Source organism: Homalodisca vitripennis, chromosome 4, assembly GCF_021130785.1.
Source record: "Homalodisca vitripennis isolate AUS2020 chromosome 4, UT_GWSS_2.1, whole genome shotgun sequence".
Classification (NCBI taxonomy): Eukaryota; Metazoa; Arthropoda; class Insecta; order Hemiptera; family Cicadellidae; genus Homalodisca; species Homalodisca vitripennis.
Window position 1 is genome coordinate 49,203,069 of NC_060210.1, and position 72,089 is coordinate 49,275,157.

Genomic DNA, 72,089 nt, shown 5'->3' on the forward strand with positions numbered 1-72,089 from the left:
TACAAAAGATGCTTAAAGTGGTCTCCATGCTGTTCTAAGCAAAGATTGCATCTTTTTAACACAGATTTACAAATTTTGTCGCAAATGTCCTTGGACTGTAAGTTTTCAAATTCTGATTGGATTCGTTCCTTCAAATGCTCAACATTAAATTTAATTTGCGAATACCTTGTCGAGATGGAGGCTGGATATTTGGAAAACGTTCCACAAACAAATCACAAACATCACTATAATTATGATCATGTTTCCACCATGTTTGCAAAACAAACACACGCTGTTCTGTTGTTAATTTCCTATTCATACTTTCTCAGATATCGACAATAAACAAACATAACCTCAAACTGCCAGTGTTTGACTTAGTCAAGTTCACAACTACTACGCTAGGAAAAACAAAGTCTAAGGATTGCTAGTGACAACTGACTTATGGCCCACCCCGTATAATAAATATTCTTCACACCTTTTATGGAGGTGACCGTAATATTCTTTTAGTTACATTTATAAAACTAATTAATTAATTAAAATGTTTCAGTAACAGTTCTTTGGGTCTTCACAACTGCACTTATTGGAACAGTCTAGCAACTTAGATATGATACGTGTTGAGGTTATATCTTGGTAAGAACTAATAAACAGTATTTCCATGCGTACAACATACCCCATATTTAGTCGCACTGTAGCAAACAGCATTATAAAATTGTACACTTTGTTTGAAAAAGAAGCCATAATGGAGCTTTCCTTTGATCCCGAACGTACTCAAATTGGTAGTTAATCTACGAGCCATATCTTCACACCTAATTTCCTGTCAACTTCACAGGCATTAAGTGACTTACTAAACACCTGAGAGATTTTGATAGTAATTTATTTTGCTATGACAAGTAATAACAGAAAATTAGTGCCATCTCTCATTTAAATACACAAATCGAGTAGCAGTAATGTTAAGTATCTACTGACTGATAATCAGCTAATTGTTACAACTAACAGCTGAAATTATTTACTCATTGTAGTCAATTTATAAAGTTTATGAAAGTTGTTTGGATTTATTAGGTGTTTCGACAAATCCATCGAAAAATTTATTTCCGTTTACTTTTTATTTTCACAAAATACCAATTACAACATGGAATTAGTACTTTCACATACTGTCATTATCGTATATTTTTCTTACTGTTTAGAAGAATATAATATTATTTTATCTCCTGTTATTTAAACAAAATCAACAATAATAAGCTAGTAATAGCTGAACTATTAATTTTAATAACAAATATATATTTAAAATTATTTTATAAAAGTATTTGTACTGAAAGTTTAAGTTCCTTGGTTTTTATTCTTAGTTAAAATAAATATAACAATAAAACTATGTAACTGAACTAATGTGTGCTTAATATCTAATATTTTTTTCCCAATACATAAACAACTAAACCAAATTAACTATCAATTTGGCAATACAATATATCATGTAACCAGAAAAATGTCACAAGGGTAATGCATCCAAGAAAATTTTATAATATTTGTTGTAAAACACCTTAACACTCCATTATTTTTCACAGCAAAATAAAGTTTATATAAAATTGCTCATTTTAAAGTAACTCATAATTTGTAAATATCCCATGAAATCTCTCGGTTTTAAGTTAAACAGTTTGAAATACTTTTGCAATTTTTACTGGATTTATCATTTATTTTTAATGTAAAACACAAACGTAAAGAAATAGGTTAAATTAAGCAAGATAGGTCTATTTTACATTTAAATATTGACCTGAGAAATCAAATTTTATAGACTAATTCGTGGACACCCTGTGTATACTCTTTAGAGAGATTAATATAGTATATACCTATTACATTATGATAGCTGACATACATGCCATATTAAAAGGGTATCCAAAGAGTTTAGTAAAAAGAACCCAACGTTTTTGTAGTAAAATATATCATTTGAACATGTTTAGTTTTAGAGTTTCTGACATGGAGGAATACAGATTCCTTTTACATTTAGACTGTCTGGTTGTCTATATTTTAAAGTTAGCTGATGTCTGACAAGAACATTCGATAAATGTAATGTATTTCAATTACATTTAGGATGTGGACCTAAACCATATAGTTCTTTTTTAATGAAGTAATTATTGGCATAATTTTGTTTATATTAATACACATGTATATGCAATAGTCTATCAGACCTTTGGTGATCAATGTCAAACCAATGATTATTTATTCTCACTTTTAAATAACTGTTGTTTTATAATATAATCTGAAGAATACGTTAATCTGAATAGCCTTCTAAAGTTCAAAAGTGTCTACTTCCTGTGCTTGAATTTCGCTTTGGGTATAAGGATTAGATTGAAACTACAGTCTGTGCCTTACTGCTTCAAAAACGAAATCTTTATTTGGTGCTAAATCTATGAGTGACAAATGCTTTAAAAAGGCGGAAACTCTATGCGTGGAGACTACCACGTTTAAACACAATTTTTTTCTCAATTATAGAAAGTTTGGCCAAATTATTTTCTATTTTTAGTCAGTATTACCGCTCCAAACACACTTTAAAATTATAACATGTTTTAATGGCCAGGAAAATCCTGTACTTTTGAAACACAGATCTTTATGTACCTTGCTTGAATGTGTTTGAATTATATTTTAAGGGGATGTTGCCCGTTTGACCTCTAGCATATTCTCAACATATAGCGAAGTCCAATATTGCACCTAAAACATTACTTAAAACGTCTGTGCAGTACTTTCGTGAATACTTCAACTCAACTTTACCTCTCTGCGTAACTTTACCTTCAGATTGAATAAATGTTTATTCCAGCAACTGTACATGAAATGTACTTTAACATTACAACAGAAATACACTAATAATACGATTATTATGAAAACAATAACTGCACTAGTTATTTGGGTAATATATAAATTATGTAATTATGAAGGAATAACCCTGCACGGGCATTCAGCCTGTGCGCAGGCTTCAGTTGATCCTCCGCCACGATAACTTCAAATGAAGAAACTTGGCAACTTAAATATCGTTAAAATAGATTGCAAGAAATTTTTAAATACAAATTATAATTTAAAATAAAAGAAAGGAAAACACGGTTTAATACGAATAACATTACTGGCTTTGTTACGATTAGTCATTAATTAATAAAACACGATTTAGTGTCAGTTTATCTCTAATAATGCAACTTCAGTTGATCCTCCGCCACGATAACTTAAAATGAAGAAACTTGGCAACTTAAATATCATTAAAATAGAGTGCAAGAAATTTTTAAATACAAATTATAATTTAAAACAAAAGAAAGGAAAACACGGTTTAATACGAATAACTGGCTTTGTTACGATTAGTCATTAATTAATAAAACACGATTTAGTGTTAGTTTATCTCTAATAATGCAACAGAATCACATCACAGTGCTTGGCCCAGGGGAGATCTAGTCAGCATGGTTCTATGTAATAATATTATAGCAGTAATAATTGTTACTGAATTCATTACATAATCGTTTCTTTATTCTTGTGGGTTAATTAGGAAAAGGTAATTACTTAGTGACTATATAAAATTATAATAAGCTGATTAGAGAAGCTTATATATATATATATATATATATATATATATAAATATATATATATATATATATATATATATATATAATATATATATAATATATATATATATATATATATATATATATATATATATATATATTTATACTTTTTGCGATTCAATGTTTATTGAAATTAAATAAGGCTATTGCCATTTATACAATTTAATGTAAATAAAAGTCGTTTGACAGGTATTTGGTCTTCCGATCATATGTTAGTTTGTTTATTTAAACGCATATGTGACAGATACGGCCAAATACAAAATAATTGAATCGGAAAAAGTAAGCGCTCTGTGGTGTAATGGTAGCACATTCACCCGGCAAGTGAGAGATCCGGGTTCGACTCCCGGCGGAGCAAGTACTTTTTGCGATTCAATGTTTATTGAAATTAAATAAGGCTATTGCCATTTATACAATTTAATGTAAATAAAAGTCGTTTGACAGGTATTTATTTGGTCTTCCGATCATATGTTAGTTTGCTTATTTAAACGCATATGTGATAGATACGGCCAAATCTATATATATAAAAGAAAGTCGAGTTAGTTACACTATTTATAAGTCAAGACCGGCTGAACCGATTTGGCTGAAAATTGGTAGGGAGGTAGCTAAGAACTGGGAGAAGCACATAGGATACTTTTTATCCCGTTCCCGATTCAGGATTCCGCCCCACTGGTCTCTAAAAGTTACAGAAATACCCGTAAGAAATGCATTGCAGCAAACATATGTTATTAAGTGAAAGAGCCTGTTCAAATTTAATCAGCTGTTATTGTCAACATATATAATGCGACAAAAGAAATATGTTTATATCATTTAATTAACGTTTTAAATTTCTCTACATTTATAGTTTGAAAGCATAGAGTAAGTTTAAGAGAAACAGAAAATGTTGTTTCATCTGTTTCTGCAATCACTGTTAAGCATAGACATTACTATCCAGATAATACAATTCAAATTTTACGTAAAAATTCACCTTTACTGCAATACTTATCTAACATAAACCATGCTGGTAGTAAATAAAAAGTTAATATCAAAATTTTGCTCCAGATCGTGCCAGTGATGAATTAGAATCATCTAATGCATTTTATATATTATTTAATTAATCATTGTTATAAAACCAACCTTAATGAACAAAGTCATGAATGTTTTCACATACGTTACTTTAAACTGGTGGGCTTCCTTGACATTGTGATATGGTATTTTAACGTTGGCTTATGGGAAATCAGGGAAATTAATACTACTAACATGCCCGTAACAAAAAACTTTTATTTTGGAATGTTGCGTAACCTTAATAAGGATTTCTCTCTTATACCGAAAGTACATAGGAAATGGGTAGGACTTCTCCCTAGGTCGTAATAGGCTTTTCAGTCCTACTTATGTGTATATTTTTTCATCAGGACAAAAAGGCAAACCCAACTATGTCCCTGGAAATATTTGAGATGGAAATTATATTACAGAAACCCATAGTAGATAATTTTGACCAAAGTAGATTTCCAAGAACTGCATAATCTAATTATTTAGTATTTTGATCGAGGTAATATGGCAAGCTAAATTGTGACATAGTAAGTGAATTAAACTGTCTGCAGTAGGTACTTTTTTTATCGAAGTAGGGTTCTTGGCCCTATACGTAAGTATACTTTTTTTATTCGACAGGACAAGGCAAACTCTAATATGGTTCTGGAAATATCAAACCTGAAATATGTGATAAAGGCTAGAAATAGACGCTTTTTGACCGAAGTAAGTTTTCGAGACCTGAGTATTGTATTTTCTTGATTGGGGTAACAATGCAGGCTCAGCTGTGGCATTGGAAATATAATTATTTTAACCAGAAATGCTCTTCCACGTGCGAAACATGATATATTAAATAAATTAAATTCTGATACTATTTACCATGAACTTAAATAATATCTACTTAATGTATGCCTGTTTACGTTTTAAAATTTTCATAGAACTCCATCATATTACATCATAAGTTCTTTTACTAAGTAGTAAAAGGACTTCGGTTCTAAAGATTGCGTGCGAAGCCGCGGGTAACAGCTAGTCTATATATATAAAAGAAAGCCGTGTTAGTTACACTATTTATAAGTCAAGAACGGCTGATCCGATTTGGCTGAAAATTGGTAGGGAGGTAGCTAAGAACTGGGAGAAACGCATAGGATACTTTTTATCCCGTTCCCGATTCAGGATTCCGCCCCACTGGTCTCTAAAAGTTACGGAAATATCCGTAAGAAATGCATTACAGCAAACATATGTTATTAAGTGAAAGGGCCTGTTCAAATTGAATCAGCTGTTCTTTGTAAACATATATAATGCAACACAAGAAATATATGTTTATATCATTTAATTGCCATTTTAAATTTCTTTACATTTATAGTTTTAAAGCATAGAGTAAGCGAGAAACAGCAAATTTTGTTTCAACTGTTTCTGCAATCACTGTTAAGCATAGACTTTACTATCCAGATAATACAAATCAAATTTTAATTTTTTACAATTCAAAGCAGTTATCTCTGCATCTCCAAGTCAGATACGTACATTATTTGCTATCATCATTTCGACATGCTTTCCATTGAACCCATCTAACCTGTGGCACAAATACAAGGATAATATGGCAGAAGATATTTTACATCAAATTCGTGTCATTTCAATAAATTACGATCTTGAAATGAATGAGGAGATACGTAATCGGGCCTTGCTCTTGATCGAAGACATGTGTTATCTCATGTGTGGTAGTTTATTAGTCAGGTTAGGAATGCCAGCGCCAAATCGTAAAATGAATGACGCATTTAATCGAGAATTGGAATGGGAACGTGAATATGATCACCAGGAATTAGATTTAGTAGTTCAAACAAATGTGCCCCTGACGAACCCCCAACAAAAGGAAGTTTATGATACATTAATGAAGGCAATTGATGATGGAAACGGTGGTTTATATTTACATGGTGGAACTGGTAAGACATTCCTCATGTCAGTAGTTTTAGCCACTGTTCGTGCAAGATCCAACATTGCAGTTTCAGTTGCTTCTTCTGGAATAGCAGCCACATTGCTAGAAGGATGTCGTACGGCACATTCTGCATTAAAATTGCCATTAAATCTTCAATATATTGAAGAACCAACGTGCAACATTACAAAGCGCTCCGCTATGGCGAAAGTTTTATCAGAATCGAAGATCATCATCTGGGACGAATGCACAATAGCGCATAAACGTACATTGGAAGCAGTTAACCTAACATTGCAAGATCTACGTAATGACTCAAAATGTTTTGGAGAAGCAACTATTTTACTGTCTGGCGATTTCCGCCAAACATTGCCAGTAATTCCCAGATCGACTGCTGCCGACAAAATAAACGCTTGCCTCAAATCATCGAATCTATGGCGCTATGATAGGATACTTCAGCTGACAACAAACATGAGAGTTGCATTGCTGAACGATACATCTGCTGAAGATTTCTCTGAGTAATTGTTGACTATCGGTAATGGTCGAGTACCTGTCGACGAATCGAGCGGATTGATTTCATTTCCTCGGAATATCTGTAACTTTGTCTCATCGAAAGACGAACTCATCAACAAAGTATTCCCAAACATCATTACTAACCTCAAAAATAATGAATGATTGAGTGAGCGAGCAATTTTGGCAGCTAAGAATAAAGATGTAGATGACTTAAACTACATAATTCAGAATGAGATCATTGGTACACTGCATTCTTTCAAATCTGTTGACTGTGTAACAAATGAAGATGATGCCACCAACTATCCAATTGAATGTTTAAACTCCTTGGATGTACCTTTCACAATTTGCAACTAAATATTGGTTCTGTAGTAATCATGCTTCGAAACTTATACCAACCAAAACTGTGCAACGGAACAAGTTTGGTGGTAAGTAAATTGATGAACAATTTGATTTACACCACAAATACTCAAAGGTGAGGAAATTCTCATTCCGTGGATCACGATGATCCCACCCGACATGCCATTTGAGTTTAAACGGTTTCAATTTCCGATCCGTCATGACTGTAAATAAGTCACAAGGCCAATCGTTGAAAGTTTGTGGTCTTAATCTCAAACATCCATGTTTTTCCCATGGCCAATTAAATGTGGCATGTCCACGGGTCGGAAGACCATCCGCGTTATTTGTTTTCGCGCCTAATAAAAAAACAAAAAGTATAGTTTATCACAAGGTGCTACAATACATGGCAAATAAAGAATCATTGAATAATTATATTTTTTTATTTACAATTATCCTAATTTAAAAAGTAAAAAATGTGATCATGTGATATTGCCTTTAAGGCGGGACAAAGTTCGCCGGGTCAGCTAGTACAAAATAATTGAATCGGAAAAAGTAAGCGCTCTGTGGTGTAATGGTAGCACATTCACCCGGCAAGTGAGAGATCCGGGTTCGACTCCCGGCGGAGCAAGTACTTTTTGCGATTCAATGTTTATTGAAATTAAATAAGGCTATTGCCATTTATACAATTTAATGTAAATAAAAGTCGTTTGACAGGTATTTGGTCTTCCGATCATATGTTAGTTTGCTTATTTAAACGCATATGTGACAGATACGGCCAAATACAAGATAATTGAATCGGAAAAAATAAGCGCTCTGTGGTGTAATGGTAGCACATTCACCCGGCAAGTGAGAGATCCGGGTTCGACTCCCGGCGGAGCAAGTACTTTTTGCGATTTAATGTTTATTGAAATTAAATAAGGCTATTGCCATTTATACAATTTAATGTAAATAAAAGTCGTTTGACAGGTATTTGGTCTTCCGATCATATGTTAGTTTGCTTATTTAAACGCATATGTGACAGATACGGCCAAATACAAGATAATTGAATCGGAAAAAGTAAGCGCTCTGTGGTGTAATGGTAGCACATTCACCCGGCAAGTGAGAGATCCGGGTTCGACTCCCGGCGGAGCAAGTACTTTTTGCGATTTAATGTTTATTGAAATTAAATAAGGCTATTGCCATTTATACAATTTAATGTAAATTAAAGTCGTTTGATAGGTATTTGGTCTTCCGATCATATGTTAGTTTGCTTATTTAAACGCATATGTGACAGATACGGCCAAATACAAAATAATTGAATCGGAAAAAGTAAGGGATCTGTAGTGTATGGTAGCACATTTACCCGGCAAGTGAGAGATCCGGGTTCGACTCCCGGCGGAGCAAGTACTTTTTGCGATTCAATGTTTATTGAAATTATATATATATATTGCTTAGGTTTCTTTGAAACTCAAAATTCCGGTTAAGAGTGCGATTTTCTTTAAAATCAAAGAAGAATTTAGTATCGATTTTATATAGGCAAAAACACAAGTAAAAAGGGTTATAATAAAAACTCTATGGATACAGCTATATCAATTATAGCGTCCGACATAAGTGATAATGGATGTGTGAGTAATGCAGTTAAATCTCCAATATTGCTTACTTCCTCTTGCTCTTTCCTAAACCATGATTTCACAATCATGCAATTCTCGACTGACTAGAACTTAATATGAAAGAATTTGCTGGAGATTCGAGGTACGAAATTACTATAAAATACTCCTCTGAAATGTACATAAATTTAAAATATTTAAATAATATATTTATAAATTGTATATGATGTATCGGCCTTATTGGGTGAGCGTCAACTCTAAGTGTTACAAAACTTGCATTTATGATATTTTGTTTGCTTGTCCACGCGATATCTCGAGTATGAACTGACCCTTAGACGAAATTTATTTGTTCTGATTTTGTTCTGTTTGTTTGGCCGCAAAAATCTCAATAATGGAATGAGGTATAGATTTGAGTGAAGCCTGTTACACGACACATGGTGTGTAGTACTCCTACCTTTTTCTTAATATTTATAACGAAATTTATTTGTTCTAAGTTTGTTCTGTCTGTTTGGCCGCAAAAATCTCAATAATGGAATGAGGTATAGATTTGAGTGAAGCCTGTTACACGACACATGGTGTGTAGTACTCCTACCTTTTTCTTAATATTTATAACGAAATTTATTTGTTCTAAGTTTGTTCTGTCTGTTTGGCCGCAAAAATCTCAATAATGGAATGAGGTATAGATTTGAGTGAAGCCTGTTACACGACACATGGTGTGTAGTACTCCTACCTTTTTCTTAATATTTATAACGAAATTTATTTGTTCTAAGTTTGTTCTGTCTGTTTGGCCGCAAAAATCTCAATAATGGAATGAGGTATAGATTTGAGTGAAGCCTGTTACACGACACATGGTGTGTAGTACTCCTACCTTGTTCTTAATATTTATAACGAAATTTATTTGTTCTAAGTTTGTTTTGTCTGTTTGGCCGCAAAAATCTCAATAATGGAATGAGGTATAGATTTGAGTGAAGCCTGTTACACGACACATGGTGTGTAGTACTCATACCTTGTTCTTAATATTTATAACGAAATTTATTTGTTCTAAGTTTGTTTTGTCTGTTTGGCCGCAAAAAATCTCAATAATGGAATGAGGTATAGATTTGAGTGAAGCCTGTTACACGACACATGGTGTGTAGTACTCATACCTTGTTCTTAATTTTTATAACGAAATTTATTTGTTCTAAGTTTGTTTTGTCTGTTTGGCCGCAAAAAATCTCAATAATGGAATGAGGTATAGATTTGAGTGAAGCCTGTTACACGACACATGGTGTGTAGTACTCATACCTTGTTCTTAATTTTTATAACGAAATTTATTTGTTCTAAGTTTGTTTTGTCTGTTTGGCCGCAAAAAATCTCAATAATGGAATTAGGTATAGATTTGAGTGAAGCCTGTTACACGACACATGGTGTGCAGTACTCCTACCTTGTTCTTAATTTTTATAACGAAATTTATTTGTTCTAAGTTTGTTTTGTCTGTTTGGCCGCAAAAAATCTCAATAATGGAATGAGGTATAGATTTGAGTGAAGCATGTTACACGACACATGGTGTGTAGTACTCCTACCTTGTTCTTAATATTTATAACGAAATTTATTTGTTCTAAGTTTCTTTTGTCTGTTTGGCCGCAAAAATCTCAATAATGGAATGAGGTATAGATTTGAGTGAAGCCTGTTACACGTCACATGGTGTCTAGTACTCTTACATTGCTCTTAATATTTATATGCATATGAAATTCATAAAAATTATGAAACATATTTTTTATGCTATGCGCAAAAATAAGATTTGATGTACTGTGACATGTTTGATTGTATTTAATACTACTTCATTATTCGAGCATTTCGTAACTTAAACATTTATAAATTAGGTGTTATTTTACAAAATGTGAATAAAATACTAAGTAGTAACTTGTTTTCAATCTCGGAATTCACAGAAAATGTTTACTGACGTTTTGGGAAACAAATTTTAATTTTCTTATTTGTTTTTTCCAACTTACAATCTTAAGGTTTTACTTAAACTAATTTATTTAATTTCAGCAGCGAGTTATTAATTTTAATCAATTTACCATCAGAAATTTAACGTCACATAATTTGTGACAAAATTAATATTTTATATTAAAATTTTTTATTTATCTTCATAATACACATATATATTATTTAATTCATTGATAAATGGCACTATTCTTTAATTCAATGACTTTCATTGATTGACACGTTGCCAAGCATTTATTGGTCATGGAGAGAAAACCCTGCCACAGACAATATCCAAAATATTTATCTTCAATACTTTCAGATTCCGCGGCAATTATATCCAAACATTAAAATCAACTTTTAATTTTCATCAAAGGTTTAATTTTTTTATTCTTTTATATTTAACCCTAGTCTACCCTCCATAGCCAACAACGTATGACCAGTTGTATAAGAACACATAATATTTAACGTTCATACAAACGTAATATATAATATTGGTTGCTATATTTTAACTTCATAAGAAAATTATAAAACTGATTAAGAATAAACTAAACATATTTATAACTGAATAAAAGAAACACTGATTTAAAATGTATTATACCGACCACTGCAAGGTATTTCGAGTGCCCGCAATACAAGGGAGTTTAGTAAAAGTATTCGACTACTTGAAGGCGCTGGCGAAAGAGATCGATAATGGCCACGACTGACTCATCATTATACGGGTTAAATAAAAATCAGGATACCCTCCCTCTATTTTTTTCTAAAGTTCATATAAGAAAATATTTTTTTGGTAGTGGTTCAATGTGGAAATAAAGCTTTATCTGATGATTTTGAGTGTCCCCAAAAATGCGGGATTTGGCGGGTAACTAAACAAATTTCAAATCTAAACCGCTCTCAAGTGACCGCTGATTTTGAATAACATAAAACAACTTAAATAATGATGTAAACCAGAGATTTCTATCTCTTGTCCATCCAAACAATACGTCTAAAATTGTATTGAATTCTTACAATTTATTTAATACTTACAATTAAAAACACCAGAAGATTTAATAATTAGGATTATTGAGGCCTGCAACCAAATAGGTACCACTTTAGATTTTTCAAAACGTGAGTGAGAGCTCACTCTACGCTTGTCTCACTGTCGAATAGTAGGTCATTTAGTTTTATTGGCAACATGGTGAGTTATTAAAAATACACTGTCTACTATTTCGGATGGGAAGGACATAGCTATATCTGGTTTTCACAATTCTTTAAGTTCTTTTATACTCTTAAAAATGTGGGATTTAAATTTAAATTAACAGTTGCCCCCAAAATCCCACATTTTTGTGGAAAAACAATAAAAATCATCAAATGAAACTTTCCGCATCTCACCTAGATGAATTGTTATTTATGAAATAGATTTTGTTCTGGAGCTACGTCTCCTTGACTCCAAATCCGTTTATGAGCTATCGTCAGTTATTTCTATTACAGGGCATACATATTAGTTATAAATAAAATCCATTCCACTAAAAACCTATTTTTGGATGGTATATATATATATATATATATATATATATATATATATATATATATATATATATATATATACGGTTATAATATATTGTGATAGAAAAAATAAACATTTCATTAGTATTATTTAATTTATTTGGCATTTAAATTGGCATTTGAAAACATTAAGATGCTTTAAGTGACATCAATAAGTTCTCCTGCTCACATTGTCCAAACATTGCTTACACAATCAAACTGAATATTCCGACCACGCTGTGAAGTCATCTTCAGTGAACTGATGTTAGACTAAAAATATATCTCCAGAGTGAGGCCGAACTATTTCAAGAATCAAAATGTGTAAGCAATTTATCTAAGCGGTGTGACCTAGACAACTTAGATGTGGGTTATGATACAGGGCGCATAAGCGTAGTAACAAAAGTTTTATAACTGAACGGCATCTGACGAATTTTCTTATATGTTTATGAATAGCTGCAACAAAATTGGTTAAAAACCATGTATAAACCACATATTCGGAAATACTGAGATATTACCCAATCAGTGGAGGAGCTATTTCAGATCGTCCCTTTAAATATATTCTTTATTTGGTCTGTGGTATGCGATGGCAGAGATAATTATTTTTTATTTTCTAAAATATAGAAGAGTTATCTTCTTCAAATGTCTTGTTGCACCGGTGTTTTATAAAAACCCGGTCTAACGCAAATGTGACTACTATGTCTTTGGAAATACTATTTATTATTAAATACGTCTTAAAAGTCATCAACCGCAACTTTCAATGATTTGATGACTTTTTATTATTACTAACTATATTTTATTTACGGTACTACTTAACTGAATTCTATTTACGGTATTCGCTTATTTATTTCTTAACGATTTCTTACTATAATAGATTAAAACCTTTCTACATTTTCCAAATTATTATTCTTAAATAGTACTTCAAGAATAAAGAAATATTTTTAAATTTGCTGGCTCCACATGATAGATATTTAAAATGACTGTACATAATAAAATGACTGTACATGATAAAATGACTGTACATAATAAAATGGCCGTTCGTTCTCACTATTAACCTCGCATTATTTTTAACTCTCGTAATTAAATTGTCCATTGTTGTTTGTTCAAAATTCTCTTTGGTAGTTCTTTTAGAATTGATTTTAAAACTATGTATGCTCCTCAACATATATTATGTTAATATCCTGAGATATATTTATTATAAACACTAAACACCTCTAATGCATACATTGCTGATTGCAAACTAACTACGATGGCATTTACTTAAATAATCGTTCGGGTCTTTAAGGGTATCGTTTTTTTCCATGCCGTTAATAATTTTCTTTTTGTTGTCAAGTAAGTTAAATTTTATTTACCACAATCTAAGGTAAATTGGGTTTCTTATATATTTTATAAGTGACATTTAAGTGTCTTTAATGTACAAAAGAGGTATTACGCAGGCGCATTCTCCTTTTTTTCAACATGCGCCTGTGATTTGGATCTAAGCTGTCGGAAGCTCTGAAAAGTTTGTCTATCAGATGTATATCAACGTTCTTTTGAGTCAATGGTTTGTGATATTTCTTGAGTATTCTCATGAATTTGAGCTTGACCAGCGAGTGAAGTGGGGTGATTCCCGGTTCTACCTCTGCCACTCTCAGCTCATTCAGCAGGATAGAAAACAGGTTCATTGGTTGAATGGTCCTCAGGAACATCGGCACATGATTCTGGAACAATCAGTTACATTCTGATTTCATGTGTACAAAACTAAGCGTTTTCAATGTGTTTATTTAAGATTGGAAGTTAATTTTGGGAGATAAATTAGTAAAGTATTTTTCATTCGTTTAAAAAGATTATTTTTATGTTTAGTGAATTCAGTTAATTAAACCATACATTTTTTAATTTATTCAGATTTATTACCGCTCATTCATTTTTAGTAGTTAAAAAGACAGTGGCGCAGCCATAGGATATAATAAGTAAAATAAGTATTACCCAAAATAAAAATAATTTAACAAATAACCCACGTTATAGCTATTAATCATTTATCAACCAGCTACTTCTATGTGATAAAACTTTGGCCATTGTATTTTGCTGGAGTTGTTCCATTGTGCACACTTTAAATTCTCTGAAAATCAAATCTAAACCACTGAAACTTTGAACACGAAATCTTTTGAAATTTAATTGCTTTTGCACCTTTCGCATACAAAAATGTACTTACACAGATATGATATGAATATTGAAATATCAGGGACTAAATATGTGTTAAATATGTCTTCACTAGGACCTCTCGATAATTTCATAGAACTCACAGACATGAAGTGGCTTGTTGGGTTTCTCTCTATGACAGGTAAGAAGGTGTTCATAGCGTCGGCAAGGTTACGCTGCCTAAAGAGGTAGAACGAGCCGAGATGTACGAGTGCATCTTCGTGGTAGACAGGATCGTCTTCTGCCCGTTTCACCAGGTACAGTAGGCTGCCCTCCACATCGAAGTCTTGGCGCATTTTCACGCGCAGCCTTAATGCGTTCATAGCACACCTGTGGTCTCCATGGTCGCTGCCCTTCTCGAAGAACGTTAGTGCTTTTCTGTTGCTCTGTTTAATAGGAAAACATTATTTACATTAATATTTAAAGTTCAGCATACTTTAATATTTAGGAACATTATTTATTTATTTCCTTTCAACGGTCAAAAACAATTCACATTTATTAACTTATGATAGATGATTAAATCATACTTAAACAAAAGGGCCAAACCAAACATGCAACTGGACTCTAAATCAGATCTAGGGATAATTAACGTATAATTAATGTAATAAGAAAGTATAAATTATATTAAAAATTAGTGATAGTATATAATAAATTAGTGATAGTATTAACTTAAATACACTACTGTAAAAGATGTGATACCATATGGAGAAACAAACAGACAAATAATAACAGTGCAAATAAACTATAAAATTATTAACAACAATGAAAGATAAACTTTAAATGAATAACAAGAGTAAAAAAATATTAACATTAATGACTGATAGTGGTCAATAAAAAACTGAAAAAATAAAAAATATTTAACTTAAATATATTACTTATTACTTATTTATTATTATTGAACAAACAGGGGTAAATAAAGATATATATATATATATATATATATTCTGGTAATTTTCAAATATAGGCGACATAAAACTAAAAATGTGATTGATTTAAGTTCTCTCAGTTGAAAGTTCAAACTACAGAAAGAGCGTAATAGGCCATTAAATGTATATTTCTTGATTTTCCAAAGACATACTTAGGTATATATACCCTTTATTCATAGGTAAGACCTTCAAATTTGAATGTAAAAGTTTAAACTTATATTTTGACCCAAATTGACATTCATATATGAGTATTGTATTGGTCATATTCATTTTTCACTCCATCAATATATGTTTGGAATGCGTTCAAATCTTTTTATTAACAAGTTAGCTGATAATTTTTAATTAAATAGCTTCCTGAAGATGAGGATATTTATGAAATATGAAAATACTTGGGGCTAACATCAAGTGTATGTATACTAGCTTCTGTTTTAATTTTATATACAGTAAACAAATTACAAAATATTTTCATACTTTTTAACATTCACTATTCACATTTTTTCGTTGACTCACATTAATTTTTACCCTTAGGAATTTTACAGAAATTACTTTTTTCTGTTTAGTTAGTTTTTACAAACATCTCTGAAAATGTGTTTGTTTAAATTAATTTTTTAAATATGAGTTTATATACTATACACCTTTACCCTTTCAATTTTGAGGTAGAAACTTGCTGCAGCACTGTAAAATTTTTTGCTCTTATTTGCTTCTTTGGAGATTTTGTCTATGATCGTTTTCATTTCATCTTCATTTAGATACTGCCTGGGTAGTTTCAGCATTCCATTCAAGCAGCGTATTTGCGTCTCGGAGCAATTTTTATGGCTCTCGAGAATTTTACTACAACATAATAATAGATAATATTATATAGATTACAAAAATATATAGTGACATCATGTCTTAGGCTAATTATAATGCTTCCAATATCGAATTTGGTGGTTAAGTATTACTATTTAATAATTAATATAATTTGTTGTATGAAAGTATCTTCAAAACACTCATAAGTTCATCGATATGAAACATTGTGTTATAACATCAAAAAGACGTTTCAAGAATAGTATCTATTCTCTTCTCCATTTCGTTTTCCTGAAACCTAAAGCGTGCACAAATTTCAAATATACACATACAAGAATACTTCAAATACCGGAAATGGGGCTTGGTAAGCCTCATTCCCAATATTTCAGCCCATGTGGTTTAGACATACCATTTTGATGGGCAATTTTGAGGTTCTTTCAACGCCATTATGTTGAAATGTACGAGTATATGTTTTCCACGTTGTGTATTAGGATTTCACATAATGAAAAGGAGAACGGATACTAGTTTTCGACACGTTGTGTATCTAAATCTGTTAATACCGTCAAATTTTCGTCCTCCTGCTAATATCACCATCGTCAATAACGAATCTAAACATAGAGCTTAACTACCTGGTTTGGGTATGTCTATTTAAGAGTTGAATTTGTATAGTTTAATTGCTGAAGCTCTAAATATTTTGGTTATGTAGGACAAGGAATCTTTGTAGGGAGGGAGTAGTCGTTGGACTTTGGGTCTGAGTTAGAGATAGCGCAGGTTCAAATCCTGTCTGTGACCGTTGCATTTTTTATCAGTACAATAAACCTCGTACTGTATCGACTCTCCCGTTCATTCTGTTTGATAAGATCCTCGCACAGGCCCCGACAGGACAGAATAAGGCTTAAAAGGGATCGGCCTCTCCTTTTTTTGTAAAAAAAAATCACTTTACCAGCGGTTTATCAAAACACAAGAGGGCTAATTTTAATGATATTAACAATATTTGTCCATTTTATTAATATATTCCTTTTACTGAAATTAGTATGATGACGTTGTCTCGAAATGTCTTGATAAGGTTATTCTCACTCCAACTTACTAAATAGCACCTGAGCCTGCAGCAGCAAAATAGAACGGTTCGTTCCTATTAATTGTAATGTGTATTATGTGTACACATGATAGTATAGTATCCAACCTCCAACCATATCAATCAACCACTGTGTCTAATAAGTCGATCGTGAACGCTTGATATGTACCGATACTGATACTTAATACTGCATGCACTCAATTTAATTGTGCAGCCACCGTTCCAAACCGTTTCTATTTTGAATGAAACATTCTACTCAAAAACTGCTTCTTTACTACATCTACATATACAGTGTTACAAAAAATTAATATATAACCAAAAAAATTTATACTATTGAAAATAGTATCTTTTTACCAAATCTACGCTTGAATTTCTTAAATGACCTTGAATGTTTTGCACACATCTTTATGATATCTAAAAACATACTTTTCACACAACATGATGTGATTAATCTTTAGATTTATTTATTGTAGAATCCTGAAACGTGACAAATATATATTAAACAACTGTTGGAGTAACATTAATCGTTTGAAAAATCTTAAATAATTAGTACTAAAATGAAAGCAACTGATACAACAACCGGTTATTTAAACCGATATGTTTAACAATTGAACTTATAGGTTATTTTATATCGGTTTATGGCATACTACTTTACCGGTAAAGCTCAACAGTTGTCCGAGTAAGGTTTCCAATCTCCTGGTAGAGCGGACTGCTTTTGAACGTAGTGTCATGTGCGTAATGCTGAACTGTTGCTCGTATCGCTTGCTCATAAATTCTGGCCAGATACAGTGCGTAGTTCGTCCGGTCACTCAAATCCACTGCCTTTTTGAAGTAGTTTATCTCTTCCTTGGGCAATCCTGAGAACCTAGTCGACTTCTTCCGAAGAGATTCTGCAATATGTTATCCAGCCGTCAAAACAGTACTCATGATATGATGATTATTTATTTATATTTGGTTTATTCTTTAACATTCTAATGTATAATATCATAATTCAATAATTTATGTTATTTATTCTTAAAATTGTTATGAAACATTTGTTCAAAAGGTTGGATACACTTCTGAACACTATTGGAAAATTGAACTCCTATCTTGCACTTTATGAGACACTTAATCTTGAAACTTGATGCAATAACTTGTCAGGGTAACATTTCTTGCAGCTAATTAAGAGTTTCAAACAATTACGAACATGTTATTACCAATTAACAGTTATAATCCGTGAAGATATCAAAAATGTATCCGTTCTTGAAAAAAATATAATTCTGACACTTTTGTGTTACATGAGTTTGAGGTGAGTCAATTTCGAATATGCACGGTAAATATCATAACGTACTAAGAGCTTTATATTAAAACTAAAATAAGATTACTTCAACGTAAAGCTATGACTGAATAGTCTCAGCTCACCCATCGCTCTGCCAGCGAGCAAGTGCCACTCAGGTTCTCTAGGGTTCACGTGAATAGCATCCTTGGCCCATCTCAGAGCTTCGGTTGGTTCCCCGTACTCTAGGAAGGCTAGGCTCTTGATTCCATATAACCCGCCAAACTCGATGTTGGTAAACGTTGATACGGGGTCAAAGTTATCTCCAACTATCTTATGAGAAAACATCGATTAATGAATAAAAACTGGACTACTGTACTAACATCTAACACAGCAATAAAAACTAAAAATCTTATGACAAATATTACCCAATAATATTGCATATTTCGATATATGAAGACTGTTTGAGGGTAAAAATAGTCTAGAGGGTTATCAGGAATGTTTTTTTATTTAGACAAAATATTGTTTGGACTTAATTTTAAATAACAGAACGATAAAAGAATGTTTATGATCATTCCAGAAAAAAGGTAGGCATTTAAAGAGGGGGAGTTTTAAAATCGGTCCAAAGGAACAAAAACTTAAAATGAATGGTATACATTTAAAAGTGTTTACATTAATGTTACTGGAGTGATTAATATGTGATATAATCTCCTATTTTAAATACATATGATTCCTCCTCGTGTGGTAACAAGTATGTTCCTACATTTTCTATAATGAGTGAAAATATCTCAGAGCTGCTGTAAAAATAATCACACCTGAAAACGGTTGCACAACGTACTTGTTTGGAGTCCTCAAGTTTGCCCAGACGCGCCAACAAGAAGGCTCGCGAAGCCAAGGTTACATGCCATTGCGCCCTCCGCACTTCCTTATAGAATATGTTGTGGCTGACTATGTCCAATCTGTTCAGCTCGTGTTCCAATCGATCCAGCTCCAGCAGAGCAGCGGTGCCGTTGTTCTCCGTCACGAACAATTCACAACCAAGCAGTAGTTTTACTACAAAACTACGATAAAATAGTTAATAGCGGCATAAGATTACTTGGCCACTCGAGGATGAAAGGCCAATTTTAATCGGAAATAATGTCTATTATACTATAGGTCCACTATCACAAACTGTATCCTGTCGTGTAGAGAAATGAAATCAAATTAATCAATTAATTATTTTATAATCACAATTTTTTTACGTTCGGAGGACCATTCGTTGTGTTCAGCCTCCGACAATTTTAAAGGAGACAATTTAAGGATAGGGAATTTCATGGAACAGTTCCAAAGAAGTCAGTCACCAGGAGAAGTTGTGTTTCTCGAGCATCACCACAAGAGGGGTCCCTGGACCATGTTCACGAGATCAGCGGGAGACGAGACCAGATAGAATTCCAGAGTGGACTCCAGGGCCTCACTGAAGGATAGTCGACGTTCGCGGGAGTACAAACACTTAGCATGGAAATCGCGGCACATAAAGGTTAAACAGGGAATAACAAAATAAGTGAAATATTAAAGAAGAATGGTGAGCTAGAGAGCGTGATATGGGATAATTATGATGAGAGAACTGAATATGTGCAGAATAAACATAGGCACAGATGTAATGTAGGTTGCGTTGGAAGTGACAGCGACCATACCGGTACAAGTGATGCAGCCCCACTAGCCAGCCGAGCGGCGAAGGCATATTGTGGTTCGGCCATGATAAATTTATAATTAGTATTTGAGGACCAAAAGCCGATCTCTCTCATTCACTCATTGATTAGACTTAACAAGCTTAATTAAATAAATATATTGCTAAATTTAATTTAAACTGAACATATCCAATAATGTGCGAACTATTTTTATAAGTTTATTGAGATGGATGTATTAAAAAAAATGAATACAACATAACAGCAACAGTTTCCTCATGGGGGATTTCGTCAAGATCACTTAATCATGAGAAATTAATCTTAACAGTACCATCGAGGTGTTTGTAATGTGTAAGATTATATACAAAATACACAGGTAGTTATAGTTAGTCTCTTATTCGCTCGAGGTCCTACTTTTACAAATATTATCCCTTATTAATAATAGTTGAAATAATTTTAAACTACTACACTTTGCACGATATAACTATCATAGTATCAAGTTTTATAAGCGTTAGATTTTGGTTCTTTTTAGTTAACGAGTCTTGACCCAGCAAATATTCCAGGGGTAATTAGCAATAGTATACAGTGTAAACCTTACTGAGTGAAAGTAAACTCCTTGTGACGACTAGCGAGTCTATTCTCCTGGCTCAAAAGGTGGTCGTAGACTGCCAGTGGTGCCTCCAGGTTGGCGGGTCTCCACAGCAGAGGGGTCTCTACACCTCGTAGCCATTCGTAGCTCTCCGGTTCTGTTACATTTTCCATCCTGCTCAGTTGTCTGGAAACAATACCTGGATATAAAACCGATCGATATTGTACAGGAGTGTTAAATTCGTAATCTCCATTTCTGATAGATTTGCTATGTGTCACACTTGTCTGTAAGCACAATGCCAGGAGATTCATGCACTCGTTTCTGTACAAGAGTGATACGTACATTTACACCGTTAGACACTGTGCATAAATAAAATACTTAGATAGAGTGTGATTCTAACTAAGAAGGTAATGTGATTTCGCTGTAAAAACGGATATTAAACACGTTTCTGTACAAGAGTGATACGTACAATTTACACCGTTAGACACTGTGCATAAATAAAATACTTAGATAGAGTGTGATTCTAACTAAGAAGGTAATGTGATTTCGCTGTAAAAACGGATATTAAACACGTTTCTGAGGTTACGAACGATCTTTTCCGAGACTAGTTATGATTACCATAAGAATCTAAGCTAGGATCTTGGCTAACAAGAGTGATACATACATTTACACCGTTAGACACTGTGCATAAATAAAATACTTAGATAGAGTGTGATTCTAACTAAGAAGGTAATGTGATTTCGCTGTAAAAACGGATATTAAACACGTTTCTGTACAAGAGTGATACGTACATTTACACCGTTAGACACTGTGCATAAATAAAATACTTAGATAGAGTGTGATTCTAACTAAGAAGGTAATGTGATTTCGCTGTAAAAAACGGATATTAAACACGTTTCTGTACAAGAGTGATACGTACATTTACACCGTTAGACACTGTGCATAAATAAAATACTTAGATAGAGTGTGATTCTAACTAAGAAGGTAATGTGATTTCGCTGTAAAAACGGATATTAAACACGTTTCTGTACAAGAGTGATACGTACATTTACACCGTTAGACACTGTGCATAAATAAAATACTTAGATAGAGTGTGATTCTAACTAAGAAGGTAATGTGATTTCGCTGTAAAAACGGATATTAAACACGTTTCTGTACAAGAGTGATACATACATTTACACCGTTAGACACTGTGCATAAATAAAATACTTAGATAGAGTGTGATTCTAACTAAGAAGGTAATGTGATTTCGCTGTAAAAACGGATATTAAACACGTTTCTGTACAAGAGTGATACGTACATTTACACCGTTAGACACTGTGCATAAATAAAATACTTAGATAGAGTGTGATTCTAACTAAGAAGGTAATGTGATTTCGCTGTAAAAACGGATATTAAACACGTTTCTGTACAAGAGTGATACATACATTTACACCGTTAGACACTGTGCATAAATAAAATACTTAGATAGAGTGTGATTCTAACTAAGAAGGTAATGTGATTTCGCTGTAAAAACGGATATTAAACACGTTTCTGTACAAGAGTGATACGTACATTTACACCGTTAGACACTGTGCATAAATAAAATACTTAGATAGAGTGTGATTCTAACTAAGAAGGTAATGTGATTTCGCTGTAAAAACGGATATTAAACACGTTTCTGTACAAGAGTGATACGTACATTTACACCGTTAGACACTGTGCATAAATAAAATACTTAGATAGAGTGTGATTCTAACTAAGAAGGTAATGTGATTTCGCTGTAAAAACGGATATTAAACACGTTTCTGTACAAGAGTGATACATACATTTACACCGTTAGACACTGTGCATAAATAAAATACTTAGATAGAGTGTGATTCTAACTAAGAAGGTAATGTGATTTCCCTGTAAAAACGGATATTAAACACGTTTCTGAGGTTACGAACGATCTTTTCCGAGACTAGTTATGATTACCTAAAGAATCTAAGCTAGGATCTTAGCTAACAAGATTATTTTTATTTAAAATACTTGAAAATTTCCTAAATAAAGAACGAAACAAAAAAACATAGTTTGCAAGGAGTTCAGAAAATAAAATTTGACGTAAATATAGCTCAGGATTTACATCATTATATAGGGATTGATTAGCAGACATGAATGATCTGGAAAAACTTGCATTCAGCTATTATAACTGAATGTTCTCATTTTTAGGTAGGCTTTTGGACTTCATTTTATATACATTTTACTCGACCTATGCTCTAACTTAGGATTTCATTATGACTCCTTACAGACCACCCTTCTTATATGACAAACAAATGGTAGATATTTAAGTAGAATTATAGGTGTATTAATGATGTTCCAGGTTGTTTTGCCTTACTTGTAATCGTTCGGGAATTATCAATCCTGCGCGAAAACTTTTTGACACCCTATTTATCAGAAAACAAAGTTGAACTCTTCAAACTGTAGATGGAAAAAGAAAAGTTTCCAGTAAAAAGATAAATTGATTGTTAAAGCAGTTGGATTGTTAGGAAACGGACACATGTCAGCGGCAGGTGACTATGATGAAGCAGACTTTCGATGGAAAGTTCTGACTCGGAGTAGCTGGTTTTAGGGTAACAATACTCGTATACTAGAAGGTGTATTATTCAACAACATGTTACAGAACTTTAGCTAAACTTTTCCATACAAGTAGTAATCTTTGTCTTTGTCCTATATACACAACATACAACATACACAACAATATGCAACTAGTGCGATTCTCTCAAATCTAAATAATAATTCTCTGATATTCCACAAGTTATAATCCTCAAAGTAATGCGTCGTTTTTTAACCTGCACGCACACGAACTTGTTCAATTTTACTAGCCGTAAATATTTGAAGGTCAATAAAATATGTGTACACACACAGATTTATGTAATAGTAAAAATAACTGTTAAATTTGTGAGTTTTAATTTAAATTATTTATTTCATATTAGTGTACGGTTATGTATATGTTGTATAATTTTACTATTGCCTATAATTAAAATTATTATTTCAGAGTACAAAATAAGAGTGAACATAATATTTATTCTCACAGACAGTAATTAATCAATTTATCAAAGCAACAATTGAGCCGGTGAGAGGAAAAGTGGTCTAAGTCAATTTTTTTTTTTAATTTGAGATTATTTGTGTAACATATTGTTTGTAAGTCATTCTATCACATGCAAAAGTGATCCAAGTCAAATCCTGTTTTTTTTCTGATTTAGATGGCAGTGAATAATCATTGGCCAACGGAATAGGTGAAATACTGAAAGCAAAAGTGGTAACAAGTCTGACTTATACCACTTTTCCATGAAGGTGCTTGGCTTACTTCACTTTTCCATGTGGTGTGTCTTGTTATGTGGTTTTGCTTCCTCTGCAGACTTAACACAGTGATAGTTTTTGAAGTTTTGCTCAAATAGTTTATTTAACGAAACCAGTATGGAAAGTGAATCTGAAGATTCAACTCCTTCAATTCTATTGGATTCAGGATCAGAATACATTCCATCTGATGCTGAAAGTACAGGTAACTATGCTTTCTAATCATCTCTAACCTCACTTTTTATAACCTCAATAGGCAAATAGGCCTACTTATTGTATTTTGAATATTACTTGGCCTGTAATATTATTGTACTTTAAAGAGATTATTTATAGTGGATTCAGAATTCCAATTGTGTCTAGCAAAGTTAGAAAATTAACCTTAGCTTGGGCCTATCACTAAGTTAGTGGGCTGTTGTTTTACACAAGCAGAGATAGGCCATGCCTATGCCTATCTCTGCATATGAGATAGGCCCATGATTTTGGGCAGATGCCTATAGGCCATACAATATTAGGATATTAATTACCATCCAATTATACTGCCAAATCCTAATTTGAGTTTATTTTTTTAGATCATGAAAACGCAGGCGCAGCGATACCACAGAACATCTCTCTTCTGTCAGTGAAAATTCAGGTGCGGATATTTCATAATTATTTTTTATATCTCTTCTTATACATTAATCAACATAAAAACTGTTATATTGCAGATTGTGCTGTAGTATTGGTAATAATAAAAAGATAAGGTTTAAAATACTCAAATAGCCAATACAATGTTTTACATTTTGAGTTGTCCGTAGATGTCAGCCTACCTGGCGAAAGGCCTCACAAATTTTAAACATTGTATTGGTTATTTGAGTAGCCTATTTAAAATCTTATCTTTAGAAAATCTGTTATCCCAAAGTGTGTAGCTATTCCAAAGCTATGAGATAAAGTACGTGACAAACCACCTATAATAGCTCGAAACTAACATATTTTGTTTCTTTTAGTTGAAATACTATTGTGTTGGCCTACAAAGAATTTGTTTTTGTTACAGAACACAATATCGCAGTTGTTGCTGATAGGCCAAAACAAGAAAACGTAAAAGGAATATTAACAAAAAAACAGAGCGGAAAATGAAACGTGCTTATGGGAAGGAGTATTTCACAGCAAAAGGCAAAAAGGTGGCGCAAAAAAATATTCGTAAATGAACCATGTCAGCCTTCTTGCAGAAATAAATGCAATGAATTGGTAGCCGAAGAAGAAAGGAAGATTTTATTCCAGAAGTTTTACGATATGGCCAGTTTTCAAGCACAAAATGCTTATATTTGTGGACTTTGCCAGCATTCAACACACGATTACTCATCGAATAAGAGATGGCTCTAGAGGAATAAAAAATCGAACAGTAAGGTACCACTTACAATTACCTACCAAAAACGTTTAAAGTGTGCAAGCAGTATTTTTTTAGGTACATTTCAAATCTCAAACGGAAGAGCTTCTAGAGCCCTCAAAAAGGTTACAGATGGAAAAGAGCCGGGTAGCGATTTAAGGGGGAAGCAGGTTTTCTGTTAACAAAACCGATGAAGGTAGACTGAAAATACTCAGAGATCATATTTCTTCATTTCCCTCTCGTATGAATCACATTATACAAGAAGTCACAATCCGAACCGCAAGTATTTACCAGAATCTCTTAACATTAGAGAGATGTACAATCTGTACAAGAATCATTGCTATACTTTGAACACACAACCTCTATCAGAGTCAATGTACAGAAAAAGTGTTCAATTTTGAATTCAATTTGCACTTTCATCAGCCTCACAAGGATACGTGTGTGAAATGTGACACGTTCAAAATGAAACTAGCCATAGCTGAAGATGAAGAAGAAAAGATAAATATTGAACGTATGAAGGAAATACATTTGAGAAAAGCAGACCTTGCAAGGGAGAAAACTAGACGCAGCGAAAGAAGAATCCCAAGAACAATTCCAACGTTTATTCATTTACGTTTGATCTTCAGAAGGCGTTAGCTTTTCCAAATTTGACATGTTCAATTGCATACTACAAAAGAAACATGTATGTGTACAATCTGGGCTGTCATCAGCTAGCAGATAGTTCAGCTTTCATGTATGTTTGGAATGAAGTTGAAGGTTCCCGAGGATCTCAAGAGGTTGCTTCTTGTATTTCAGAGCACTTAAGTCACAATGTTTCCAATGATGTTAGTCATGTAATAATGTTCAGCGATAGCTGTGGCGGGCAAAACCGCAACATCAAGCTTGCTCTCACCATGATGCAGTTTTATTCAACAAGAGAATTGTAAAATTCAGACAGTAGATCATAAATTTATGGTCAGCGGACACTCATTTTCTGCCTAATGACGCAGATTTTGGCATTATAGAAAAGTATTCTAAAGGAAAAACAATGTACTCTCCTCGTGATTGGTACGATACCATAACAAAGTCAAAGAAGAAGAAGCCCTTTGTGGTTAAAATCATGAACCGAGAAGACTTTAATTCCACTCAGGCGCTCGAAAGATCAATTACTAGAAGAAAAAACAAATGTAGATAAACACAAAGTATCTTGGTTTAGTATCCAATGGTTGAGGTATGTTAGGGACCAACCCTTCAAGATCTTTACAAGGAGACACTGAATGATGACATTCCCTTTGATTGTCTTGACATCAACCCCAGCAAAAAAAAGGAAGGCGAAAATGGTATCCCTCGCAAGTATCACAACTGAAGCTCTGTACTCGTCACCTCGTCCGGTTACAGCAGCGAAGAAGAAGGACATGATGGATCTCCTAGCCTTCATTCCTCCCATCCACCATAGTTTCTACACAGACCTGACAGTTGGAAATCAGCCTGAAGGAATTGACGACACCCCCATCATCGATCGTTGCAGTGAATCAGAATCCGATGATGAAAAGGACTAAAGGATAGGCTAACTTATCATTGTTCAATGTTTTTGTAGCTAACTAATGGCAAAATAAATGAGTTTCTTTCAGTTTCTTACATTGTCAAACAATTATTTACCCGAAATATGTTTTGGAAAAGTGGTACAAGTCACTTTTGAAAAAAACTGCAAATTGTTACTAATCGATTGCATTCATTAAGTACATATTTTGATATATGAAATGATAAATCAGGATATGAGTAACCAATTTTGTCATAGATTAAAAAGCTATTATGATGAATAGATTTATAGTACTCCTTTTAGTAAAACCCTTCAGAATCTCAAAACTATAAAAAAGTGACTTGTACCACTTTTCCTCTCACTGGCTCAATTAATCTAACAGCTTATTTGAAGAATTTAACTGAATTATCATTATTCTTATTGTATTTATAGTATTACAGAAAATAAAATACTCACATTTTCAAAAGAATGACCCATTCAGCTCACTAAGTCCCTATCACCAGAATCGATGTTATCTGATGATATTAACACGGCCATTACACAGTAAATTAACACTATTTGTCTATCACTCTTTGTTCCTATAGCATTGTTCTATATGCTTACAACAAACCAAATAATATAAATATGGAATAAATTTAATAGAAAAATATTATTTGATATAGCAATATGATTCGGTTCAACTAACTTTTCGTAATAATATAATTCAGACAAATCGATACTAAAATGCTTTTTGTTTGATCTTTACGCATTTTAGAATTCTAGCTACTGTCTAATCTATTAACATACAATTGAATATTATATTATTAAATATGCTTTTCCAAAAAAACAGCCTATTTCCATTTAAAGAATGTACAACAAAGAAAATGTCTCGGTTGGTAATGTTTTAAAATTTGTTATGTACAGCCATAATATTACTTATATATGCAGTATAATAAAAGTAACAAATGTGGGTGGGAAAGCGAGTAAATACACATGAGATACGTGGGTGTAGATAACGTCTGCAAACATACCTGGTGTAATGAAACAAGGGATTGCCCATACTCAGATATGGACAGACGCCGACATTTGGACTGCGATACGCATGACGTCATTCAGCAACGATGCACCGAATTCCCTCTCAAGGAAATGCCCTGCATTCCTTCTCTAAGCATTCAAATATCTTATTTCTTTAGGTGAAGTTTGTTTTTTATCATTAAAACTTTTATAAAGTTATAAGTCTTATAATAATAAAGTCAATTATACATCAAAATATCAATCCAAGATATGCATACATTACAAATATTTAATATGCATATTTATAAAGCAGATATATTTTTATAGTAATGAAAATTTCATCTTGTACTCGCTTCGACTTCTTTTATTATGCTAAAAAAACGCTACAAGCTCTGGTTTACTCTTATATTAAATAAACGTTCATTGATTGATGCTTTATTATTAATTTTTCAATATTACTACAGTAATTTGTAATCAACATGCAACTTTTCAATATATTATCATACAATCTGTTTATTAACACCATTAAAATCATCGAAAACTTCTCAGGTAATGTTATGCCATTTCTTTAACCTATTTTCACTGCTTTTCACCAAAAAGACTTCAGTTTGCCAGTACTTGTCATTTGTAAAACGATTGGGTATTCTATAAGCTTCAATATATCAAAAGTCTTTAGATAGTAATAACAATTACATGTAACCATTTAATGTTGCAGTGGCTGGAAAATAGGAATTTAAAAAAATAATTTTAACACATTTTGACTTTTCACATCTCGGTCCTTATTCACTGACTAGCTAGCTACATTTTCATTTTAAAGAAACAACACTACTGCACCACCATAGTAATAAGCAGTTCAATTAGTTTTATTCATAATATTTATTATTAAAACCAAAACAATAAGTCGTACAAAATAATAATGAACACTGAAGGCCTGGAACGGCACGACGAACTATTCATATCTGGTAACTGAATGACGTCAAATCTCCGCCACCAACTCCGCACATACGCACACACCCTTGTTTCTTCTTCCCATAGCAAACATGAATGTAAGGGTGGTAATGTGACAAAATAGTATCAAAATAATGGTAGGAGCTATGAAAAAGATTGTTGTCAGCTAAATTAATCATGCATAAAAATTAAACAAGATGGTTATTTTCAAGAAATCTAATCTATATGAGAATGAATACTGTGTTAAAAATATTGAGATTTCCAACGAGGGGTCAAAATAACATTTATAAACAAACAATTTAATGAGCTATAATTGTTACATATGATTTGAGTACACAAGTTTTATATTTATTCCTGTTCCAGTGCCAATATAATTTACTATAACAAGTATCTCTCAAACAAATGGGCCATCAGGAATTTATATTGATTTTCCAAAAATAGAACCCGTGATATTAAGATTAAAAAACATCCTTAACCCTATATTAAGGTATACGTAGGACTATATTGTGTTATTATGGTGTTGTTGAACCGTTATATAAATTTATTAGAATGTACTTAATTAATATATGTAAAAAAACTGATAATATCGATCATAAACATTAAAAGAACTAAATAAATTGTATTTAATTGTAAATTCAATAATTTATTATACTCATTAACTTAATTTTGTCACTCGAGTTTAAGGTGCGGGTGATTAATGTTATTTTACTTTAGATTTCCATATGAAACTTCTACTAATTCACACAAGAAGCTAAGAATATATTGAGTTTTATGTTCTACACTTTCTTATTGTTACATATAGTTAATTGAGTTTCTATATTAATTAATGCGACATCATAAATAATGTGATAATTTGACTCGCCTTAGATAGTAGGTACGCTACTTTGTAGGTAAGTAGGTTTAGCAGTGTCAGTGGCTTCCCAACCACTACCAATAATTTAGAAACGAACCGCTTTCTAGGGTACACGATCGCTCAGTGGGAACCTGCTAAGGGGTACCACTCTCAATGATTTTCTATGCCTATATTACTTCCGTAATTTCTCTACCAATAAATGCGCCTTTCAAAACATTAAGCCAAGGATTAAACATTATACTAAGAAAAAAAGCAATCAATTAATGTCAAAAATGTATTAATATTTTTATTTGGTATTTCATTATTTCGACCCACTAAGTAGGTTGAACTAACCCATAAACTTTACCAGTAAATGCGTCCCACTCGGTAAGGAAAGGTACAATCTAGCCAAGCGGGAGCGTCAAAGGGGTCATAAGGTGCTGTACTTATTGGCTTCAGTGTTATTGTTGGGTTCGGTGAGATTGGTTCCATCCAATTTTAGAGCTTTCTTTAGCAATTTTAACAAGAGTGAAACACGTAATTGTTTACTAATACATTACATCTCTTTACAGACTATGCCGTATTAAATTAAATGATCATTTAAAATTCGTAAAGTTAGATCTATTTATGTCCATTTTCATGTTATAAGTGCGTTATAAATGAAGTTTTTGATTAAGGTCGGACATTTTTTACTCGTTATGGCAATATTAACATTTAACGAATAGCATAGTTGGAAGCTAGGTATGCAATCCTAAGCCTTCCTAAATCCAGTTCAGAATTACAGTGTTTCGGTTAGTGTAGAATCAACTACATCCCAATACCAACAATTACCTTCGTCAAGAGTAAAAAAATATCCGAATTTTCGTATAATATTTGACTCTTTCTCTTTTATTTGGTTGTTTTGCCATTTTCCTTCTTTTTGCCAATACTCCTAATTCTAGAAACCCACTGTTTCTGACTGATTTAAGATGTAGGAAACGCAAATTCAGAGTACCTCAAAAATGCATTTAAAATGTTTATTTTTTATTTCATCGTTTTTGGTGTAATCTCGGAATTTATAAGAAACAAAATATGTTAGATTTACTACATATCCTATTTTAACTATTTTAACTTCCCAATAATACCCAATTCCTGATAAATGACAAATTTTAAATCATTATAAATTCAATCATTTTTTGAAAATCCACAAAATCAATAATAATAAACTATTTAGGTTTTGTAAGAGTGGTTTTCCTTTCTTAAGAATTTCGAAACACCGTTTCTTTTTGGGTCAACATTCTCATTTCAAGAGCAGTTTACTGGTAAATATCATTAGTAAATACAACACATAAATTTTCACTTAGGAGGAGGCATCTTTTTTGCCATGGTCGAGATTTACGATAAAACAAATTACACCAAATTAAGTAATGTTTATTTTAAAGATATTAAAATTGAATCAAAATATCCCTTCCGATACAATATAATGAATGTTATGTGTATCTATTTTTTTAATATAAAACTGTATTAATACAGTTCATGTATTATTAATAATACTGATGGAATCGAATCCGAAGTTGATGCTATTACACCACTTGCGGACATAGGAATATATGATTTTCAAAAATCTTTAGTTCTTACAATTTTAAATCCTTTAAAAGTTTAAATATATTATGTTTATTATAGCATATATTATGTTTCTAAAAGTTTTCTTACAATGTACATTGTATATATTCTATGACGTCATTATCTAAATAAAAGCATGTATAGGAGAACCTCGCAATATTAGATAGTGCAAATTAACAGTTTATATATTATATACCAGATAAATAATATTTCTCAAATAAATGCAAACGGCCCTCTATGTGACCTTTTAATTGTAATTGGGTGTACAGCTTTCAGGAAATACTGCATACAATTTAATCCTCTATGGTATCATTACAATAAACTAAAATATAGAAGGGATCTTTCATGGCCTCCATACTGAAACCCCAAAAATCTCTGTAGACTACTGTTCGAAATAACCTGAAATTTTAAAATCTTTTCTCCTTTTTCAAAATTTGTTATAACTGATATATAACTATCTATAAGCTTTATAAATCGCGTATAAGGCTCAAAGGTAAAGTAATTTCTAACCATAACTTGTTCGTGTAATGATTCCCTATAAAAAAAGAAATTGTTTCTGGTTATTATATGAATGTGATTTAAATACGTTACATAAGAGTAACTAACAAAACGTACAGGATTCTTGTAAGTGTAAATAACAGAGTAATGTGGTGAGTCTCCAGATCAACAAATGAATTGTAACTGTGACTTTAAGTGACAACAGGAAAGTAGAATGTGCACTCAGCTGGTCTCGTAATTGACCAGTGACGAATGAAATGCAAGGACCGCTGCCAGCCGACCGTCAATGCCAGGGGCAGGCATGGCTGCCAGGTGACGCGATGACAGATGAAATCTAACCCGTTACTTTAATCAGTCACCCGCCAGTCGCGCTGTCAATGCAGTTTCGAGTTCGATACTCTCGTAGTCTCCATGCTTTGAAATGACCGGAGAAACAAAAGTGTGTTCCGGAGTTTTGGAGCACCGGAAATTGAGTGTAACCTCAGCAGAAGATTGGACTCGAGAATGGAAAAAGTTCAAAAGCAGTTTGTAAGTTTATCAGGATAAAATAAAACAGTATATTAACGATAGCCCTGCAAGCTACAATGATAGAAAAGTACCCACTAAAACAGTTTTGGAGGGCACGAATGAATTTCTAGTGCGATTAAACATTTTTAAACAATAAATTAGATCTCTCTGATTTGTGGTTTCGGGGAGCCTCCAAATTGATAAGTAAAGTTAATAGACAGTAAAGGTTAGGATACAATTTAGAGTGCATAAGACAGTATTAACCTATTTTTAAGCCAAAACCAAATAACATATGACTTTAAAAAACCTGAAACCGCTATTTACTATAAAACTCCAACTTGCTCAAACTGGCAGGAAAAGCCTGAACTACTTGTTTTATGTTTATAGAATTGATAAATAAATTTAGTATAAGGCTTAACGCATGATAATTATATTAAAAATACGTTTACTAATAAATCACTGACATATATATTTTTTATAATTATATAATAATTCTTTTTCTGTTATAAAGAAATCATATTATAAAGTAAGCCGTGTTTTCATCAAGCTATTTTTAGTGTGGTGTACTGAAATAAAACATCTAGATTAGTTAATGACTCAGGTTGATTGCATAATGTTCATAATTCAAAAAAGTTGTATGAAGGTAAGTTGAAACAAAATTAAATATTAGGAATGAAAAACTTTTAATGTTTTAACTATTTATTCATATGCATAACAGTTCTATGTTAAAATAATATTTTACTATCACTTTCCACAAAATTAAAATCTATTTAAATGACGTAACCATTAAGTTATAACATTGACCTTCCAACACTTTTCTTCTAAAAACATTATTTACTTAAACCGTTTTTTCAATTGATGAACCTAACTAACTTGGAGCTTTGCCTGCCTCCAAATCGTTGAGTATTTTTGTAAATATGATTCATGTAATTACAAATAGTGTTGTGCCGTTCTCAATCTGACAGCACATACATTAGAACAGTTGATAGAACAATGTATAATCCATATGCTAACACTCACAAGGTACAAAGGTGACACAGTAGAGGCCTGTATAAGAACTATAAAAGCCTTTTATTTTACAATTGATGTCAAGATGTATAAGGGATTGTCCCCAAATTTGTTTAATCAATAACTACGCTTATAATCCAATTTCAATTTCATTTCGCTATAGGGCCTTCATAAGCTCCTCTATTTACAAGTGTGACGTCAAAAGATACAATGGAATTGAGCATCAGAAGAGATTCACTAATTCTACATTTAAATAATTGCTATCAATAACTACAATCTGGTGCAGTAAGTGTTAAACTGACTAAGTCAAAAGTTTTACAGGATGAAGGAATATGCAAACTAAAATTTATATCAATGTTTTATTTTGATATCGATTTTTGGTTAGTGCGTTCCAGAAATGGATATATCATTTTTTGAACATCCAGCTTTACACACATACAACTAATTAGAAACTACTTAGCCTACTATGATTGGCAGGTTCACAATGGATATCACGCAGCTGCCAATCTACGTGTTAGAGGATATCACTTACTACCTGCACGGCTGTGACCTGGCCGCATGTGCCGCCGTCTGCTACTACTGGCGAGAAGCCTACAATGACGACTTCTTCTGGCAGAGGCTCTGTTACCGCGACATTGTTCCCTATCTGGCTACTGTGCAGAACCTCGTCAAGCCACACTTCCAGCTACCACCGCAGGACTCAGACACACTAGAGGCACGTAACTTACGGGATTAGCTATGCTACTATTGTAATTACAGTACTTAGAAGGGGATACTTCTGACAGGGGCTATGTTACCGCGTCATACTTCCCTATCTGGCTACTGTTCAGAACCTCGTCGAGCCACACTTCCAGCCACCACCGCAGGACTCAGACACACTAGAGGCACGTAACTTGCGGGATTAGCTATGCTACTATTGTAATTACAGTACTTGGAAGGGGATACATCTGACAGGGGCTATGTTACCGCGTCATTCTTCCCTATCTGGCTACTGTTCAGAACCTCGTCGAGCCACACTTCCAGCCACCACCGCAGGACTCAGACACACTAGAGGCACATAACTTACGGGAGTAGATTTGTAATTTCAATAACAGGTCCTGTAAGGGGACATTCCGTTAGATTTATTGGTACATAATTATGGCTAAAGAAGATGGTGTTTTAATCTTCCATACAATATTTTTGTTTAGACAAGCATGTTTCAATTAGAAGTAACACTTGCACTTCCTCAGAAGGGTTCACTTCTGACTGATTGGACCTAGATTGGGTACAGAAAAAAATGGTGTGTCATTTAAGTCTGGACAACTTTATAGATATGCAGGAGTGGAACATCACTAACCGCAAATGTCAAGACATTGGGGTGCAGGGGTAGATTGATAGGTCTAGTCTACTGCGGTAGTTCACTGTTGAAGTAGGTGCGGCTCTCTAAATGTTAAGGGTTGTTGTTAAAATTGACGTAAGGATGTGCCTTTCCTATCTGCTTTAACTAGAGAGACAGGTAGAGAGCTTGCTTCCCTTTCTTCCAAGAAGATATGACATCAATGCCCAAAATCCTTCCTCGTGGATATTAAGAAGGGCGGCTCCTACTCCAAACCCTACTCATCCAGAATGCCGTAGAAGCATCGCTAGGGTCCTTTAAGAAATAAGCACAGTTTTTTTTATTGTTTTTCCTACAGTACATAAAAATACGTGAATTGCTTCACGTTATATGTGTGGTAATTCGTAGATGTGAAAAACACAACTCGGCTACAACTATGTAATTATTAAGAATTGATAGTCCTGTAAAAGTTGGGAATGCCGCACAGTCAAAGACATCGTACTTTTCTTCTGGGTCCGACCAGTCTTTGATCTGATAAGTTTTATCTATCATATTTAAAATTTATCATTTTTTATTTTTCAATGTGATGTTTTATGTGTAAGTGTTGATGTGTTTTTTTTGTTTTTTTTTGTTGTTTTGCTGGTCTTAATAGCAACTGACTTGTGCGAGCATCGTATTAAACAGAATATGAGGGGAATCAATGCAGTATAAGTTTAATGATACTGACAAACATTTCACGGTCAAAGAAAGGATTTGTATTTGCATTATTTCTGGATCAACTAAAGAACAGACGTAGAAATCTGTATCACATAATAAATAAAAAGTGATAGATTAACAAATATTAGAATTAATTCTACAGTCAGTAAGTTATAATGTAATGCAATGAATTGTTTGTGGATTGTAACTGCGTCATGCATCAATTAAGAAACATATTATACAGGGTGAGTAAAAATTATGAATATCCCTTGTAGACCATTAAAACGGTCACACATAGGAAACCCAAACTCTGTAAACCCATGTAGGGAATATGCACTTTTCAATTAGTATCACAAGTTTGCTCCTGTCCATGTCGTGTATTGATCGCAACTTAAAAGTTTAAAATTTAAACTCCCTTCAGTTTTCACATTGCTTTTTAGACTTTTATGTAAAAAATCAACATTAACGATTGAATTTTACTATATAAACCGGTACAAAATGGCAAATTCAAATTTAATTTATTCTTATACCTAAATTGCTTAAAAATGATAAAGAATGTTACGACATTCAAACTATATGGACGAATTATTTGTTATTACACAAATTAAACAAATAGATTTTACAAATATAAATTTTTGTAAAAGCAAAGTTCATTCGAGTTACTAACCTCATCGGTTTTACAGCATTTGCTCAAACTGCTCCCCATCGATGCGACGGCCTAAATATGTGCTAAACTGTTGGAAAGTGCCTAGTTAGATGGATTCCTGTGGAACTCGGCGACTTAAATCGTTTATGCACTGTAAGTTTTATTTACACTTAATGTTTATAAAGTGGCCCCACAAAAACAATCTAATGGTAATAGATCAGGTAATCTTGCGGGCCACCCCTTAGCTGCACTTACAGTATACTTATCCAGCCTATCCACCTATCCATGTTATCTAAATACATGTAAGAAATCCAAGCTTGCTGGATTTCAAATACCACTACGTTTAAGTTACTCGTATTTGTTTCTAACCAAATTCCGGCTGTTAACACAATCCGCTATTGCAACATTTCCAGTTATTATGTGGAAGTGAAGTCTCCTGCAATAAAAAAGGATCAATAAATTTACTCTAACAATACTCAACTAAACGTTTAATTTTTTCCGAATGCTACTACGTTTTTAAGTCTTCCAGCGACGGATAATATCACACCAATTAGTTCCACCGGTTTACATAACCGTTTAGCATAAATGACGCTTCATCTGTGAAAACATTTAATACTACTATATTATCAATATTCCTTAACATTACTTGCAAAATTGGACATAGTAATTAAAGTAGTTCTCAGAAAAAAATGGAAAATTAACTAAATGGATATTTTACTGTATAAATTTACTAGTGCGCAAGTTGTAAAACATTCATTGACGTTTCATCGCTTGTCCCTGACTTTCGTTTCCCGGATTCTTTCTATTCATAATTTTCTATTGTTTTTTCACTTCTAATATTGAAATATAAAAATTGGAAAAGCGTCACTGAATACATTTTCCACTACATCATAAGTTCAAGACATTCTAATCTCCATAATCAAGTTAATTAAAATCGTAATACGTACATGTTCATTGAACTCCATTCTATACAACTGGTAGGTAATTAAATGAATAAGCAATTATGTACCTTTTGAACACCATCAACAAATTAATACACGTTCCCTTGAATCATTAATAGCTTATAAATGCAGATTCTCGTTTTCCAATGTAGGTCAAAGCTAGCACGGAATGTAATTATGGTGTTTGCTCATCGTTTAACAAATAATATTATTCTTAATTTGCACTATTTAAAATATTTCATTAGGAATTATGCACCATATTTTACTGGCTTGACTGCCTTCAAAGTTTGTGTAATGTAATGTGACGGAAGATTACATTTCAAATTTTTTAGTTGTGGTATTTTAACAAAGGCAATCTTGTGGTACTAACCGGAAGGTGTCCTATAGACGCATATTGAGTATGGTTCTTCTAGTTACGGTCTTTAAATAGTTCGTATGGGGTATTTCTTGTTTACGTTGTATAATAGAACTTTCTAACTTTTAAAGCAATAAATATTTTATACACTGCAGTTTATTATGGTTGAGTATTTATGTATATTTGTTTTATGATTGCTTTATGATCAATTAAAACAGGATCTGTGTGAATGGCGGATCCGGTTCATGCGTCAGGCCCATTTGATGCGTAACTGGTACTGTGCACGCTACTCCCTGCAGACCATCTACACTTATGACTCATCCATCAGTCATAGCGGCCACGTGCTGCACGACACGGGAGATCACTGGCTTGTACTGAGTACGCGCTCAAAAACACAGGTAACTATCAGATGCGCAACTGGTACTGTGCACGCTACTCCCTGCAGACCATCTACACTTATCACTCATCCATCAGTCATAGCGGCCACGTGCTGCACGACACGGGAGATCACTGGCTTGTACTGAGTACGCGCTCAAAAACACAGGTAACTATCAGATGCGCAACTGGTACTGTGCACGCTACTCCCTGCAGACCATCTACACTTATCACTCATCCATCAGTCATAGCGGCCACGTGCTGCACTGACACGGGAGATCACTGGCTTGTACTGAGTACGCGCTCAAAAACACAGGTAACTATCAGATGCGCAACTGGTACTGTGCACGCTACTCCCTGCAGACCATCTACACTTATCACTCATCCATCAGTCATAGCGGCCACGTGCTGCACTGACACGGGAGATCACTGGCTTGTACTGAGTACGCGCTCAAAAACACAGGTAACTATCAGATGCGCAACTGGTACTGTGCACGCTACTCCCTGCAGACCATCTACACTTATCACTCATCCATCAGTCATAGCGGCCACGTGCTGCACGACACGGGAGATCACTGGCTTGTACTGAGTACGCGCTCAAAAACACAGGATAACTATCAGATGCGCAACTGGTACTGTGCACGCTACTCCCTGCAGACCATCTACACTTATCACTCATCCATCAGTCATAGCGGCCACGTGCTGCACGACACGGGAGATCACTGGCTTGTACTGAGTACGCGCTCAAAAACACAGGATAACTATCAGATGCGCAACTGGTACTGTGCACGCTACTCCCTGCAGACCATCTACACTTATCACTCATCCATCAGTCATAGCGGCCACGTGCTGCACGACACGGGAGATCACTGGCTTGTACTGAGTACGCGCTCAAAAACACAGGTAACTATCAGATGCGCAACTGGTACTGTGCACGCTACTCCCTGCAGACCATCTACACTTATCACTCATCCATCAGTCATAGCGGCCACGTGCTGCACGACACGGGAGATCACTGGCTTGTACTGAGTACGCGCTCAAAAACACAGGTAACTATCAGATGCGCAACTGGTACTGTGCACGCTACTCCCTGCAGACCATCTACACTTATCACTCATCCATCAGTCATAGCGGCCACGTGCTGCACGACACGGGAGATCACTGGCTTGTACTGAGTACGCGCTCAAAAACACAGGTAACTATCAGATGCGCAACTGGTACTGTGCACGCTACTCCCTGCAGACCATCTACACTTATCACTCATCCATCAGTCATAGCGGCCACGTGCTGCACGACACGGGAGATCACTGGCTTGTACTGAGTACGCGCTCAAAAACACAGGTAACTATCAGATGCGCAACTGGTACTGTGCACGCTACTCCCTGCAGACCATCTACACTTATCACTCATCCATCAGTCATAGCAGCCACGTGCTGCACGACACGGGAGATCACTGGCTTGTACTGAGTACGCGCTCAAAAACACAGGTATCTCTCAAATGCACCACTGGTACTGACAATGCTACAGTGCCTTGTATTAAGTACACGCCCTAATTACTCACGAAACCATAAGGAAACTCTCAGAATAAATATATTTTAATTTAGAAATCAGAGATTTGTTACAAAGGAATGCAGAGTTAAGGCACTCTAAAGCAGTGAGATGAAGACTACCAGACTCTAAATATCACTTAACCGACAAGAATAATCTTGGAAAATAAAATTAACCAGATAATGTAGGTCTATATCAACATAAGATCCCTAGGTCAAAGCATCGATATTAGAGACGACAAGTATATAAAACAAAAGACCGATCATGCTAGAAAACCTTAGATCAAGGTCCTGCTTTGAAAGTATTTTCTGGCCAGTGGTATTAAAAAATCTGTGGTGAAAAATAGTCACGATGATTCCAGATACAAGAGTAATCCAGAGACCTAGATAATCTATAAATCAGAAAGCTACTCTAATACCAGAACGACACAGATAGTAAAGTGTTCAGGTACTGAGGGAAGCGAGAGTTCAAGGAATAAAGGAAACTTTTTGAGAAAGAACATTCTGTAATTTTTAAGAGATTGGTGATTTACTTATAATAGGGAAACTTTCTGAAACCGTCAGGCTATATCGATGGCCACGTAGCCTGGGAGGCATAGTTAAATCAAGTTTGTAATTTTGGAACAGCAGTTACCAACATAAAAGTAACTGCACTGGATTAATTTAGGATTCAGGGTCTGGTGAGCTTGACTGCTGTGTTGTTTTGGCGTAGAGTTATTTCACAGGCCATTTGGGTTTTAATTTACGGGTGAAATCCTCGTTAATAGTATTACTTTCGTTGAAAATTCACCAGATTAATGAAAAATACAGCATTATTCTTGTAAGCGTTGCTACTGTTAAAGAAGATGCTAAAGAAGTAGAGTTAGAGCTGTGAACTCCCCTCCACTTGCGTTTTAAAAAAGTTATGAAACTCATGAACAAGTGATTTTGGAGAACTTTCTTGAACACTAATATAATTTTAAATGAAAAATATTTTAAGAATTTAAAGTATAGAAATTGGTTTTTGGATGGAATATTTTGTTAATGAAAATATCTTAAACGTTACATTACGCTAAATTTTTAAATACCAGAAAAATAGCAAACATTTGTTAATCATTCTACGAGAGGTGTTAGGCATTTATAAGTTGTGGAAAATCTTATGATCAGATCCAAAGAGTAAAGTGTTGAGGGATGAACTGTTACAGTATGTATATGGCAGATGACTAGAGGGAGTGTACGTTCCCTATTAGTTTATGTTAACCTCCTTCATCATAAGGTTTTTGTAAATAATTTATATATATATATATATATATATATATATATATATATAATTTAATTCATCCCTCAACAGGTTACTCTTTGGACACTCTTAAGCTATTGAATTATATAATTTATATATGAATATATATAATGAATTTTGAATAGGTTACATGAATATTTAGCCATTTCAATTTTTGTATAAATACTCTTACTATTGTATGTTTATTCCAATATTGAGTACGATATTAGATTATAGATAAAATTAAATATGTTTGCTTCTATTTTTGTATAAGTGTAAGAATATATAAATCCATACTGCCAAATGAAATACTCTTATTTGTCATAAAACTTACAGGCATTACACGCCTGGTCTAGAAAGGCTGCATTAAATTAAAGGAGTGCCCTACTATATATAGAGTGTGCAGAAACTGTTTTGGCCTAGAGCCATGCCTGCTTAACTTGTCTAAGAATGGAAGAATAACATTTTTTCTATGACATATTTGCTGAGTAATGAGACATGAGTAGAAATAAGTTCATACGAACACAACGTAACAGGTGGATATATATTGATCTAGATACACATATGTCCACCTAAAAATTAGAAAATTTCACTAACGTTCTATTTTTAATTCGTTAATACATTTAGCCTATATTAAACAAGTTTAACTTTACGTTTTTGGCATTTTATTTGAATTGTCTGGCTTTCATGTAATTATGCTATGTCAAGTTATTATGAAGCTAAGTAATATATAATTAAAATTAATGTTCGAAAAACAGGGAATACATCTTTATTGTCAAGGCATTACCAGGTATCAGTAAACTATAACACATTTTTAGTGTAAATCAAACGAATTTGCTTACTGTTGGTTCAAACAGTAATATAAATGAGAGAAACAGTCCTGGCGGAGAAATAGTACTAATAAACTAATTTTAATTGTACTTAGTTCTAATTGAATGTTCTACAAACTTTCTGTTTTAATGCACTTATATTCCCACACTATATTTAAATCTCCAAAATAGTTATCAAAAGTTTGTAATTATATTATAAGTAACACAATGTGTCAAACAATTCAAACTGTAAGCTTTTAGCTTCCTTAAAATTGTATTTAGTGTAAAATGTAACAAAAATATTTGGCATTGTAATAACTTTTAAATATTTCAGGTATGGAATATTCAAGATGTTCCGTACATGGAGGCAGCTGTTGTTAATTACGGCGAATCTTTCGTGGCAGGCGTGGGACCTCTGATGTTGCGGGCCAGTCACAACCTTCTTGAAGTGTTCAAACCAGATAATCTGCTGGCTCCCCAAAACAACCCCAAGTTTGACATCAACCTGACCTTCGCCTGCTTCATCGACACCAAAGAGAAGTTTCCCGAGACAGTTGAGACCACCAGTGACGTGACTAAAGTGATCGCCAAATCACACGATTACGATTTCAAAAACCCGTTTGATTATTTTACGATCGGAGATATTTTCGTGGGATACCAGCCTGCCCCTAGTAGGCTTTGGTCGAGGCCGAAGATTTACTTTTGGGATCTCACTAAAGGATTAAAAGTTCACGAAGAAGCAGTGCCAAGGATTTGCTCCTCGTGCATTGTCAAGAAAGGCGACACTACCAAACCAATGATTCTTATTTACGCTTTTAAGTCGTCAACCTTTAAAAACAGAAACATTCGACTGTCCCACATTTACTTGTACAACATCAAAACAATGAGGTACACAGGATTTCACGCTGACATCCCTTCTAAGGTGTTGTGGTGGGGGATGGCAAGAGATATTCTAGTCACCAGACAAGAGAGGGCTTTTCATTTTTTTGATGTTGTTGCGGGGACTTTTCTTTCGGTTAAGGACATGGACTTAAAAATGAGCGTTGGCGAAAGTGATCTGGAACACTCGCAGTTCCTCTTAAGGACACGTCTCTACTACGCCTACAAATACCACCTGCAGGTCATGGACATAGAGACACAAGAAACTGTTTTTACATTTGATTTGAACTATATTATCTATTCTTTGCACAACATCCGAGGAAAGTTCATGATAATCTCCAGTAAGTCGTGCAGTGAAGTGTGGGATATCGAGGACAATGAAATGGTGTTCAGACTCCCCTATTTGTTTATAACTGATTTTAGAATCGATTCTAAGGCCGCGCCAATGAGATTGTTGGCCCAATCTCAAAATGAGGTCAGTATAATCAATTTTTGGTAAGTTGTACACCAAAATCATATTTTTGAATTCGTTTCAAAAATTAATTGTTTATTTTCTGCTAAGTAGTTCAACAAATGATAGAATATGTGGCTTCTACATTATTAACAACTATGATTTCTGAGGTTTCCATTACCTGGTCTAAATTTACTTTTAGGCAATCTCCCAAACTTTTATCAATTCTATATCTTATACATTCAGCTGGTTTTTAGTTAACCATATACCATTTAATGGTCTCATAAATCACTGACAAAAATATATTTCATAACGATAAAAAAATTAATAAACATACAGATTTCATTATGTTGATTAAGTTATAATTTGAAGCGTTGCATTTATTTTTTAGTATATATTGGAATTATTATAAATGTTTTTAGCCAATAAAACATGCCAACTAAATAATCAAACTTGATCTTTTAAGTGCCCACATTTTCTCATATGTGATAATCTGGCTTAAGACGGTGATAGTTCCTAAGACCCACTGGCATATCCTAGTTTTAGGATGTTAAAGGATCAAATTTAAATACTAGATGAGTCTGATCTGTATTCCTTAAGGAACTGCATAGAAATATAGGGTATGCCAGTAATAAACATTGATGTGATCAAAACTGTCACAGATGTAGGAAAGGCATTAGGAATGAACATACAAGATGCAATTATAGATGCCTGTCGCACCCTAGGGAAAAAGACGAATTCCAAGGGACCATCAAATAATTATTATAGAGTTCCTTTGAATACTTCATTCTGATAACATTCTGGCAATTAGACGTGCTAAAAGAGACTTTTCTACCATACATTTAAAACTACCATCGGACAACATGATCTATGTGAACAAGTCACTCACCCAGGCGAGGAGGAGCTTGCTGGGCATGGCGAGGAAAATGATGAATTATCGAGGATACAAGTGGTTGTGGATGAGGGGTGGAAGGATGGACAATAGTCCTCACGGAAAGAGGACAATGATCCAGTTGCACGTGTAAAACTCCAGGCTGACCTTGATAGTAGAGGTGGGCTTCTTTCCTGGCGGATTTATCTATATTACAACACTTACTTAAGATCATAATTTTACCAGAGATCTGGAATAATGCGAAACACGCAAACACGAATTACAGGTCGGTTAAATAGAGAGCTTTGTAATAACAGTATCACTGTAGTTAAAACAATTCTTAGTACATTTTTAAACAGCTAATAAATTAGTTCTTGCACTGATTATACATTGACTTTGACATTGAACTCATCTTGGTAGCCTTTTGACAGGAATATTCTTCTACGATCTGTAATCTACATTCTCTTGATCAATAAAAAGGCTAAACCAACTATGGAACAAAAATAATAAGAATGAAGTCAATTGTAACAGCCGTAAATATAGATTTTTCGACGTATTTTTTTTGATTGTAGCAAAAATGCTAACTCAACATTGACATCGGAAGTATAATTCGCTCAAGCCAGCAGAGGTTATTCACGTGCAACACCTACTAAATTGTGTGCAAATCCGTAGGTAACTGGTAGTTTTATATACTTAAAAGGTTTGAAAATTACACTATAGCTTGCTTAAAAAAAAAGTACTTTTTAATATAACTGACACATAAGCCAATGTACTCCCAATTTCGGCTTGCGCCCGGCATGCTAAGGCTAACGAGGGAACAGCTTGTATTTTTAAAACACAAAAAATGGGTGGAAGTGTCAAATACATTACTACATAAAATAAGAGCATATTATCATCAAAAATAAGAATTCCTTGTTTCTACAATCTTCCTGTGTTATTTGCAAACCCAGCATGCAAAGCTAAGTGGGCTAGTAAGTGTTTCACGTCAAAAGACTATAATTAACTTTTGCAAATTTTAAATTCCAACATTTAAAAAACGACTACTTCCTTATTACTGTGTTTTGATGCTTATGAAATTTAATGTACGGAGCATAAGTATTAAACAACAATCCTATGTTGGCAGTTGTAACTAGTATTTTTACTGGGCATATTTACTATAGTAACTTAAGGCGGTTGTAGCCTATAAGTAAAGATTTCCATGAAAATTGTGGCACTTTTATAATATAGGAGCACATCTAAACCAATGATAGTGCTTTATACCTCATCAACAGACGGCAAGGTCATTTAGGCTGTAATACAAGTGTTGTAAACGTAACATATGCAGTATGCACTGAGGCATTACGTCTCATGATTTGCTTATGCTGGCTACATAAATTTCTCAAAAATGTAAGATGCTGTTTGTATTGTCAGAGCTCTAGTAACTATCGTTGCACTCTTCCCTTAGCTTTATCTCTTGTTCTTTTGAACTATGTTTCCAACATAACAATATTGGATATTTGTTTGTGACTTACCGATACAAGAACTCATACTTGTTTTTTCTTTCTGACTGATGCTTCTGATCTTTCTTTCTTTCTGATCCAGTGCTTTGTCTCTTTAAAAGATTTTTAGGATATATGAATCAAATTAGTAGGCTATAATTTTTAATTAATTAATTCCGAATAAAATTTGTTTTAAGCTAATTACCTTCGATAGCTGTTTAGTAAATTACGATTTGAGCCAGAGTGTAATGCATGTGGGTCAACTGGTGATTAATATTATAGTACATGACGGTACAATGATATCCACTTCCTTGATATCCACTTGGGCATGTTACATTTATTATGTGAATTAATTACAAAGCACAACTATATTTATATTCCTAAATTTCACAACAAAGTTCCTACCAATAGTTCAATTCTAGGCGAAATATTGTTTATAAAAATGAAAGGACGACCTGCACTTATATTTTTTAAAGTCAAATTGGTAATAGTTGTGGATTTGTTGAAAAAGGGTAAAAATTCAATAAATAGTAAATAATTTCTTATATTTATATAACTATATTTTTCATATAAAGCATTAACATATCATTTAAAATGTAATTCTAAGTTTGAGTCGAACTAAATTTATGCACATATACTAATAAAGTCCGTATTTTTTGTTGAACTTCTGCCAACATTGTAGTCGAAAAACACAAATATTATAAATTTGTTTATTTACTCTTTATGCATGTTTTCCATTGTTTTATAAATACTTTCATATGGTACTATTGCTTGTTTTGCGCTCATTTATTACAAAAATATACATTTTAAGCCTAAGAACGACCCAATTTGCCAACTAGTTCTCTCTTGACATGAACTATTTTCGAAAGAGGAAAACTTTTTGCGAGTATCAAAGGGCCCTTACAAGTGGAGGTTATCCACATAACGTACCAGAGTCTGCAATAAAGTCTTTATCCCCTTCAAAATTATTGTTTGTAACAATATTAAACACTTGGAATTTTGAATATTTTATAATAGTATAATATATATTTTTACAATGTAAAAGTAACAAACCAAAATGTATTTTCTTGTAGCAATAGGTATTTCAGAAGTTTTCATTAATTGATAACAGATTTCTGCAAAAATACTAAAAATACATCCTTCAGAATTAGATGATACATTTTCATATAGGTTCTATGCTGATGTTGCCTTACATGTCCATTAAATCTATCAATATGTAAATGGATATCCCTGCCAGTTGTGAGCGACATCTAAAACGAGAAATTAGAACCGTTTTTAAAGTTTACAAAGAAGGCAAGGTTAAAATTCAAAAAAAATTTGAAGGTCAGATTTTTTATACATATATGTTACGAGATACCTTGGAACATAAGTGATTAATACTCATCCCCGGTCAGTTCCTTATCCAGGAATATTTCCAATAATTTATAATCATTAACTTCATTTAGAATTTAAACATTTAAAGTTGTTTTTGGTCCTATTCATCAATGAAACGAGTACAGAAATTAGTACAGTAAGATTATAATACATTTACTTTCAAACAATTTTCATAAAATATTGTGTGCAGGAATTTATATCCTAAAACATCTTAATTTTAGTCAGGTTTATTTTTTGCACTGATGCAAAGAGTAGAGTAGTATCACGTTCATACTGTATTAATTTAATGGATTTGACAATTGATTAACAATTATACGTTAAAAAAACAAAGGTGAAAGTATCGACTGATAAGGGACGTCATATTTTATACCTACATGTATTCTATTTATTAGATAAGATTCAAGCCATCCATATGGTATAATAATTTCTTTAACATAAATTTGTGACCCAAACAGTCAAAGGCCTTAGGAAGGCCTAGAAATAAAATAAATATTATTTTCTAACTCATTAATAATAGTATCTAGAAGTTTTACTACTGCGTCACTAGTAAGGGTACATTTACGAAATAGATTTTTTAGAGTATTTCTTCTTTATTAAGGTAGTTTTTTAGTCTTATCAAAAAATCTTTTCATACAATTTGATAAATACGGGTAATACAGAAACAGTTCTATAGATTGCTGTAACATTTGGGTCTCCTTTATATATAAAGGTACAATTCTAGCATACTTAAGCAAATTTGGAACTTCTGTTTCAAATGAGGAATTAATTATTTTGGAAAAAAGATTAACAGTGGATGAACACTTTATGACTAACCGCATTTAAATCCTATGAAAACCTTGAAATATTTTTTTATTTGAAAGTATTTATAACAGAAGCCTATTTGTTTGGAATGACGGGTGGCAACATCATATACGATAGATGGCAAATAGCAACGTTATGATGTTTCTTAAATGAGGTATCATCGACAATATTAGAAAATAAATTGTTTAAAGTATTTACAATTTCTGTGAAGTTTTCAATATTTTTTTATTTATTTCAATTTTTATACGGCTTTTCACCGGTTTGTTTTTCTAGCAATTTACAATGCTCTAAGCTGTTTCTATGTATTGTTTTCGATAGTTATTTTAACCGTACAATTTTAATGCTATAATGACGCATTTATATATCCTTTTATAATTTGTTTCAATACTCTTTAATTTAAGACTATTCGGAATTCTATATATAACATTCAAATTCTTTTTGGAAATAAAACCCCTTTTGAAACTCTCAAGTTTTAATTGAAGTTTAGTTTTTAGCCTATTTTAAAGGGTAACCAACATTTAAATGGTTTTAAAAAATCGTTCAATAAATAATTTATGTTTTTAGTCTGAGTCATTTGCGTATTTTAAGAAATTCCAGTTTTTTTTTAAGACGACTATTGAAATAAACAGTTGCTTTACACTTTTAACTTCTGGTTGGCCTACTTTCAGACCCCGGTATAATTTTATAATTACTGGTTGAGCATTATGGTCTGAAGGTGCAGTTATTAAAACAGAAACATCGATATCAGTTATATTCGATACACCATTATCATCAATAGCAGTGAATGATATGGTAGTTAAACATTCCGGTGAATTTATAGACCATTTAAGGTTAAAGATTTATAATAAAGTTTTGTGACTGTTTAGCTTTAATGTTATCGCTGTCCAAAACATCAGTGCTACAGTCCTCAATTATAATAAATTTTAGCTTTTTCAAAAATATGTCATTTAAAAACCTTTTCCATTTTCAAACATTAATATCACCATGTAAGGGGTTATTAAGTAAATTATTTTTATTATTTTTGTAGTAAAAATACATGCCGGCTAATTCAAAATATCTATAATAATACAGTCACTGATTTCATATTAAACATATAAACTTTTCAAAAATTGCTATACCACCTATAAGTTTTCTATGTTAGTACGTTGCTACTTGATAATTATAAATTTTGAAAAGTTCAATAGAACTATCATTGAAGCCATGCTCACTAATACTCGAAATATCAGGATTTATTTTCCCAGACATTGTAGTTAACTCATCAATTTTATTTGATGCAATTTTTACATTTTGTTGAATTATTGTGAGTTTTAAATTTACATTGGAATTTATATTCAAATGAGCTGTATTATTATAAGAAACAAATCTACATAACCTAAAAAACTAAAATCTGTACTTAATATTGTGATTCGGGCAATATTATTCATAACTTGTCATTGCGTCTGGTTTCATTTTCATTGCTGTCATGCAGGTTATTGCCTTATTCGGAAATGAGATTTCGCTGTACACAAAAGTCTTTAACTCTGCCATTTTAATTTTGCTTTGATATAGTTATTCCGCAAATATGAAATAATGTTCTTGAAATTTGTCCTTTCTAATCTGGTTTATGTGTAATCTTTGTCTAGTAAAATGCCTTCTTGGTAATTTGTTTAGCTTCTCATAGTTTGCATTATTAAATTCTAAACATAAGTTTATTGACGATCTTTTTGCTTCTACGATGTTCTTTTTTATAAAAAAAAAACAACATGGCTCTTTTATATTTAGCAATGGAGAAGGCAGAAACACTATGTAATTTCAAGATACTACATAAAACAATACTAGTGTTTTCTGATTTAAAATGTAAGTCTCTATAAGTCTGGATTACATTTGTCCTCCAAAGTTCTGTATTCAGCTCCTCTTCTTTACTAAAGGTGTTTTTTCTTGCTAAAAAATGTCTTTTTCTTAGGTCAAACACATGATTTTCAGCACTTTCAATTAACTTTTGTACCGGTGCACCAGGTTCAGCATATTTCTCGTAGTATTCAGAATACATGTTTGGCCAGATTTGGTTATTCCTTGTTTATGTACTTGAATAGGCTTTTTAAAATTGTCTTAGTTAATTACAGTGAAGTGGTACGAATGTACTTTGTATTGGTACTGAATATTGTAAATATTCTTAATCAACAAACACATTTGTTTGAACTTCTTGTTGTTTTTTTCCATTTAAAATCAAAATCAAGCATCTTGATAGTGTGCAGCATACTCGTTTCATCTTTATTTACTGTAAATTTCATGCAGTTATGTCTTTCTGTTGTATTTCTTTCTATATTACAAATAATTATGTAATTTCTTTATAATAATCAGGCTCACGTTCTCAACTAGTAAACTTCACTTCTCTTTCAAGTACCTTTTTTGAATAAATCTTAGTCTCTTCCTCAAACACTAAACATTTTTCACATTTACTATTATTTATTTTAATGCTATCTTTCAGATCGCTTTCCAAATTATGTAGTCCTTCAACGAATGTTGTATTTTTCTCTTGAAGATAACAACAATTCGCACAAGAAGCTTCATTGAATACTTCCAATTGCGTATCCTTATCAAATTGATTAATAACAACTTCCAGATGTTCATTTAAACTGTAAAAATAACTCATTCAACTTTCTTATAGATCTTATTATCAATTATATAATTGAAATTGTTATGACAACACATAGTGGCTATTGTGCTGCTGACATTTGTATTTATGATGCTGCGTATTATTTCGGATCTAACACTAGTTAATGTTATTGATGGCATATTTGGAATATTTTCTTCATTTACGAAATATATTTCCTGTGTTGTCAGGATGTTTCAATTAGGAACGTGTTAGGAAAGTGGTTTGTGGTTTCATTACTGACGACAGTTTTTTACGATATATCGGTTATCAATAAACAATCATTAGTCTCATGAGTACTGAGCCCTAGAATATTCGATTTAGCTTTTTGGTACATCAGTATATTCCTTGTTTTAAATTACTTCGCAAATTGCTCATATCAAAGTGATGGTTGAACATTACGATCAATTCTATCTAGTGACTTAATCTTCAAGTTTTTTTTGTTCTTTTTTCAATGGTGATTTTTGTACTTCCTTTCTCTTGACTTTATTTTTTATCTTTGATTCAATACTGAGTTAAAAATTCAATTGCATTAGAAGAATAAATTAGAGGTGGTCTTTTTTGTTCTTTTGTAACCTTATTTGAATTACTGCTTTGTTATTTTTTTCTTAATAACTTCTGTAAGCTTAAAAATACTGTAATTACATAAATATTGGGTTAGGAATATGCTAATATATTTTTATTTAGCACTTATGCTTCCTTGAGGTTAAATACAACTAAATAAAATTGTTATGAAATAATTAATTGTAAAAATATCAAGAATTCTACGTATTTTGAACACTACAAAACATCAATAATTTCAAGAGCTAATTTGGTTTCTGATGTTTTATCACAGTCAGCTGTCAACTCCTATTCTTAGGACCAAAAGTAAAATATCTTTTAAAATGTATACACATTGACCCATGCAAAATTGTAAGGAGGCACTGAACAATGTTTTATGGAACTGAAATTCTAAAATTAACAATGTATGTCTCTTTATGTTAAAAGTAGATTTATAGGATGCCATAATTATCTACAACACCTAAGCTTTGGAAAGAGTGTAAGTTTTAGAACAATAACATTATGTGGTGCTGCAAGGAAAAAATAGTCTAGTAGGCCTTCAATAAATCAACATATTAAGGGTTTTGGAGGTGAATTTATTGTCATGTCCTAGCATAAAAACTCTTATCTTTCCTTGGTGATCTCTCAGTCGTTGAATACCTAAGGAACATGACCCTACGCCTCTTCTCCGCCCGTGCCATCCTCCGGGATTCCTGTATGAGTCTGTGTATCATCTGTGTGTCGACTTCCAGTTCCAGGAGTGAGGGGAAGTACTGGGCTACGAGACTCATGAAACCATCTTTTAACTTCTCGTCCAGGGGTCTTTCTTTCAGCTCATACACTCGTACTTCGTTCACCAGCACCTCGAATAGGTTGATGGGCCGGGTCATCCTCACAAAGATCGGCTTGTGAACCTAAGACGTAAATTGTGTAAGATCTTGTATATAGTCAAAATACTTACCTTACTCTTTGAGTACATTCTATAATTTTATGCGGGACCTACGTAAAAAGTTATACGAATCAAACTTTTTAAACAGTTTAATTCCATAGCCACGCATCTCAAGTAGCAAACACCAAAAAATTTTTGTTTTAAAACCGTATTTGTTTATAGAAATTCACCTTCTTTTACAATTATATTTATTTTTCATGCAATAGAAGTGTTGTTCAATAAATTTAAAATAATAAAAATGCTTATTGTTCTACATATCAGTGTGGGTTATAAAATAAAAGTGATATTAGTGATTCTATTTTATTTTTTATAATCACGTTAAAGAACAAAATTTTACATATTCAACAAACCCTGACATCAAATTTTTTTATTATATTGTATATGTGGCCTATTCTTTGTTTGAAGTTTATTTTTGACCATGGAAGGGTTGTGAAGGAAACAGGAATTTTCCGGACATTTGCCATCGTTCAGTGAAACAAAACGAGTGTGGCCAATTGTTTTACGTATGATCACAATGCATTTGGCAATACTAATACAGTACAATCGACGCTGTCATTCATCAGAACTAACTGACCTTGAATCAATGTCATAGGAGTTAAACATTTTAACCAACGCTTTCTGTTCACTTTTTTATCCTTCTGATTGTACACATAAGTTATCAAATACGTTATTTTATACTGTCAAGGATTACCGTGGCCGATATTTTTATTTTCTTATATTAATATTCGTATTTTTATAGTAGACATTAATTATCTATTTACGAAATTGCATAATCTACGTTTCCTCCAATATTTCACATGAATGATAATCAACCTAAGGCAATTTATTTTTAGCCCGTTTTCGTATTGTCCTACTAAAAAATATTTGTCGAAAGGATTGCCTGGGGACATTCTCGGTTTATAAATTCAAAATTTAATGTAATTTAAATATTAATTTGTATATTTACAAGATATTATATTGTACAGGCTTTTTAGATAATCTATATACACAAAAGTCTTCAGTAGCAACTACAAAAAATTGCAATATTAGATTAAAATCTTATACGTACATAAGCTATAAGCAGATTTTTAACACATAGTACTTCTCGAATTTCTTGACAACAAAACAATATCATTGGCATGTGTAATTTTTTACTATTTCATTACCTTTAAGTAGTGATAGCATTTAAAATCTGATTTCTACTGTCAATAAATTTAAGTAAAAATTCATGATCTGTTAAAGTTAAAATCTCTCAAGCTAAAAAAGTAATGTTAAATAATTAGGAATTGTAAATCCCAATTTTAAGATATGTTTTCTACAAGAATACTTCCTTCTCTGTTACTTTGTAAGTAGGGACATCTGGAATGCAAGGTATATTAATAATTTAATAGGCCCGTTTAATACTAGGGTTTTATATTTTATGTAGTTATATTGTGTAAACGTGCTTACGTGATAATTACTTCAATCCTTGATAAAAAAATAAAAATTATTAAAAGAAGCTCGATCTTGACACAAACGCTAATAAATACAATTGTTAGGCGTTCAAAGTTGCAAGGCCTTCACTGGAATAGATCGTAACGATTCAATGAGTCTTTTTTTACCAACTTCCAAACATTATGTCAATATTACTTTTTAGAAAAGGAATACTACCTGTTTATTGGCTAAATATTTTGAAAGTGGTTGAATCGTATTATATACATAAAAATGTAAATAAGAACAGAATTTTGTGTTAATATTGTTTTATAACATTTAATTATAGCGCTTCAATAACGATTTACCAAATCTTTTTTTACTATTACTGGCTTACATACAATTTTTCATGTATTATATTAATTATTAAGGAACGAAAAAAGTGTTCTTAATATCATGTTATTGTCATTTGTCTGACCGCCCGTTCAATAACTAATATAAAGGTCCTTGAGATGTGAAACAAGCTTTTGTAGGACTTTCTTGGTGCAAGAGAGTTCAATGCTCATTTTAAAACCACAAATTGAAAAGGGGCTACCTTTTGTAATGTAACGTTCGTATGTAACGTCATAACCATTTAAAACAAGTTTTGTGCGTTTCTCTTGGTTTAATAATAAATAACTGTATTGATATAGGAATGAAAAAGTTTAAAGAGCAGTCCGCGCTTCTACCTGTTCGTCTGCCTGACCGCCTGTGCGATAACTCTTATTATCTGGTCCTAGAGACTTGAAAATTGGAATATAGGTTCCTCTTCGTCTAGTAGAGAACTCACTTCATTTTGGGGTTAAAAGGTAAAAGGCCTTCCTGCTATGTGTAGCCTGTGCAAAGTCACTTTCGCTACTTTCTCTCGTGTTCCTTGATAGTCATTGTTATCATGCCAAAATGTATTCTTTGCTATTGATATTGCTTGGCAGGTTACTAAACATAGTCCGCAGACTAGAACGCAGATTTTCCAATCATACCTAGTATCTAAATGTGGTCTCTTCACTATATCATTAATTTAATGCAATTATGATGACCAATATTAAAACTATTACATTCAGTATTTGTAGCATTTTATGTTCATACGAGTAATAAAATTCATTTTAAACTTACCATCATCGCCCTACTCTCCGGATCCTTCTCAAGGATAAGATTATACGCCTCAAGGGCTCGTTCTAAGTCTCTCACTATGAACAAGTAGAATGATCCTAGCTGAGAGACAGCGTCCTCGTGGTGAGGTCTTGCCGAGAACTTCTCTATCAATTTCCTCAGGCGACCTACGGGGTTGTACTGTTCGTTCATTCGGAAACGGAGTCTTATGGCGTCCATAGATGCTCCGTAGTTCCCTTGGTCACTTGCCATTTCGAAAAACTTCAAGGCTTTTTTAGCATCCTGAAAGAATATGCTATTAGTTACTCATACTTTCGACAGGAATCAGTATTTAGAACTTGTTACATGAGCATTTATTAGAAGTTATTTTTCTGTTATACCTTTAAAATACTGTAGCCTTTTAATTCAGAGTTGTGTAATTATTTGAGCTATTGTAACATTGGTTTGGGATGAGCAAACCTGGTAGCATTTTTATTAAAACATTCCAATTCAATGATAACTTACAATTTTCTACTTTAATAAAATACTAGCCATAATAACAATTTATAAGAAGTATCAACTTTAGCGCAATGCGGATGTTACACACATGAAGTAATATGAAGAATTATAATAACTAAAGTTTGTATTTACTTTGACAAAGTTTAACTAAAGCAGTGTTATGAGAGTTTTGCTTATAGTTGCAGTTTATGATTCATACAGCTATATCCACATTACTAATATTGATTCGTTTTAAGCCTTTTACTTGAATTTTAATACTCCAGTTGTTGCATAGATGTCTTCAAGCCTTATATATTGCCATTATCGTGTGAGTCAGTGATTCATTTATCTTTAATAACAACTTTAAAAAAACTTAGTTATAACTCATACTACCAAGAACAACATTGATGTGTAATTAATTATCTAATGTATAGTATATTTTAGACTGTACTTCAGTTATATAAGAGTGTATTCAACAAAAAATCTTCGTTATAATAAGTATATAACTATTTATTGACGTAGTGCGTAGGTATCCATTTCACAAATTTGCGATAACCATATAGTTTCTATTAGTAAATTTTGTATCGTTTATGAATTCTTACTGTTAAATATATTTATAATCCTAAATTGTATAATAAAGTTCCAACGAATAATACGTTAGAGATGAAGTAATAACTTTAAAAGTGAAAGAACTATAATATGTCCTAATATATTACTACAGTATAATTTAATGTTAATAAATTGAAATTTAAAGCCTCATTCCGTTGTCAAACATATATTTCGTAAGAAGAATAAAATTTTGGTTAGGACGGTGTTGTATGAATAATCAGATATTGCAAATAATCAATACAGCTTATGCAGTACACCTAAGATTTTTACTTAAAACGTTTATCTACTCCATATGTCTTACAAATAATGATTATATTACGCTGTTGCATAAACGCTTTAAAAGTTAAACGTCAATAGGCTCCGTTACGGTAATTTGCTTACATGGTCCAGCCTGTAAGCGTTGTATTCAAATAGACGAAAATAGTATTTATATATATACAAATGGACAACAAAATCATATATATTGCCAGATTAGTATATTTAATGTTTATCTAAACAATACAATACTATACTCTGTCCGGAGAGCGACGGCCCCTAAAGGATTACAGACCCTCGCTGATCAAGCGTTCTCGCACGCACACTCACAATCCTAATGGTTGGTTTTCCTGCCAATCACTGGCTATGTTCCCAGTGCCCATTAATCAGTTTAATTACATCCCATTAAATGTAGTTAATTTTATTACATGCTATGTTTACGAAAAATAAATGTATTGTTGTCATATTGTTTTCATATAATAATATATATATATATATATATATATATATATATATATATCGTAGGCTAAATATATAATAACATGATCCTATTGTGTATAATATTATACCACAAATAATGTAATAATACCCTAATTTCTTAAAATAAGAAGAGGCCGATCCCCTTTCTAGCCCTATTCTGCCTGTTCTCATGGGTCACTAGCCTGTTCTTTTAAAACAGAATAAGGAGGAGAGTCGATACAAATGAAGATCGGTGGTACTGAAAAAGTGCTAGGCAAGGTCTGTTCCTGTGATATCTCAAACTCAGATCCAAAAACCGACGTCTAAGACCACTCGGACACCCGCTCTCCAAATAGTTGGGTGATTGTATATGATTATTCCAGCAATTTGACTCGGTATATCCTACACTAACGTAATAAGGAGATAGAAAACCTACTTAATGTATTATTTTCTATGATACTGTAAAGAATAGAATAAAAAACTTAATGTTAATAATAGAAATGTGTTGAGGATTTGGAAAGTAACAAAGCAAAAATAACGAGATGGATGAAAAATACTAAAGTATTAGCAAATAGAGATTGCAGCTGGGTGTAGTTAGGTATTTGCCTAGCACGCACGCATCCATACTCACATACACAGAGGGTTGAAGCTAGCCCGGAGCCTGCGGTTTCCGTATCCGATTATTCAGTAACATCTAGACTCATGAGTAAGCAATACAATTTCAGTGTATTATACGTAGGCCCGTGTTTGTGCTCGTGCTATTCTGTGTTCACGGACAGATTTGAGGAGCGACAAAATGTAGAAAATTGTGTTTCATATTCATAATAAACTATTTACAAAACGTAAGTAACGTAAATGGATTTGTATATACTGTACTAACAGATATTGTTATAGAGAGAATCCACCTCCACAGCCGCCTACCGTTCCACTATCATGGATCAATAAGTGCAGATACTTGAGTTTAAACATTAACCACGAACTAAATAGTAAAGCTGCAATAACGGGAGATCAATTAAAATGTACTGTGTCTATTTCTGCGATTGCACATAAAATGCAAATAATTGACGAACAATATCTTTATATTTCGATAACAACGAAGGTCCAGTAGCTGGCACGTTTCAATGTCACTGCAGCAAATTTGATAAAAGTTTTACACGTATAATATGTAATTTTAGGATTTGTGAGTAATACGGATAAACGTTTACTAATCAAATTATTATCTCAATTTTTATTTTTGGCCGGGTGGTTTACAAAATTCAGCATTAGTAACGTTAAGTAGCTGTTAAAGACATTACCTTGGGCGTCTAATTTTGTTATGCACTATTCAAACCTTTCATTTTTAACATCGGTTTCATTGAACAGTACTTATTTTACCGCAGCCTACACCTGCTCTATGAAACACGAAGACAACAATACTGGTCGATATTGCAACGATCGTGTGCGTGTGTTAGTACCCAGGATTGCAAGAAGAAGCCTCAATGGATAGGAATGGAGGGCGCGGTGTTCGACTGATGACACAAGGGTGCACAATTACTAAATACGGGCATGATTATATGTTGTTTGGTATTATTTTTTGGTATATATATATATATATATATATATATATATATATATATATATATATATATACTAATCACTTTAGGACAGCATTACAAATAACAGAAATCTGAGTTTTATTTGGAAAATATGCACTAGGTGACTAAAAATGAGGGAAAAAGGCCGGTCCTAATCCTCTGCACTCGTGTGTTTAGGGTCTTAGATTGATTGGGTAAAAACTACCTGAACCCAGCAGACACTATATGCTAATTTCATATTTTATGCTACTTATTTTATAAAACTAAATTCAACCTCCTTTTTTATTCTCTGATTTTCAATGTGTAAATGCTACTTGTTAAATTAAATGTAAGTGATGAGTATGGAAGTAACTTACATAGTCCATTTTGAGATAAAATACACCAGCTGAATGTAAAAACATCGTGTTATTTGGGGCTACCATTGTCACCTTGTCGACCATTTTCCGCAGCTGTGCAAGGTTCAGGTACTTCCTGGGCAGTTTGAGCATACCATTCAGACATCGGATATACGTGTAGCTGCAGTTGGGTCTGAACACCAGCGCTTGTCTGAAACCATTAAACTCAAGTGGGAAAACTTTCTAAATATAGGTAGATGGGAAATCTATTACTAGTACGACCTTCTATGTATATAATTATGTAGTTTATCTTATATAACATTCATATAAAATTGTTTTCAATATTATACTATCGGCATGAGAAAGTTTTTGTACAAACGAAAAGTAAATATCACATTAATATATTTGAATACATATTAGTAAGGTTTTATTCATATAAAATAATCTTATATCTATATTGATATGTTTCCTAGATTTCCTTATTTTCCTATTTTATAATCCGTTAAAGCTATGTTTTAAAATCATTGTCGCGATAAGGAAACTATTATTTGCTGTTGGTATATCACAGATTGGTAGGTAGGCCTAACACGGATTCCGAAGAGCATTTAAATGATTGAAGTAAACATCATTTGTATCAATTATTAAATATCTTTTTATCTTCAGAGAAACAGAAAGCACTTTAGTAAGTTGTATGCCTGAAATTCGTGAAATCACTAAGAGAGGAAGGTTCCAAGCGCTTTCAGCAAGCATTCATAATCTCCTCGGACAAGTGCCATTGTCAGTGAACGTAAAGTCAGCTAATACACAATCAAATGGGCTTAGAGCTAGTATTCCACAAAAACAGAATACCATAAAGGATTTCATTTGTAACACCGAACAATCACTGTTTGTTTAATTACTGTTTCAGTCATTTAATACTTGTTAGGTTTTTAATAAAACGTGGCAATAGCGTCCTGTGCATCGTACCGCTAGTTTCATTCAATTATTAGTATATATTGATAGAATTACGGGTATGTTGAACATAACATACGATCGAAACAAAACCTTCATACGATATTAACTTGATGATATATTTTATAAAACATTTTTGAGATTATATTGTAAATAGAACCTTTGTGTGTAGTTTATATGTTTTATCTAGGAGGAATGTTACTCATTCTATAATTATTTCATTACAATATTTATAATATACGTTATAGAAAGCAGTAACAACTTTGAAAGTTAGCAAGGGTCATAATGTTCGTAGTAATAATGCGATTGTTGTTGCATTCGAAATTATCGTATTCAAAATATCGGATACTTGAGTTTCAAGAAATTAATACAATTGTGAGTAAAGTAAACTTAGATTAGTTACAGTAAGTCTTCGAGTTTGTATTGTAGATTATTGTTAACAGTGTGTAAATCTTGACACCAATTAATATAAAACGTTAAAAGCCAAAATAAGTCTTTTATATAAGAATAAGAATAATTTATTTTCACTTCTTTTGTACATAATTTTTTTACAAAAATAAATACTTGTACAGTAAAAAGATTCTTAGAAAAAAATTACAAAATGAAAACAATAAAAGAGAGCACTAGCTAGCACTAAGAATAATAGATCATCATGCCATGAATGACTACAAAAACAAAACAAAACAAAACAAACAAACAAAATAACAAACAAATATTTTAAAATATTTGGCTACAACAAATAGCTAAGTTTTTGTATTAATCGACATAGGCCTACCATACATACTTTATTAACGCATTAGTTAGAAAATATAATACTTAACACTTTATATTTCTATTACATTATATATACTTGAAATACATATTTTAAGCCGAGAAACTTTTTAGTCTCAAGAGAAATTGTGGTAAAATTCTAACAGCCGGTTTACAGTTAACGGTTTTGCTGTTGTTATCTTGAGGTTTTTTACTATATATGCTAAAATACGATTACCTCAGTGAGGTCTTTCTCCCTTTCAAGAAGAGTAAATGTTTTTTTTTATATGAAATTATATATGTGGAAACAATTTCCGCAATATTATAGTGTTAAACAACTGAGAAGCAATTTCGTACAAAATACGAGTAATATAAATAACCGCCATACGGAAACATTTAATTGAGTGGAAATGGCTTACCAACTCGTTAAGAGTTCAGTAAATAAAACCGTGCCAGGTTTGGTTGGAGTAAATTACGGTAGCTATCGTTTTCACTCACATGAATTTTAAGATGTAGTACATTACACAAAGTCCTATTCGGCAACCTTCGAGAAATCTTATTTGACAATGAATGATTTTACAAGAGCAATATGAGTTGTAATTTAAATAGTTGGCTTATCAATAACTGTATGAATTTTGACACTTTCTAAGGCATGTTGTATCCTACCCAAACTTGGAATTAGTCTTTTATTAGGTTATATTAAAAAACCTACTTTTCGAACAGGGTGGTTTTGAAGTATGGAGTTCATAATACAACATCTTTCTGGATTGACAAGCAAATAAAAGTATCCTGAAATTAATTTCTTTCAATTTTGGATGTTACGGATTTTAATTGATTTGCTGTTTGTAAGTTTTAAAAACATGTACAGGTAATTATAAAATATTTTATTTTATGGATCAGTCTAATGATCAAACTTTCTATTGTTTTAAAAGTGGTGTCGTGCGCTGAGTGTACCATTCTGACTGGCGTACTTGACCTACTTGGACGGTAACATTAAAGGTTTGTAGGTTACAGGTAGGTCTGCTAGATTCGTGACAAACAAACATAACCTTAACTTTTTTATATCACTGCTACGTGGACTATTGTAGCCATATATGTAATTTTCTCCAGGTTGTTGCTATAATGAGGCGGTTAATATTATAATGTAGAAACATATAACAAATGTGTGTAGGACTTCTAAAACGTTCTCTCTGAACTCGTTTATACTCTTCCACTGTTTAAAGTATTACGTTCAATTGGAAATTTAAAAAATAATGACATTAAGCACAAGCCATGTGTTAGTAAGTTTGGAATAACTAGAAGTTAAAATACTTTTAATTACCTCAATTTAAACTAGTACAAAATACACTTAATACGACATCCCACGATAATACATTTTTTTATTAGCAGGTAGGCTATAGTTATTGTTCTCAAACCTATAATATATGTAATGTAAAGTTATTTGTTGACTGGATATTAATTTACTATTAGAATAACAATCCTCATTTACATTTTCTTCTTAGATTATTTACATTTTATTTGAGAATGGGTTCTATAGAAATAAGTTATTTCATTATCCGTTTCCTTATTTTGATAAATTCGTTATTATGAACGCATATATCGTAGTAAAATTAAACATTGTTTGTTTACATTAAGTACAAATAAACTCATTTAATGAGTTATTATAATATAATACAATAAGTAATAGAATAATTTTTTGGGAAAATATGAGGAGTTGGATTAAATCCCTATCTTGTTCTGGATATATAATACATAATGTAAAACTCCGTATCTTTCTCATGTTTTACTTATGAAGTAAATATTTAAAACCCACTTTAATACGAGTATGAAATGTAATAATTTCTGTTAAATTATATATTTACTACACTAAACTATAACTGTTTTTAGAATTCTTATAACATAATACATACTGGTAAAGTTCTACAGCTTTTTTGTTCATATTATTGATAGCCTGGTAGAGAGAGGATCTGTAGAAGTTCTCATCTCCGCGGTGGTGGATAAAGGCAGCGCTGGCGCTCTGTTGGTACACCTGAGCCACATACATTATATACTTAGGGTTAGGGTTGAGAGACACTGCCTTCTCTATCATCTCCACCTCCTCTCTTGGTACCCCACTGAACTTTCTTGTACACCTCCGGACGCGTCCTACGAGGCAAATAAATAAATTTTATCATGCAAGTTTGAGGAATTCATTAAGCAGTACTTATAAAATTTAATGAATTTTCTTTATTTACTCATATAGAAATTTGTAAAAAAATAAGATAGTTTTTCCATGAACTGACTTCAGCTGAAATATTTGTAGGGTAAAGTAATAAAAAATAAGATTTTACGTGAAATATAATTTTAAATTAACATTGTAATGACGAGATAAAATATAAACATTTATATACAGAAGGAGACGGGGAATTGAAAACGTTTTACATGAAATTATTGGTAAACTGCATACAATTTAAAATACTCATAGAACTTGTGACATAATTTCCTTCACGACAGTGTCATGAACGCTTGATGACAGTTTCATGAACGCTTGATGAATGTTGTAATATAAGATATTAGTTACATAAAAACTAATTTAAATGTTATATCAGTTACTTGAGATATTCTTTAGTGCGTTAATAGATAAATCATATTACAAGAGGACTGACCCATGCACTTCCCGGTAAGAAAGTGCCATTCTGCCTCTGAAGGATCGGTCTCCAACGCCTTCCTCGCCCACTTCAAGGCTTCCATGTTGCCGTTGTATCCATACTCCAGGTAACAAATCGTCTTGGTGCCATAAAGGCTCGCTCGCTCTTCGTCACTGAACAGTGTTAGGTTGTACTTCTGGCCCATTTCCTGATCCAGATACTGCAGCAGACCACATTCAATGTTTCTTTTTGAGTTTGAGAACATGGCGGATCCAATTAACTTTTTATTTTTTTATGAAACAATTTTGACCTCAAAACTAAAACTATGTAAGAATATTTGGAACATTTTAATGAAGCTCAGAAAACCCACTCACGTCGAGGTCAACCTCAAAGTTGGAAATGGTGGCGAATAGAAGTGCTCTACTGGCGAGAGTCAAATGCCAAAGAGGCCGGCGCATGCGCAGATAGAACCTCTCGTTACATCCTATCCTGTCCAGTCTGGTCAATTCTGCCTCGCAACTCTCGATTTTCTTCACAGCCTCCGACTGGTTACCGCTGTTACACAACTCGTAACTCAACAACAGCTGGATCACAAAACTGCAACATTACCATATCTTGGTTGTTTTAGCTGTCTCTCGTCAGTTTTTACGATTGTAAAGGATGTAATGGAACCAATAGGCTATTTCTATTCTTATCTTACAGAGACCATCATCTGATGACGTGGATTTTAAATTCTGGTAGTTCCATCGATAATAGTTTTAGGATTCGTATAAATTATAATATCCTGATAGTTTATACAGGGTGTACATAAAGTCCTGCACGGGTATAATATTTTCTGAACGATAACAGATAAATAAACAAGATTTGGTACATCAATACTACACCTAAAAATCTACTTTTTGAAGGAACTATCAGTTTTCTGTAATATCATGGGGACGTCCCGCAAGGAGTCAGAAGGAAATCTTAAATAGGAGCATAGGTCAATATGGACATCATTTTAAAGGGCTTATCTAGCAGAGTTTAATGCCGCAAACCGCACTCAAAAAGATTGATCCAGTACAAAATGGCGGCTGTTCAAAGATTTTACTTGGTTACATTTTATTAGTAGCCATAACGCCAGTAAAGCAAAACTGCAACCAAACGAATACTGCAGCTAACTACTACATTATGCTTGTCAGTTGTACAGAAGTGAATTATGACATTAGTTATCCTCAAGGGTTACAAATTTGGTCCTAATATATTGATAACGGGGAAAACCTGATAACAGTAACAATTAGAAATCTCAGAGACCTATGACGATCGGAAACACTTCCTGTTTCCATAAAGTGTTGAACAGTTCTCCCTACAGTTGTTCTAGAAATTGGCTGCCTCTCGTGAAAGTAGTCATTAAATAAATGGCATGCTTCATCGTGTGATCGTCTGTTATTTCCCCAACCAACCATCATAAGAAGTGTTATACGTTCACGTTCGTCAAGCGACATAGTGTAGTTGAAGAACTACAAGCAATACGACAAACTCTTTTGTACTAAAGCGCACTGATAAAATGGATGGACAGCACTACTAAAACAAGAAAACTAGAATAGCCTACTATGAATAGACTGGCTAATAGCAAAATCATAACTGCGACCCAAAGATAAGAGATTTCTAATTGTTACTGTTATCAGGTTTTCCCCGTTATCAATATATTAGGACCAAATTTGTAACCCTTGAGGATAACTAATGTCATAATTCACTTCTGTACAACTGACAAGCATAATGTAGTAGTTAGCTGCAGTATTCGTTTGGTTGCAGTTTTGCTTTACTGGGGTTATGGCTACTAATAAAATGTAACCAAGTAAAATCTTTGAACAGCCGCCATTTTGTACTGGATCAATCTTTTTGAGTGCGGTTTGCGGCATTAAACTCTGCTAGATAAGCCCTTTAAAATGATGTCCATATTGACCTATGCTCCTATTTAAGATTTCCTTCTGACTCCTTGCGGGACGTCCCCATGATATTACAGAAAACTGATAGTTCCTTCAAAAAGTAGATTTTTAGGTGTAGTATTGATGTACCAAATCTTGTTTATTTATCTGTTATCGTTCAGAAAATATTATACCCGTGCAGGACTTTATGTACACCCTGTATATAATTTATAATTTATTATAAAACTAGCTCTACACAAAAAAAGTTATTATGACAACACAGCGGTTTAAATGCAACATTGACAACAACGGAACACATATTAACTTGAATTACATACCAGTGTAATTTTAAATATAAAAGGTTATTTTTTCAATTAAAATGTATTTTAAAACCCTAATTTTCAACTTACATTTTGCAGGATAACGCTTTCATTACCTCAAATCTAAATTTAGTGATATGTTTTATACATATTTCACATTTTATGTTAATATTACGGAATCATTAATAACTGAAAGGGTATATTAGTAGTGTTATAGGTTATTTTCTCGTGGGCGTAATTGTTTTTAAATAAATGCACTATATAATATTGAATTATCTATGTATATTATTCTCTGACATAATTATGTTTCATTGCATTTACACTGACATCCTCTTTTTAGCTCGTTCTGCTCAGTTAAACACTGTTTAGAACCACGTACATAATATGATAAATCGTTATATTTTTAGTTTTTAATGGGCTTGTCAATAGAATAATACTTATAAAAATCTTTGTTGATGTAGTATTATTTAAAACAATAAAATTTCTTCGGCCTCTCATTTTCTATGTAGTATAGCAAACATATTTCTCGTATATTCATCTTATTTATTCAAGCTTCTATTAAATAATGTGTTTGTTAGATTGTTTTATAACGCTCGATAGTGAAATCGAGATTGGTATCATTGAACCATACTATTTCTAACCTATAGTTTAGTTAAGCTAAGGGAAAAAGAAGTACTCTATTATTACTTGCTTACTGGGACCACTTGAATTGTTCATAATGCTCCTCGACTACGTCCTGCTTCTCCAACAGTCTTTCCAAGATGTTTGAAGATTCCTTTACTAGAAGAGCAGACATTCCCCACACAAAGGGGCTCTCCACTGGCACCGAAGTGAACTTGTTTGCTAACGTGCCCACTTCCACATCGTCCATGTAGCCTGAATATTCCAAAATAATATTGCAAATAATAACAATCCTTAAAATATTAAAGATAAATTGATATTTAATATATAAAAAAGTGACTTCAATCATTATGTCAATGTATTCAAAGGCTAACAGTACATAAAATCATCCAATACCTAATATCCGCTTTATTGTGTTTGACCATACATTTTTCATTAAAGTATATGTCCAAACCATCTTAAGTGTGGAACTTGCTGGTTTAACTAATTACTTATAATCACAAGTTATTATTTTGGACGCGTTGATTGAAACAAATCTTAACCATGCAACTTTGAACTTTTATACCTTAGATTATATTTTAGTAGCAAATTAAGAAATTACACATTATTTTTAATGTTATTCTCTGTCATATACATATGATATTAAAAAGATTTGCCATCGTATGATTTGCAATTTTTTTATTAATAGATTGTGGAATCTATAATTAAAACGAGCGTACATATTTTGGTCCAAAGCTCAAATTAATAATTGTTCATATTGTTATTATAAGAAATATTAGTACGGTGCCTAAAGTTTATGGCGTTAGTATATGTTGTGTTTAATATTTGTTATTTCTAAATAGCAATTAGTTAAGCTGAACCAGAACTAATTATCCTAATTGATTATTAATCGTGAAAATATAATGGAACATATACGCAGCGAAGTATTTATAGTTGTACGCGGTATAAAGTATAATTAAATGACAATTGAGCTTAGTAAAAAATTTTTAATATAAGTTTAGCCAAAGTTAAAGTAAAACCCCACATTTACTATACGATTGAGAGTGAGAGTCTTTTCGGGGCTTATTTTTCAGGTCCCGCGGTAGATGTTAGTTCAATTAAATTTTTTGGTAAATTTGTGTTTATATTTCTAGATAATTAAGTTCATAAGCTAGATAAAATCAATGAATATTTTACATACTCTTAACAGCCTCAGTTTATAATTTACTCAAATATTATCGGTTTCTTCTCCCTTTTGTTTCTTAACGATGTAAAATTGGATTCTACTTAAAGAAACATATTTTTAAATAGTATACTTTCTCAATAACGATTTCTCATCTAGTTGAAAAACAAGCATACAGTACTTAATTTTCACAATAAAACTGTTGCAGTCAAAATTGGGCTAATAATAAACAAAATTATAAAATTTGATATACATTTTAGCTTTCAGATCGTATTATGGTGAAAATGTGAGAGATGAAGCAAAATCTTAACAGAACTAAACTTTCGTTCATTTATCGTTCTTCTAATAATAACTAAAACTCGGTGTTTTTTAATTGATATTCATATAACTTGATGAGAGTAATACTGTTCCTATGTAATTTTTGGAATTGTAAATTTTACCATATTCCTCTGAAAAATGTTTTACATGTATGGATTTCAAGCTTTATATATATATATATATATATATATATATATATATTCAAATGTCGTAAAGCTTGAAATTATATATATATATATATATATATATATATATATATATATATATATATATATATATATATAAAACAGTAATCAGGATATAACATAGAAACAATTTTTACAGTGCAAGTATTTAACATATTTGCATAATAAATATTAATGTTAATGGATACAACACTTATTATTAAAAGATATTAAGAATCTATCAATATCAATAGGTGTTGCATTTATTCACTTGAACTGTGTGCTGTGGAAGTGTTTATATACAGGTTTTGAAAGTAAATTGAGGTCAGAAAAGTGTGTGAGGTGAGAAATATTACGAGTAGTTAATCACTGGTTTGACCCCACTAGGTTTGTCGTTAGCAACTTAATGAGATGGGATTGATAAGGAATATAAGTGGTGTGGGTCCAATCATTAAATCTCTGTTCTAAATACGATTATGCATTTGGATCAATTAAAAATACTAAACAGGTCACAATTCGGTATACCATTGTTATAACTGTAATTTAAAGAATATTTCTTTTAATTGTCTGAAAATCTATATTGTTTATACTTACTTTAATAAAATATTATCACGAGAATAAAACTTTTTATCTTAACCTTACGTTATCACATGTTTTAGACATTTAAAATAATGCATTCAAACTAAACTCATGCAATTCATTACATCTTAGTTAGTGTTGTTATTATATAATTGTGTGTAATTCTATTTTTCTAACAAATTTATATTGTTTTGAAATCATTAATGTTACAATTGAAGCACGTACCCTAGTCAAACTTTAGCCGGTATAAGAAATTTGGAGATGCACTACTTATCCCTGAATATGTATAAATATGCCTTATAGAAATAAATAGATTAGCCGTTCTGAAACAGTTTAATTTAATTTAAATAGGAATCTTGACAACAATAAAGCGTTAAACCGGCGGGCATATTTCAATTTTGGTTCGATTATTCCAAATATTATGGCTCTTTTATGTTGATTAACGATACATAATACAAAAAAATTTTACATTACGAACTGTTTGTTATAACTAATTACTCCACCACTTGCAATGAAAGAGGAATGACTTTTTGTCAAATAAGATAACTCTATCTAAAATGTTTATGTTCAATTGCTTCAGAATTTTTAAACGTATTTCTACTACTCAATTTACTACTCAAAGACATACTATAGTTATAATTATATATGTTAATACTATATATCTTGACTCACTGTATTGTATTGCAGTTTTAGCAAAGAAAGCACTTTATTATAGGAGCAATCGGTGCACACTAATGGTAGGTTTATTATACGGATGCACTTTGATATAACACATTTGGTCGTGAAAAGCAACTCAGAGCTGCCAACCTAAAGTGGTGCTCAGATACGGGAGTTGCTCAATATGTATTTATATAGAGTGTCATTATTATGAAATACTTAAACCTTATGAGAGCAATGTCTGCTATCATAATGTTTATAGTCAGCAAACGAATCTCGAATTGTATTAGCCTTCGCCAACCTAGCCTATAATACTAGCAAGAATTATAAACTATTGAAAAATTTATCAAATAAAAGTTGTGTCTTGAGTAGGTTATAACTTAAAATTAAGATTTCTTTCAAAAATATACTTCTCTACTACATTTTTAATATTAAACAAACTTTAATTTTTAATTATGTTGAAATTGAACATATAAATTGTAAGTAAACTTATTGATAGCGCTACTCAAATTTGGCTTGTGAGCATGGAACTCTTCCTTCGTTTAATTGTATAGGACTAAACAGTGTTAACAAAACTAGTCCGAGACACATTAGGGGTTTACCATGCACTGAAAGTCAGACGAAATTGATTTCTGTAGTTATTATTGCTGGCTGGATACAGTATAGTGTTCATGAAACATCATGTTCTACTCCTCAATGAGGCCATGAATTTGTGTGTGGGAGGGGGTGAAATCACTGGTGGACGCGATGTACTATGCCAACTCTATAACTTGACATCCGTGTTGAATAACGAGTTATTTCGTGTTATAATGTTTTCGAATTCATATTTTAGTGATAAAGTATGTTTTATTTAAAGATGTTCAAGTTTTAAAGGTTACAGAATAAGATCATTATCAGGTCAATATTGTACCATCATAACAGTATCTGGTACCCTTATAATCATACCAACTCTGAGGCAAATCTTACTTGGTATTATTTTCATTGCACAAGTTTATCCTGCCCATCATTATATAGCAGTATATCTCTACCTGTACCAATTATCCATGGATCATACCTCTTATTAAAATGTAAGACATGAGACAATCATCACAAAGAAGAACGTAGTGACATTTGCTATGTATTTTCCACTGCATATAGTTTTAAAATGTGCAGTGATGAGCTAACTTTTCAGATCAAGAAGGGTCTTTACCGGAAAACATTTGATAGATCAGTAGGATTTTAACCATCAACAACCCCCCCTCACGGTACCACATTAGTATTATTCCTAATCTGTGATAATTATATAGAGACAATTTTTAACTCTAAAGTAAAATGTCATTTATTATTCTTAAGATATAAGATAAAACCAGCATCCTCAACTTTAGAGCACATTGTCTGCAGTTTATTCTCCAAATGTGCATTTAACACAATTTAAAAATTGAGACCTGTTTTCCCTTTCAACTCTTTTAGATATTTAAACTGAAATATAAATGCAACAACTATAACGTAACAAGACGATCACTACACTATCACACAGCATGAAACTGCACTGGGCATGGGACACTGTACTTGTAAAGGCAATTTTGTACGGATCGAAAACTTCGAATTCTACCCGGCCGAATTTAAAGTTACTATGTAGGCAGAATTTTGGTAAATTTTACAAGTGTTTTGTAGGCGGACGGAACGCTCATTCATTTTGTTTTTAAGTCTGTATCAAAATGGACGAGGACGACATTATTTTCAAGACATCGTATCGGTGCATTAAATTTGTTGAGTTGCCTGTAATGTGGTGAAGTTTTGAACTGCCATAACCCCAGCCCAACATTCCGCCTTTTATTTTAATTCCTATATATCTTGTATCATGCAGAGCTGGACATTGCCCCATTTCCACAGTAAACTTCTCTGTATCAAAAATTATATTTTAGAAATAAACTACTTCACAACAAAGAAAATAATTATAATCTTCGGTCTAATATGTTTTGGCCCATGGTCCAATCCTAAAGCAACTAGATTCTACATGGAACGTTCCACACCGAAGTTCTGCTAGAGTTCGGCTCGTTTAGTCAAATACGCGGACTTTTAGCTCGCCGAATTTTACGCGTTGTTTAGCAAAAATCCCACCTCTCAGCTTGTTAACGCATTTGTCAGCATGGGAATTTCTTATCCTATAGTAAACATCGCAATTTACGTAGGTTCTAATGGTCAAGCTTTTCTGCTATTAACTTACGTTCGTGTATAGAATTATTGGTCCTATAATCGAATGCGTGAGTTAAAGAAACAGTTTCTACAAATAAAGTTTTTATGAAACACTCAACGTTTGGCTTAGACGTTAAAAACACTCACTCGGTAAAACAACCCTTAACACAAAGAAATCCAAATAAAATGCTTTACTAATTAAGGAAGCATTTAAATGGAGGATTCAGGCTTCCTTCTGTTTGCTTAAGGGGAGGAGGGGAAATATAATGATACTTTAAAATATTTTGTGGGACCAGAAAAATGTTGTGAGACCAATTCAAGCAATTATTTGTTGAGGTTTATTAGTTAGTCTGTGTAACGTAACGTTGAACCATTCATCCTACCCCGTAAGGCTACCGAAAACCCCTTTCACCACCTGGAGCGCTATGTAATTTAAGGGTGGCCTCTTAATTGAAGAAAAATAGGTAGTTAATAAACAGCGCAAGGCCTCTGTTGTTTGTGGGGATTGTATTAAATATTCTCTTCCATTAACTAAATAACACTCATGCTGCAAGTGTAGTTATATTCCTTAGCACTACTTAATAATAAATACATTTAAAGACTTTAAAGTAAGAAATGTTTTAAGACATTTGTTTTGATGCATTGAATTTGTTGAGTTGCCTATAATAATTTTGAAAGAAGGTCTGTTAAATTAGGAAAATATAACATTTATAAAGCTGATATGATGAATTCCTTTCTTCAATTTAGAAGGCAGTGTTGAGTGGTTGTTTTTGACATTGGTCAGCTGATGGGTGTTAGTGATTGATTAGCTAAATGTTGTTATTTTAATTTCAATGATCCCTAGATGAATAAGAATGGCCGGTGTATTTCCAGTGCCTGTCAAAACAACAGGACGAAAACAATGGACACTATACAGTAAGCAATGTGTATTTTGGATGTTTACGTTTAACGTAAAAATAACGATAAGTTATATCATTACCATTTAAAGTGCAACCTTGACATGCATTTAATGACATAACCTCTGCAATAGGCCCATAATACAGATGTAAATTATAATGTTGTTATTATAGTTTGGTTTTATCATGATTTAACTTGCACAGTTTAAGTTAAAAATATGACTGATTTATATTTCTGTAATGGATAAGCCTCCTAAATGTAATAAAATGGAAGTCAATTTTGTTAATTATAAAGTAGACAGTTGTTTCAGTTCCAGCCATTGTTTATTTATATATAAAAACATTGGCATTCCTCTTATGGGGTAGACTTTAATAAGCGGCCTGGCCTACACACTTTATTTGGTTGTTTTTATCAAATGTATCGATTGTGTTCTATTAAATTATTTGTTATTACAGTTTATTTAACATTATCATATGACTTTAACATATTGATAAATTAAAATAATGTCTAACGCAAGGAATAAACCTTGAGTAATATATATATTTTTTTTGGACATTTCGAAAATGGTGATGAATTTGAGATTAAAAGTTCTTGGCAAGCGGTCATAGAGGTAGAGGAGTGGAATACTGACAGACTAACTTTGTAATTGTTTGTACCACAGAGAAGTGCGCTTGTCGGGTAGAATCCTTTCCTCCATTTCACAAAAGTGGTTTCTCACAGCTATTCGGACAAGGTATAGCCTAAGTAATATAAAGTAACTCCAACATATGGTTCAGTATACAGTTGGTTTTGTTATTTTTAATACTATTGTTAAGTTATTTTTGTTGTAATGTGTTATTCATGTTGTTGATATAAACTAATTCTTGTTGTAGGATTATTATATGATATTGAAGTTTGGTAATATACCGAGTCGTTCGATAATGACAATCAAATAACAAGTGTGCCACTTATTAAAGTCTCGCCTTTTTATGTCATAACTGGAAGTAGGCCTATATCACTGATGGCTACAGTATTATAAGAGGCCACCACCACAATAGAATCATATTTGTGATAATCTAAACTATAGAAACAAAAATGTTGACACAAATTACATTATATAAAAACTATCTATGTTGTGCATCAATAAATTGTAACAATAAACCAGTTTAACATTAAGTTACTTTTTACTGTTTTTAAGGATATACTATGATTCTATTGTGGTGATGGTTTCTTATTATACTGCAGCCTCACATCTTAGAAGCTCAAATGTGTTAGCCACTGTCATGATCTAAGTACACTGTGCTCTTGTAAAAAATTATTAACCCACTACCTTCCACTCAC

The 72,089-nt window shown here is 32.6% G+C and overlaps 5 protein-coding genes across 7 annotated transcripts in view; 3 read left to right on the top strand and 2 right to left on the bottom strand.

The window, feature by feature from the left end:
- Positions 1-13,760: 13,760 nt before the first annotated feature.
- On the bottom strand, positions 13,761-27,641 carry LOC124359298. The gene is made up of 8 exons (XM_046811925.1): positions 27,549-27,641; positions 20,902-21,078; positions 19,478-19,700; positions 18,786-18,972; positions 18,040-18,274; positions 16,165-16,354; positions 14,702-14,983; positions 13,761-14,119 (listed from the first exon to the last, which is right to left on the bottom strand). The coding sequence occupies exons 2-8, from the start codon at positions 21,063-21,065 to the stop codon at positions 13,829-13,831; spliced, it is 1,572 nt and encodes a 523-aa protein (XP_046667881.1). The 5' UTR covers positions 21,066-21,078; positions 27,549-27,641; the 3' UTR covers positions 13,761-13,828.
- A 4,690-nt stretch (positions 27,642-32,331) lies between these two features.
- LOC124359300 lies at positions 32,332-38,083 on the top strand. The gene is made up of 3 exons (XM_046811927.1): positions 32,332-32,493; positions 33,958-34,195; positions 37,652-38,083. The coding sequence occupies exons 1-3, from the start codon at positions 32,387-32,389 to the stop codon at positions 37,955-37,957; spliced, it is 651 nt and encodes a 216-aa protein (XP_046667883.1). The 5' UTR covers positions 32,332-32,386; the 3' UTR covers positions 37,958-38,083.
- Positions 38,084-39,056: 973 nt separating this feature from the next.
- Positions 39,057-43,204, top strand: LOC124359299. Its single transcript, XM_046811926.1, has 2 exons — positions 39,057-39,295; positions 41,757-43,204. Exons 1-2 carry the CDS (start codon positions 39,161-39,163, stop codon positions 42,798-42,800), a joined length of 1,179 nt encoding a protein of 392 aa, XP_046667882.1. The 5' UTR covers positions 39,057-39,160; the 3' UTR covers positions 42,801-43,204.
- Positions 43,205-51,023: 7,819 nt separating this feature from the next.
- LOC124359301 lies at positions 51,024-67,839 on the bottom strand. 2 transcript variants are annotated; one of them, XM_046811928.1, is made up of 8 exons: positions 67,713-67,839; positions 64,892-65,072; positions 62,347-62,569; positions 61,991-62,192; positions 61,256-61,490; positions 57,666-57,855; positions 53,939-54,217; positions 51,024-51,362 (listed from the first exon to the last, which is right to left on the bottom strand). In XM_046811928.1, exons 2-8 carry the CDS (start codon positions 65,065-65,067, stop codon positions 51,051-51,053), a joined length of 1,617 nt encoding a protein of 538 aa, XP_046667884.1. In that variant the 5' UTR covers positions 65,068-65,072; positions 67,713-67,839; the 3' UTR covers positions 51,024-51,050. The 2 variants fall into 2 exon arrangements, with proteins under 2 accessions (XP_046667884.1, XP_046667885.1); XM_046811929.1 differs by lacking the exon at positions 67,713-67,839 and having other exon boundaries at positions 64,884-65,008.
- A 2,820-nt stretch (positions 67,840-70,659) lies between these two features.
- Positions 70,660-72,089, top strand: part of LOC124359302 (wolframin-like) — a 13,982-nt gene continuing 12,552 nt past the window's right edge. For both annotated transcript variants that reach the window (XM_046811930.1, XM_046811931.1), the window contains exon 1: positions 70,660-70,787. In XM_046811930.1, coding sequence (XP_046667886.1) covers positions 70,727-70,787 — 61 coding nt within the window. In that variant the 5' untranslated portion in view covers positions 70,660-70,726. The remainder of the gene's footprint in view (positions 70,788-72,089) is intronic.

Excerpts from the sequence above, each read along its gene's own strand:
- LOC124359298 (XM_046811925.1), bottom strand. The coding sequence starts at position 21,065 with ATGGAAAATGTAACAGAACCGGAGAGCTACGAATGGCTACGAGGTGTA. Across the intron at positions 19,701-20,901 it reads AAGGAGTTTACTTTCACTCA|TTTTGTAGTAAAACTACTGC; the intron begins GTAAGGTTTACA and ends ATTTTATCGTAG. Across the intron at positions 18,973-19,477 it reads AACTTGAGGACTCCAAACAA|ATAGTTGGAGATAACTTTGA; the intron begins GTACGTTGTGCA and ends TTTTCTCATAAG.
- LOC124359300 (XM_046811927.1), top strand. The coding sequence starts at position 32,387 with ATGACCGGAGAAACAAAAGTGTGTTCCGGAGTTTTGGAGCACCGGAAA. Across the intron at positions 32,494-33,957 it reads AAAAAGTTCAAAAGCAGTTT|GTTCACAATGGATATCACGC; the intron begins GTAAGTTTATCA and ends TATGATTGGCAG. Across the intron at positions 34,196-37,651 it reads AGGACTCAGACACACTAGAG|GATCTGTGTGAATGGCGGAT; the intron begins GCACGTAACTTA and ends CAATTAAAACAG.
- LOC124359299 (XM_046811926.1), top strand. The coding sequence starts at position 39,161 with ATGCGCAACTGGTACTGTGCACGCTACTCCCTGCAGACCATCTACACT. Across the intron at positions 39,296-41,756 it reads GTACGCGCTCAAAAACACAG|GTATGGAATATTCAAGATGT; the intron begins GTATCTCTCAAA and ends TAAATATTTCAG.
- LOC124359301 (XM_046811928.1), bottom strand. The coding sequence starts at position 65,067 with ATGGACGATGTGGAAGTGGGCACGTTAGCAAACAAGTTCACTTCGGTG. Across the intron at positions 62,193-62,346 it reads ACTTTGAGGTTGACCTCGAC|TATCTGGATCAGGAAATGGG; the intron begins GTGAGTGGGTTT and ends GGTCTGCTGCAG. Across the intron at positions 54,218-57,665 it reads TTTATCTCAAAATGGACTAT|GATGCTAAAAAAGCCTTGAA; the intron begins GTAAGTTACTTC and ends ATATTCTTTCAG.